The 60948-nt window shown below is 50.4% G+C and overlaps 3 protein-coding genes and 1 non-coding gene across 8 annotated transcripts; 2 read left to right on the top strand and 2 right to left on the bottom strand.

Moving 5' to 3' along the window:
- Nucleotides 1-8790: 8790 nt before the first annotated feature.
- MDM4 (MDM4 regulator of p53) lies at nt 8791-27256 on the bottom strand. Of its 4 annotated transcripts, none has more exons than XM_030465356.1 (11): nt 27086-27256; nt 22845-22951; nt 20167-20241; nt 19088-19221; nt 18621-18670; nt 15863-15924; nt 15002-15098; nt 13518-13678; nt 12958-13092; nt 12203-12283; nt 8791-11411 (listed from the first exon to the last, which is right to left on the bottom strand). In XM_030465356.1, the coding sequence occupies exons 2-11, from the start codon at nt 22917-22919 to the stop codon at nt 10863-10865; spliced, it is 1419 nt and encodes a 472-aa protein (XP_030321216.1). In that variant the 5' UTR covers nt 22920-22951; nt 27086-27256; the 3' UTR covers nt 8791-10862. The 4 variants fall into 4 exon arrangements, with proteins under 4 accessions (XP_030321216.1, XP_030321217.1, XP_030321218.1 ...); XM_030465357.1 differs by lacking the exon at nt 27086-27256 and adding an exon at nt 24752-25154; XM_030465358.1 differs by lacking the exon at nt 27086-27256 and adding an exon at nt 22478-22583 and having other exon boundaries at nt 22845-22926.
- Nucleotides 27257-28195: 939 nt separating this feature from the next.
- Nucleotides 28196-28269, bottom strand: TRNAK-UUU. Its single transcript has one exon. It is a non-coding gene; the product is annotated as a tRNA-Lys (tRNA).
- An 8791-nt stretch (nt 28270-37060) lies between these two features.
- Nucleotides 37061-52834, top strand: PIK3C2B (phosphatidylinositol-4-phosphate 3-kinase catalytic subunit type 2 beta). Of its 2 annotated transcripts, none has more exons than XM_030465440.1 (32): nt 37061-38027; nt 39169-39269; nt 39429-39583; nt 39734-39854; nt 41693-41804; nt 41882-41961; nt 42044-42107; nt 42332-42478; nt 42790-42823; nt 43142-43337; nt 44754-44876; nt 45710-45877; nt 46050-46161; nt 46239-46381; nt 47271-47459; nt 47882-47975; nt 48101-48195; nt 48286-48466; nt 48550-48657; nt 48747-48839; nt 48965-49094; nt 49368-49504; nt 49626-49795; nt 49959-50115; nt 50202-50311; nt 50417-50618; nt 50728-50852; nt 50931-51048; nt 51231-51312; nt 51402-51508; nt 51708-51836; nt 51909-52834. In XM_030465440.1, the coding sequence occupies exons 1-32, from the start codon at nt 37134-37136 to the stop codon at nt 52095-52097; spliced, it is 4866 nt and encodes a 1621-aa protein (XP_030321300.1). In that variant the 5' UTR covers nt 37061-37133; the 3' UTR covers nt 52098-52834. The 2 variants fall into 2 exon arrangements, with proteins under 2 accessions (XP_030321300.1, XP_030321301.1); XM_030465441.1 differs by having other exon boundaries at nt 48747-48827; nt 49058-49094.
- A 424-nt stretch (nt 52835-53258) lies between these two features.
- Nucleotides 53259-60324, top strand: PPP1R15B (protein phosphatase 1 regulatory subunit 15B). Its single transcript, XM_030465404.1, has 2 exons — nt 53259-55019; nt 57377-60324. The coding sequence occupies exons 1-2, from the start codon at nt 53487-53489 to the stop codon at nt 57587-57589; spliced, it is 1746 nt and encodes a 581-aa protein (XP_030321264.1). The 5' UTR covers nt 53259-53486; the 3' UTR covers nt 57590-60324.
- The last annotated feature ends 624 nt before the right edge of the window (nt 60325-60948 follow it).

The following is a 60948-nucleotide window of genomic DNA, read 5'->3' on the forward strand; positions in this document are numbered from 1 at the left end:
TGGATGGGTGACAGGCACATATTTTTAAGTTTGTTAGAAAATCAAAGCAAACCTCTCCTCCTCTCTCCAACACTTCCTCAAAAATGATTTAAATTGAAACACTCAACCTCCCTGGGAAATGTCAGCCGTGTTATCCATATGCATGATGCTATTATGATGAAGCAGGTGCAGCTTACAAAACCTTTAGGAAAATCTACCTGTCAATCTCCACAGCAAGCAGCTCTTCTCCAAAGCCCTCCAGAGCTTCTCCCCCTCCCTCATGTCCCACTACAGGTGGGGAAACTGAGGCAGGGAGCTGCTGAACGTCTTATGGTTCTCAGTCCCTTTTCCCCTTTCCAAGCATACACTGGTGTCAGGAGACAAGAGCTTCTTTGGCTTTTCTACCACCAAAGAAAGGAAGAAGAAGCAAAGGCAGGAGGCACAGAGGAGAAATGATTGCAGCTCGTTTATTTCCTGGTGCCTTTTCCAGCTTTTCTGAACGGAAGCAACTCCTGCCCCCTGCCCAAGCAGCACAGTTGGCCCCAATAAATGGCTTCAGCTGCCTTCAAGTGGGCAATTGAAGCTCAAACAGGCTAATGGAAAGCAGTGGGGACAGGAGAGGTGGCAGCAGGGCAAGTTGGAGCTGGCTGAGGTTAGAAAAGTGCTGACTTCTCCAGGGGCTGCTCTGCCTGGCTGAGTGGATGTGGCTGGTGGCTTGAAGGTCTCCTCTTCCTCTGGGCACTGTTTGAGGAGCCCAGCTCCCTTCCCACTGCTGGAATTTGCCCCCTGGAACAGGGAGACTCCAGAGGAGTGAGGATTTGGGGGTGTGCAGCAGCAGCAGCATCACAGGAGCCATCAGACCATGGATGCTGCAGGTCCTGGTGGGTTCTTGCTGTTGGAGTCTTTCTGTGCTACCCATTCCAGGAAGGCTTTAAAACTGAATAAATGAACTTCTGTGCACCCAGGTGGCACCTTGGGGTGTTAGGGGTCTGGTCCTGCAGTGAGTGAGGGTGTGAGAGGCAAGGGGCAGAGCACCCTGCTCCCACCCTGGGGTCTGCTCCCAGCAGGATGCTTGGGGCACCCTGGCTGCCTCACTGCCTTTTGAGTCCTCCTGGAGCTGTATTACATCTTAATTAGCTGGGGGTGATTTTTGGATTTGCATGTGGCTAAATGAAGAGAGGTAGGAGGAGGGGGAAAGGCAGGCAGGGCTGGGGCTGATGGAGAATGAATATTAATAGGGAATAACAAGGCAGAGTCTGGCTGAGGGGTGGCAGGAGCAGGCAAGGAGGGAAGGGAAGGGGAGGAGGTGGTGAGCAGGACCCTTCCCAAAGCAGCTCAAAGTGGCAGATCTCCCCAGGGCTGGATGAGGCCCTGAGGAACACAAGGCTTTGGGATGTGCCAGCAAGATAAGGTGAGACATGAAAGAGGGCAAAAACCTCCCTCCTTTGCAACAGGAGCCAGGAAAAAATGCTGAAAAGCAACAGGAAAAATAACTAAATATAAAGGGGAGCTGTCACCCATGTCTTGGGGTGCTGGGGAAAAGCTCTGGGGATTGCTGGTATGAATATCAAACAGCATTGATGTTTGCCCATCCTTTCTAAATCTTGAGCAGTGTCTTGTAAATCTTTAATTACAAGAAAATTGCAACCTTACAGTGAACACACAAACTGTGTTGATAAATATTTAAAATTGCCACAGTGACAGATCTGAGGGGATTAAGAGAAGATATATTGGAGTGACAGTTATTAAACACTAGATGCCAGTAAATGTTACTGAGCAGATAAATAATGCAGAGCCCTGACAGCAGCTCAGCTGCTGACAAGGAAGGGGAAAACTGGCAGATCTGGAGGGGAAAGCTGGTGATGTCAAGCCTTGGGCTCTTCCCAAAAAACCCAAGGAGCTGGGGAGGAAAAAGGGAGGGGTGAAAGCCCTTTCTCTCCTGTTCTAGCAGTAAAATGCAGTGTGCATTGCAGTGCCCAGGAGGTGATGGGGTGGCTCAACCCTTGGGCTCAACAGTTTGCTGGGAAATGTTTCTGTTTTCTCTGAGAATGGAGAGTGCAGGGGGGCTTCAGGTCCTCTGATTCCTTTCCCTGTGTCACCCCATCCCTGCTGCCAAAGCCACCTGCCTGGGGCTTCATCCATTGTGCCCCCCCAGGTCCAGCTTTGTTCCTGCTGCTTGGCCCCTCTCTACTTCCCTCACCTTTTTCTCTAAGTTCTGAGGATCACCCGACTAAATTTCCATTATTAAATTTCCTGCTGGAATGAAAGATTTATTGGTTCACTAAAGGTAACCAGCAAAAACTTCATTACTCTTACCAGCCCAGGCTTTGCTCACGGGGAGGGAAGATGCTCAAAGCATGAATTACCCCAGCAACCTTCCCAATGAAATATTGATCTAAAAAGTTGGGTAATGATAAGTATTACAGTAGACTGGTGAGAAAGGGCCTTGTTTCTGTCTCTTTTAGCAGGAAAGTGGCCTCTTGGCATGGCCTGAGGATGGGAAGCAGGGTCTCCATCCCTCCAGTGAGTGCCTGTGTGCTGGTGTGGTTGAGATTTAATTTATGGTGTGCTCTGCTCAGTTATGATAATGAAGCACTTTAAAAAAAAAAAAAAAAAAAATCTCACAAGGGTGGGGTTGGTTTGTTGGCCTTGCAGAGAAGTGCTGATGCCCACCTAGTAAATCTTTAATTGGAAGTGGAAGGGAACGGGGAGGTTCACCAGTACAAAGAGTAAATATTTAATTTGGGCACAGTGATTGCACAAACAAGGTTGAGGAAGAGGGAGGAGAAGACAGATAAAAGCAGCACCTACAGAACATGCAATCCAGATAAAGTCACTAAGGAGATAAATAAAATATCCCCTTCAGCGAAAGCAGGAATAAAACTGTTTCCTGCAGGCAGCTGAGTACAGCTTGCAGGGAGCTTTCTGCTCCAGCATCCAGGGCTGTGCTTGGAGTCCTGCAAAAAGAAAAAAATAAAAAAAAGGAAACCTAAATAAAAATGAGAGTTTGGGATTCAGCCCAGCACTGTTGGGGGGGGAAGCCCCTTGCAGAGCAAGTGAGGCTGTGCCTATCCCTCCAACAAGTGGAGGTGGGCACCCATGGGAGCCCCTATGCTTCCCAGCTTGCCTGAAAAAGCCCCACTTTGGGATAAACCCACAGCACCCCCACTCTCCTCTTCTGTAGCGTGGCTGATGGATGGCAAAATGTTGAGGAGCTGTGTTTGCAGACAGAGCAAACACATCCCCAGTGCCTTCTCTGTGCATGCAGTTGGTTTGGGGGTGCAGTTTGTGGTGTTTTAAAGCGTGACTGCAGGTCTGGCATTTCTAGGGATTAGCAGGAAACTCAGATCTGCAAAGGGGGTGAAAGAGGTGAGGGATGCTCTGTTTATACCTAAGGAGAATCTGGCAGTGTTGAAGGTTGGATTGGGCTTGGAGCATTCTGGAATGGTGGGAGGTGTCCCTGCCCATGGCAAGGGAGTGGGACTGGCTGAGCTTTAACCCATCCCATCCCACGGTTCTTATAACAGGCGGAGCTGGAAGGGCTGAGTGAGAGGGGTGACAACCCTCTCCAAGACCCGGAGCAGCAGGTTAGCTCATGCCTTTTTCTTGGTGATATTGATTTTAGGCAGAACATGGTTTCCAAAGCAAAATAACAATAACCACCACTTGTAAAGCTGTTCCCACGCTCAGAGCAATATGCAAACATTTACATGTTTCAAGCATCCCACTAAATCACTCTGGGAAATAACCCTTCCTGATTTACTTGGGGGCTAAACTCGAGGGTGCTGAGGGGTGGGGATGTCCCTGGGGGTGTGCAGGGGAAGTGCAAGTTCTCAGTGGGCACCAAGGCCTCTGCTTTTCCCCCAGACTGAGCATCCCCAGCTCATTAAACAGAGCTCTGGGGGCAAAGCTCAGGTGGGCTGGACGGGAACACAAAAGGGATGTGTGAATCTGAGACCACCCCTGTGCTTTGAGCAGCAGACAGCTCAGCCCCCCAGTGCTCTCCTCCCCTTCCCCAGACCCCATAAATTCGGGGTCTCATGCTGGGTCCTTTTAATCCTCCCCCAGACCTGCTGCTGGGACTGAGACACCAGTTTCCAATTGTGTGGCTGTTTCAATGTTCAAAATTAATGAGGTTTTGCTGCTAAAAGCTGCATTCATGTTTTGTTGGGTTGTTTTTCCTCAAAACCACCCTGGGTTTTGTGCTTGGGTGCTCAGCCCCCTTTGCTGGGCAGGTTTTGCACTGTCTGCTCCAGGGAGCTTCAGCTGGAGACCCTAAAAGAACCTTGGGGTTTCCAGAGAGCTTTTCTTTTCCCCCATGCTGACAGTTGGGTCATTGGTAATTCTGGGAAAGGTGTTCAGGTGAAAGTGTTTCTTTTCAGTGGGTCAGATCCTGCTGCCTCTTAATCCGAGGCAGAGGAGGAAGAATTTCTGCTGGCTCCTAGCAATGGAGTGAAGAGGTTTTAGAGGAGGTTTTAGGGGATGCTCCTGCACAGACCTGCAACTGCTTAAGGGAGATGAGGAGTACAACAAATGCTGCCCCCAAAAAATCACTCTCCTACAAAAGGTGAGGGGGGGAAAAAAGGAGGGTGAGGTGGGGGGAATTCAGAGGGTGAACCAGGGCAGAATACTGATCCCCAGCTACTCAGCACATTACAGCAAAAAAATATCCTTTATTTTCTGCTACGGGGCAGAATAATGTTTCCTCCCCACAGAAACACATCATGGTTGCTCCAGTGAGGAAGATGAAATGCTCCTGGCTCCTTCATCAAATGAAAAGCCATCTCCTCTCAGCACACATCTGGAAGCTCTCCCTGCTCAGGGATACAGGGGTGAGCAACCCCACCTTGCTCCAACCCCCTCCTCTGAAAGCCAAGATTTTCTTTGCCCGTTGTGCGCAGAGCAAGGATGCGGGAAATCAGCCCTAGTTCTCCTGTCCTGATGCTACACATGGAGTTTTCTTGTTTTCCTGTTCAATAGCAATTCCTCCTTGGCAAGCAACTGGTGATAAATCACTGCTGGGAGGCTCTGGAGCTGCTTTACAGCACCCCGGAGCAGAGCTCTGCTCATCTTCCTCCTGATTCCTGCAGCTCTCCGACCAGATGAGGAAAACCAAACCCAAGGGATGGGACTTGGGTCCCTCAGTGCAACCTCTTCCCACCAGCTGGACAGGCTGGATACATCCGTCCTGGAGCCAAGGAGCTGGGAGCTGCCAGCATCCAGGCACGGCCAGCGGCTGCCCCCTAGTGAGCTGCAGCTCCAGGGAGCTCCGGATGTCAGAGAATTATGGAATGGGTTGGGTTGGAAGGGACTTCAAAGCTCATCCAGTTCCAACTCCATCCCAGGGACACCTCCCACCAGCCCAGGTGGCTCCATGCCCCATCCAACCTGACCTGGAACACAGGTATGGGGCAGCCACAGCTCCTCTGGGGTTGTTGGGGTGCAGGAGCTGCTCCATCCCACAGCCTTAAAGAGCTGGAGAAGGGCTGAGGGACCTCCTGGCACTGCCACACACAAATGATGTGGGGGTTCCCATCCTGGGAATCTGGAGAGGATGCACAGGGGTGGGGAAAGCAGCTTCACTAGAGCATAGGAGATGGTTTTCAGGAGATGAAGCTTAAGCTGTCCCGTTGCTGCTATTCAGTCCTCCTGATCTTGCAAGCACAGATTTGTGCTGGTGCACAATTCAGCAAATCACAACCCCAGATTTTCCTACAAATTTGAATCTTGAATATTTTTTTCATGTTGGCAACAGCATTTCTGTACTCTGTTCATTTCTGTACATTTCAACAGATTTCTGTACTCTGTTCTCTGCTGGGCTAGATACTGCAGGGTGTCCCCAGATTACTTTCTCAGTTTTATACATAATGAATGAGTATGAAATAGCATGGAGAAATCCCAAGGACCTATGTTAATGCAGTTTGTTTGCCTATAGCAGTTACCAATTAAATGTAACCCCCTGATAAATGAGACAGGAGAACCAGTGACAACTGACTGAGGGAAGGCTGAAGTACTAAACTGGGGTTTTTTGCCTCAGTCTTAAATCTTTCTTCCCACAGAGTCTAAGACTTGCAGGCAGCAGCTCAATATCTAAGTGATAACCAGCAATGGGGGGTGCTCCTCAAGGCAGACACATCCTGGGAGGGATGGGAGGTATTTCCCTCCCTGGAAAGGCAGACAGGTAGGAAAACCACAGGTTGTTTAACTGGTAACAGGTTTTTATTTCTCCTGAAACACAGTACAACTGAAAAAATAAACCTATACTTATGCTCAATTTAATTAATTTCATTAGGCTTAGGACACAAAACCAGATCATCACTTTTGTGGTACATGCTTTCTTTAAATAGTGCAAACACTCAAAGATACTGTTTAGTGAGAACTCCTCCTTGTTCCTGCAGCACCCCTGGGGGTGGACGGACCCACGGAGCTGTTCTGAACACGGAAAATCTACCTGGGAACAATGGGCTGCGGGGAAATCCAGCAGGAACAGGCTCCTCGCAACACCAAGTCTTGATTTCTGCCACGAGTACAACGTGTTCCTGCTGCCTTCATGTACCTGACTTAAGGTTTTGCCTTCTAGGAGCTGGAGATGCTGAAGGTGTTTGTGGAGCTGAGTGACTGCATCTACATGAAGCCCCTGCTCCTCGGTGTAGCAGAGGTGGAGCCCACACCAAGGTGGGACCAGAGGACAACAGCACAGACACTCAGGACTGCAACCACAACCTGGGGGAATCGCAGTAAGGTGCAGAGAGCAAGCTGAGAGATGTATAGCCCACGCTGACTTTCCTGATGGCCAGACACCACCCAAGCAGTCACAAAGAGGTTCTCCTTTTCACAGGAGCAAGGAAAAGCCCATCCAAGGGCAGGTAACCAAAGCAGGATTTCCCCGAGTAGAAAAGCTGCTGCCTGAAGGTAATTCTGGAGCTGTTCCAAACACAGTTTATCATCCCTGTCACTCATGGGTCTCATTCCTGCTCTTGAGCAAGCAGCCTGGCAATATCTCCTTTCCAAAGGTCCTGATGTTGCTTGCTGGTATCCAGAGAGCATGCTCAGGACTTGAGGAGTTCCTTGCTCAGTGATGGAGAAGCCAGAATGGATAGAAGTGGCCCTGGCCCTTTCTTCAATCACTTAATTGTGGCATCTTCCACAATGCTCAACCTTCACTGACAGCCACTAGTAAGAGCAGCTTGGTTTTTCTTCCAGGACTGGAAGATGAAGCTTAAACAAGCAACAGTGGGGTTCTCAAGACACTCAGCTTCCACTCCACTTCCATTTATCCAGCAGCCCCTTTTTCACTTCAGGGAACAGCTTCTGGGTAGCAGACACAATCTGTGCTGGGCACAGGATGGAGCAGACCCTGACAAGCTGTCTGATGGTTCCCATCCTAGTCATGCACAGCCATAAATTTGTAACACAGGCAGAAAGTTCAGAGTTGTCTTTGTGGCAGCCCCCACTGCTGAGAAGAAATACTCTGAGGGGCTGCTACAAAGGATCTTGAATTCATATGGCAGCTTTGTTTAGACAAAATTGGTTCCATGATGTATCTCTGCAGGGGAGGGACACAGATTGTTGAGGAGAGCTGAAGAAAAGGCTGATGTGCTGTGTGTGTCAACAAAAAAACATCACTGAGGCACTTACACTGGAAGGAATTTGGGGAGTAAATGCAATGTGTGCACCTCTGGCTGCCACCACAGAGGTCACCACAGCTATGGTTTCACAGCACTACAATGTGCTGAGCAGTGCTATGCAGCTGTGGGCTTCACAGCTCCCACGTTGTATTTAAATACTTGCTAAAATAAAAAAATGCCCTTTTTTTTTTTTTCCTGGGGATAATGTGTGCCAAAATTTCTGGCTGAAGAGCTGAGAGATCAGTAAATGAAAGCAGACCTTCAGGTACATTTCTGCTTAGTGAGATGTCAGCAGATTCCAGAGGAACAGCAACCAATGTCACCAAAGGAGGGGAAAAAAAAAAAAAAAAAAAAAAAAAAAAAAAAAAAAAAAAAAAAGATAAAAGTGATGAAACAGATAAATCATTGTGCTAAACACTCCTCCTAACAGGCATGCAGCTATGGCTGCTAAAAATTACAAAGGATCTCCTTCCTCTCTCATATTGCACTTCACAGTAAAACCACCATTAGAGAAGAACTGACTTCTGCTATGAAACACCAAGGATGAGTTCAGAGCAGCTGAGTCCTCACCCACCTTGAGTAACTGCTCAGCTCCCCCACAAACCAGGCTGCTGGATTAGGACTCACCATCAACCACCATGGCTGTACAAAAACCAGCACTGCCTGGCCAGCATCTCACCTCTCTTGCAATGTAAGTACTGGAGCCCAGTGCACTTCCTAAAAAGCTTCAGAAGAGCAGCTCCTGGTAAACTGCTACTTATTTAGATTTAAGTTAAAGCAACAAAACATTCTTCCCCCTTTCTCCTACACCACAATGTCCTCACCCCCCTCCCCTCCAAGTCCCAGCCACAACCTGGGCAGTTCCACTACACACAAGGTGCTGGCACTGCAATAGCTTATTCCAGAAAAAATAAAATCAGCTTGGAAGGTTTGTGGTATCTCATGCCCACCAACTACTGCAGTCAAAAAGAATTAAGAATTGCCAAATGTGGTTGTAAACACCCAACAAGAAGTCACAAACACAAAGTTATCCTGAGGATCTGCTTTCTACTACAAACTGTAGACTGCAGTAGATTTTCATCCAGTGCTGACTTTCATCCAGTGATGGAAGCTGCAAACAGACCTCAGGATTTTGGTCAGGATATTCAGTGACATTACTGGGAACTTGAACTCCCCTGAATTCTTTTTTTTCCTCGATGTAAATTCCAGGCTTTTCAGTACATCCAGATCTGAACAATTCAGTAAAACTGCTTTTAGCAAAACATTCAGTTCTTAGAAGCAATCAGAGCAAGGGGGAATTCACAGTGTTCTGAAGTGCCACAATGCACCCTGCTGAGTCCAAGATCCTTAAAAGAAACTACCTGAAAATGGACGAAACTACCTGGCAGGAGCTCCTTTCTGTGGTTCCAGGTTGTAAAGCTGCTGATCTGAGCATATTAAAGTGCATCACCAGCAACTGACTAACCCTTCAGTAAAGGGAGCAATACGTCAGCTTTTCCATGTGGATTGATTCCCATGGACTTGAGCGATAGTGCATCCAAACACCAGACAGTTATTCTCTGTTTTTTCAAACACCACTGTAAATAACAGCAACAGTTACAGCCAACATAGAAATAATCACAATACTATGCAACTTGTACTGTCTTTTGGCAGTGAGAGCTTATAGCACCTACTCTGTTCTCTTTACAGGGGAACACCACCTTGGACATGGCAGTTTGCTGGGACCTTCCACTGCATGCCTGACCAGCACAAGGAGTGTGGAAAATGAGGAGGAAACAGCCTAGAGAAGCACTGAGCTATGAGTACCAGCTTCTCGTTTTTTTTTTTTTTTTTCCCCTGTCTCCAGGTGTATTTTCTAGATCAGAGAGGGAATTACAGGGAGGATAACAGAACAGGATTTACTCTACACACTGTACTGGATCCAAACACCTGCATCCCTGAAAGGTGAAGGCACTATTGCTGCTGCTGTGTGATCCAAGTTCTCCAAACCCTAGAGGATAAGAAAGCAGAAGAATATCTAGGATATGACCTCAAAAAAGGGTGAAATCTTTTTCAACTGCTAGTTCTAGCTCAGTTTTAACAGCCAATATGGCAACCATGCATAGTTCTGAAGGACAAGACAAATGCTGCTGATGGATTTGAGGTGTTGAACTACAGGGAAAGAAAATCAGCAGAGAAAATGAAAACCTAAGACCAAGCACAGCTCCTAGACTAACCAGCTGTAATCTGTGCTTATCAGGAATTATTCTTTTCCCTCAATCACCCATCTCCTCTCTTTAAAGCCACATCACACTTTAAATTGAGCATCTTCTGTATGGAGTGGCCTGGTGAGATGGGGCAGGTATAAGCAGCAAAGGTGCTGGAAACACAGAGCTGTGAGTACATCCCAAAACATGCACAGAGCGATTGTAAGTTAATCCAACTGGCAGACCAGATTCTGAGCTAACTATGGTCAGGCTTCAAAGCTATGCAAGATGACATACAGGTGTATTTAAATGAAAAGAAGTGTCAATAGAAATTAGAAGAGCCATTAAAAAAGCAAAGTATAACACTCTATTCTTCTACAGTCTGTGACCTGAGATGGCTATGGCTTAAAAGTTGGGAGAACTTATTTCAAGTCTGAGAGCAAGAGGACCTTCACCTTAGCTAACAAACCTACATAAAAAAAATAAATTCAGAAATCAGGTTATTTACTTCTTACTGCCCTCAGAAGAACTGATCCTTGGAGAAATGGGTTAGCTAAATTTGAAACCCCTTGGTCTGCCCTTCCCTCCCACCCTTTTCCCCATACCTCCATATAGATCTCTCTCTCTATATATATATATATATTTATCTATCTCAGATTCAGATCCTCCCCTTAGAAGACATTGCACAGGGTCTGACTTACTGGAGAACAACATTCCAACAGCCAAAGTTATAACTCTTTCCAAAACTTGTTTTCTGCAAGGACCAGTTGTCAGGACAGAAGGTTCTAATGATAGCACTGAGCTGAAATCAGAAGATTTAGACAATTTAAAAGCCCCAGGGCATTGTTACCAATGTGTTGGTCACCCCTTGCTTCCTATGAGCTTTAATTTAAAAGGACATTAAAAAGTGGATGTTGCTTCATTTAATGCAGAGAATTCTTCATTTTTCTTAGTCAGGTTTGAATCTTAATTCTCTTTGGTATTCAGTGGCCAAGCTCTGAAGGGTTTGTGTTGAGTGCAAGAAAACCTGTGTGCTATCTTCTGGTGGAGAAGGCCTGAACTGGCACAACTACCCCATAAAGATCCTGATCACCATCTCAATCTCTTTCCTGCACACTGGGCAAGGAGATCTCTTTTTCTTCAGCATCTTGGCACACCTGAAACAGGCCACAAGGTGAGCAGTCCTTCCATGGACAATATTCCCATCCCGTGGTCTGTGATGGCATAAGAAGCAAGGACTCAGTAATTTCTTTATACTCTCTAAGGACTGTATTTCTTCCTCTTTTTTATGCTCAGGGAAATGCAGCAGAGCCTCTTTGCTTTCTCGGGCCAGATCCAAAGATTCAATGGAGCTGCAGGGATCTACACACGATTTGTTTTCTACCATGAAGAGGTCTTTGGGCTGACAAACTGGAGCAGAAATAGTCCTTCGGCAGTCTGGGACATCTATCCCTTCATCATCATTTTTTTTTTGCATAGCATCAATGTTGGACAGAGACAGAGAATGAGGCAGTTTGGGGCAATCTGAGTACCAATCCTTCCGTAAGGCCCAGCAGCGGTAGCAGTACCTTTTGCCTGGAGAATTGTATTTCTTGCATTTGGTGCATTGCCAGCAGCCCTAATGATTTGAAGCAGACAAAAACCAGCAGCAAGTTAGTGTGTTCTTGCCTACAACTTGTTTCCTCTAGCTAGGAAAGGCTGCAAATCAGCTTCATCAGAAAAAGGATGTTTATTACCGAGTATAAGCTTGCAAAACCACCAATGGGTGCTTTGATTATCAGCACCTCAGAAAGCCTAAAGAGACTCTGACTACCCTTGTGTATTCAAAAGATGCAGATCTCTTAAGCATTAAAATCTGTCCTTCCTTCCTTCCTCAATGATCTTTAGTGCTCTGGAAGAATACAAAGTTCTCAAGCTGTGCAGTTTATTGGATGTTCAGTATCTCGCTCTCAATTCCAGGGCAGAGCTCCTAGAATCAGTCACGAATGTTATTTTCAGAGTCACTCAGCATCTGTTGAAGCTGCACAGTTAATAGTGGCTTACTTGATTACCCCACATAGCAAAAGCTGCCCCAGTTCAGAGCTATGGTTCAGCTGCCCAATGTCAGGGCCACTCTCATCTGGCAAGTCTGGTCTAAAAAAAAAAAAAAAAAAATATTGGTGCCATCAGTATAATTTGCTGACTCACACCAAAAACCTCAAAAGGGAGCCCAGGTCAAGCCAACTTCTCTATTTTCCTTCAAAAACTTACCAAAAAAGGGGGTTTATGCTGATGATTTTTTAATTTTTTTTTTTCCTTTGAAATCCATAAAGAATCCGATTTTCCTACCACAACCAGGAGTAGTTTAAGGAGGAGTTCTTCCTCAGCAGCACACTCCAAGCAAGGCACACTGACCTACAGGGTGCCTACCTCAGAAGTAGCTTCTGTGTCTGTGCCATCACTTAAGCACTGAGAATCCTCCCAGTCATGCAAACACGTGTCCTCTGTCACCTGGAAACAGTGGAAAAGTTGTAAGAAGGCTGCAAGAAGCTGAATTAATGATGTGCCTGGCAGTGCCCACCTGAAGTAAGTAGATAATCACCATGATAATTAAGCTAATTCTATAAGTGAATGAAAAGCCACTTTATGTACAGCATCTATGCCAGGCTGTTGGCAGTAAGTACTGCTGAGCAATATTCCTTTGGTCAACACATACCTCTCTCTGAGGAACACAAGAATCATACAAACACTAATTCCCATGGAAGAAGTCATGGACTCAATCCTTTTAACAAACACTTGATTAATTACTCTTGTGCTCCATCAGCAAGCAGACCAGTACACTTTACATTGGATGCTAACAGCATAAACTGATCCTCAAGTCTTCTCATTGATTAGTCTTGGAGATATTGGTTAGAAATACAGTGAAATTGCTGCTAGAGTCTGAATTAATTTTAAATTAATTTTGTGCATTGAAAATACACACTTAAACCAAAACCCAAGCAGACCGACAAGCCAGGAAAGCTGTCACCCCCCAGATGGAAGGGTGACAGCCTCTTCTAAACACAGTTTACCCTCTGGATGGTTATAGAACAATCCATCTCTTCCAGAATCAGCACAGCACCATGAGATCAGTGAAACAAAGCCATCCTCTGGGACAGCTGCACTGTGGCTGTTTGATGAGATACCTTTTTGTCACCTTCTTTCACCTCTTCACAGTCAACTGTTTCCACTTTGCCTGCAGCTTCACTCTGATCTGCTGGGCACTCGTTGAGGAACCAGAGATCATCAGTAGTATCTGAAACAACAGCAGTGTCGATGTCCTGGTGGAGAAGAAACAGAAGAGACCACGTAGAGCTCAAGGGATGAGCAGCAGAAGCACAAGCACTGCAGTGAGTTCCCCCCTTTGCCAGCAGCACTATGCTTACTCCCTTTGCTAGCTGGCCACCACGCCACAGCCATTGGCACCATCTAACAACTTCCAGACCAGAAATGGGGCAATTCCTGAGATATAACCAATGCTTCAGAGTGCAGAAGGAGCTCCAAGGGCTGAACACAGCCTTTGGAGAGTGCAGAGCTTAAGAACACTAGAGGTAACCAACCACCTGATGGGAAAGACTGGGACAGGAACACAAAAGGGGAAGGCTGAAAATCCTGCAGTGGGAAGGGGAAAGAATATTTTATTTATTTGGAACCCAAAAGAGGAGAAGAAGAGAATAAAGTGCACCTATTTAAAATGTCTACACACCTGGTTAGTCTGAATATCTGTTGATCCATTACTTCTGGACTTGTAATTGCTTCTGAGATTGCCTAAAAACCACCATGGAAGACCAGCCACATCCCATTCCTCAAACACGAGGTCCAGCTTAGGCTTCTTGCTTTTAGAGAGGTTTTCTATTAAGTCTTTGTCTGTAAGAGCCAAATAGAATCTGTCATGCCACAACTACAGTATTTAAGAGATCAGCAGAGAAAAATCTGGCTCCATTCACTCTCAGAAATCTTTTCTTGCTCCTTCTTACAGTTACTGCAAAGAGCTTGTATGAGTGTTCTGGGATGTCAGATCCACCACACCTCTGTATTTGTGTATTTACCCAAATGAACCTGGCAAAAGAGTCACTGCACAACCACCAAAAAAGCTTCCCAGTGTCTCTGCAATGGCTCAGGTTCTCTTTAGCTTTACCTGACTTTGAAGACAGAAACATAAACCCTTCTTTCAGACCTCGACCCAAGTCAATACTGAGTAGATTTCTTGAGTGATTTAAGATGCAGAAAAAACTGGTTTGAATTTGCTTCAAACTGTGATGGGAGCTCCTGAATTCCAAAACCAGGTTCAAAGTAAGAAACAGGAAGGTAAGAATCTGTGCTCAGATACTTCAGCCTCCTTTTTAGCCTGTGCAGTTTTGTCTATGTCTTGAACTCAGCAGCCTGAATTTCCAGATAACCTTGAATCTCTCTTCAATGCCAAGAGTTTCAAAGGCACAGACAAGGACTGTCTCTGCCTCCTTTGTACATGCAGCCAGGAAAATACCTTCTGCTCTCGTTTGATCTGGAAATACCCACACTTGCAAAAATGATGTGGTTTTACAAGTTAAGTTTCTTGCTTTTAGAACATGAGAACAGAGAAAAGAAAACCAGAGAAATTGCTTTTTGTAACATCAGCAATACATATGAATGAACAAGGAAGAATCTCCAGACATTAAATCAAAGGAAATGTCTAAATATGAAGGAGGTATATTACACCTAAGGTGGATAGAAAAAAAAAAATTCCATTGTTATTCAATTCCCTGATTGGTTTGCAGGTAATGACTGCAGAAGGCTCAGGCTGTGCTTTGTGTAATCAGAGGAGAAACTCACTTGGGAAGATAAATAGATACAAGTATAGTTTCAGCATTTAAAATACCCTTCAGCAAGGTCTGTAAGATTTTTCATGGCCTTCTTTAGTGATAGATGTGCTTTTGGGGCTTAACCTGCCATTTTATTCAAAGCGTTCGTTTATTTATGAGACCAAATATTCAAGGCAGAAAACACGTCTATCATAAAATACCTTTGGTGAACATCTGCAGTTCTCTCTTTAGCACAAAACGATTTTTAAACATTATATTCTACAACATGTTTTACTAGTCTCCCAGCACCCTCCTCTAGCATTTTGCTCATGCACACCTCAACATGTCACACTGGAGAAGGAGCAGAAAAGCTTTTATGTTGTGTTACTGCAGAAAAGCTGGCACTCACCTTCATAATTCTCACATTTTTGCTCTGAGGTAGACAAAGCAGGTGCATTGCTTTCACCCTCTATGATGCCAGTGTCAGAACCTTCTTGCTGGCTAACCTGCATGAGGAAGGAAAAAAAAGGTGTTAGTTCATCAGAGCTTACAGGGTCAAGGGGATGTAGCACTTCCATTCCCAGTCACCAGCTGCAATACAAGACCAAGAAGTTATGAAGTGAAATGAAAGTTTCTGAACAAAAACTACACACTATTAACTCTGTCAAGAAGGCTAATGCATCTGTAATCAGCATAAACAATACACCTGCAACCTAGGAAAAATCTTAAGATTGGCAAAAGTCCTAAAGATGCCATCTGGAATGCAGTGATCCTGTGATCTTTGTGACATTCTGGCCCCCAGGGTGAACAGACACCTCCCAGATCAGACTACCTTAAGCCCCAAATACACCTGGAAACAAGTTGGAATGTGCAAAGATTTTTCCTAGGTTTCAGATTCTGCCTGAAAGCTTCTGAAAACAATCCTACCAAACACAAAACTTGTTGACACGTTGTAGAAAGCATAACTATTTGGCAATTCCTACTAAAAAGGGGATGGGAGAGGGGGAGAAAGGCAGAAAAATACAAAGCATGCTGGAGGAACTGAGGACTGGAAGTGCTACACCCCAGAGAAACGCGCTCAGAGACTGGTACTCTGTTATGAAGAGAACAGAGAAGGGTCACTCTGTCCCTGCTGTGTGGACTCCGAGAACTTTTCAGGAAGGTGAGGACCTGGCAGCCAAGCAGCACAAAGTTCTGGCAGTCCACCATGCACAGGTACAGAGAAGGGGCACTCTGTACAACAAAAGAAACCACCAGGCAGTGGGTTTACCTTCAGCTGGTCTCGGCTTGGCTTATCGACGCTCTGTTCCTGTGCGAGATTCTGTGCAGCATCTAGATGGCAGGTAAAACAAAAGAAAAAACCTTCCCTGGTAATAACCATTCTCACGACACAGAAGGTCTTCAGCAAGCAACCAACGAGCCAGGCTTGGCAGACCTCTAAATAACCCTTCAGGAGAAGTATTCCCTTGGCTTTGCTAGGTACCTACGGAGGCATACGCCTATAGAATATACAGTCCGTGCCCCCTTGGAGATGAAGTTTGATGAAACCTTCAATGGTTGCATGTAAGAACCTTCTTCCTAATGTGAAAATCTATTCTTTTTCCTGGAGGCTGTCCTGCATTGCAGGCTCTAAGTCCTTTACAGAAGAATTCTGCATGGAAGCAGGTACCCAGAGTAGCAGAGTCCCACTTCAAGGCTGGATCAGATCTATGCTGAAGAAGGTGAAGAGAGAAGAGGAAGATTTTTTAGAAACACCTGAAGACATCATCTCTTTCAGCTAAAGGTAAGACAGGAAAAAAGTCTTTTTTAAAGGGTGTGGGCATGAAGAGCAATGACTAAACTAAAGAAAGGAAAATTCCATGCACAGCAAGCTCTTTCCTGGGCAGCTAGGTATACATCCATAATACGATTTAATTCAGCCGATGACTCTGGCCCCAAGAGTTAATTAAAAGGTCAACTTAAATAGCAAAACCAATCAAGTTAACTGAAATCTTTCTACATAACAGAAGAGCTGCACTTAGGAAGCCTACCCCTTCAGCAGAATGACTTGCTAGAAAAGAAAAGCTGCAAGGATGGCTCCTGCTTGCTCCTCTTTCAGTTCAACAGAGAAATTCCCTACTGAATGCCAAGCAGACATGAAAAGTCTGATTGATATCATGGATCATGGCACTGAGATGAAGACACTGAGACCTGCTGTACAGGCAGAAAAGTGGATCACAAAGTGATCCATAAAATGAACCATAACACAGGACCACAAAACATAGTTCTATCCCATATTCTTTGCATCAGTTCAGCTTTTCTTTCTTCTGCTGCCCCACAGCTTCTGCAGACACCAGTTACTGAATATCTGAGGGAAACCAGAGGCCATTTGACTCATCCATACATTGGCTCTGCAGGCACATTAGAAGAGGTGAAGCCTTACCCTTCTAACACTTTATAAATAATACAAACTAGGCTTAAATACTGTGTGAAAAGACAGCTTACTGGGAGGCTTCCTTTTTCCCAGCCAACATATACCAGGAACAGAACACAAAATGTCCTTCAACTGAGGTGTTCCTAAACACACTTCCTGTGATTTATCCTTAGAGTGAAAGCAAGCCAAGCCAGGCAGGGTCACCATCTGATAAATGGCATTAGGTAAGAGCTCAGTCTTTATTATCAAGATCTACCATAGTCACTTTTCTTTCTCCAAGTGTACTCCAAGTAAATGGCTGAGATAATCTGCAAAATGATGTGCTGATAAGCACTAATTTGGCTAATGGACACAAGCAGCTCCTACAAAACACAAAGACCTCTCTAAGCTTCTAAGGCACTTCCAGTTATGAAGGAAAACCAGCACCTGGAGTCAATCTTCCTGTGTACCTGTCAGAGGTCTGGTCTGCCAAGCTTGTTTCGTTTTAGTCTCACACGCACACAGACGTGGTGGTACAACTCAGTGCTCATCCCCTGTGAGGGACTGCACTTCCTTTGGCAGGTTTAAAACCAGTGACACCATGACAAGACCACACATACATCCAGCTGCACACACACCAAGCAGAAGGGGCGAGGGCAGCAGAACAGAGATTTGCTGGGATCCTTTGCCAGGGCAGCACCAGCAAGGGAAGCAGCACTCACACAGTTATTGTTGGTAATGGGAGGGGAGTCCACTTAGGGATCTTCTGTCTAAACAGAGAAACCAGGGGGGGACCTCAGAGGCACCAATACACAGCTCAAAGCAGAAGGAGTACTAAGCAATTTAGGGCCGTGTTTTCTCAGTTTCTAAATTTACAGAAGCTTTTATGTATATGTGCAAAAATAGGCAAAGACCTTAGGAAGAACCAAGTCCATATTATCTGCTTAGAGACCCCAGGAAGACTCCACATCTCTCCTGGTGCAGCTCCCTCGTGCTTTGCATGCTTGTGGTTTCAGCAGAGGTTTTTTTCTTTGTTTTCAAATTAAGATTACCAGCTGTACAATGGGGACTGGCTGCAAGAAAGCCTTCAGATGAGATTAATTTCAGAATAAATTTTAATTCAGAACAGAAAGACTTTTGATGTAGATAGATTTGATTTCTCTTATGAGCTGGGAAAGTAACACAGTGACCTTTGACGGTTCAAGTGTTTCATTAAAGTCCAGACATCTCTGGCTTGCAAAGCATGATAGTATAAACCGAGGTGACAGAGAAGCCACAGCATGCTATGAAACTGAGAAATCAATAATGATTTGAACTGGATACTTCAGCTGTGTTGATTTGCACATCCACAGTATTCAGCTTTGTCAGTTTGCTTCCAGACAGTGTGTGTGCTGCTCTGAGATGTGGCCATTGGTTATAGGCAGGGCAGGGTAATTAAACAGCTAACTGGTTTCATACCACAGCTACTGATGGTGGACACAGGAAAGACACAAACTCCAAGAGACAATCTTGTCAAAGCCTTCAATAGCAGTTTGCTCCAACTTTTCAGATACATTTCTCTTTTTTGCGTATCAATACTTACCCAAGTTACATCAACACAATATTGAATCTACTTGCCCATACTGTGATAACCTACCTGCCATTGCAGCAGAAGTCAGGTTCCTTTTCAACATGTCATAGACGGGGCTGTGAGAATGAAGGGGACAGTTGACTATGATAAAACCAAACAGCATCACCCTTTTAAACCAGGGACAAGAATTCTTTTACTTATCCAAAGAAACACTGGAAACAACAGGGGGGTTTTGGCCACTCCTAAATCTTTGCTACAGAGAAGTCTAGCTCAGAACTTAACTCTGAAAGATGCAGATTTTAGCTTAAGTCTGAGATCAAGGGGCATAAGAAGTGGCAAAAATAAAAGGGAGAAGAGATGTTACCTCGAGCAGCTCACTGCCTGGACTATTCAGAACTGGCTCTTTCAAAGGAGCTAAACTCAGACTTGCTGATGAGGCACTGAGCAGGACACTTGGTTTGACAGTGAATGTTGATGGTGAAACCAAGAGTTGTCACAGCACACAACAGCCATTAAAGGACACTATTTCCTACCTTGGATCTTTGACAGAGAAGCTCTCCAGTCCCAGCAGTTCTCCTAGCTCATCTCCTCCACAATAGACCATGTGTTGCTCTCTTTTGTCATATAGCTGCCTCACCATTATATACTGCCCAAGGTAGTGCATGACCTGTGGATACACAACACACCATGAGCCATACCTGCAGTTGAAACCACAACACCCAAACTTCTGGAAAGTTGCTTTAGTTTATGAGACTTGCCCTGAAAAACACAACAGTGAGGATTCCAGAGTACAAGAGGAGAAAGCAAAGTGTGTTGAGCACAATACAGGCAGGTTCCAACCCCTTTTACACAAAGTGACTCTCCTGAGTGACAGTGTCACCAAAAAGTTGATAGCAGTGCTCTATTCATTGCAAAAAAACTAACTTAACCAAGTTAATATGTTGATCTATACAAGTAAGCTGTATTTAATACTCAGCTCCCCCCATTTAATCCATTCAATTTGGTTTTGCAAAGATTTTTAGAAGCTAAATAAGTTATTTAAATGCATAAGTGTTTAAAATAAGTCACAGGGCTCTGCAGGAGTATTTGACATGTTCATAATGAAAAACCACTGCATTTAATTCTTTGCCGACAGGACACTTGTAAATCACGGTCAGTGTCATTTTTTAAAAAAACTTGTACACATTTTTAATCTTAAAATAAACAAATTCACAGGGTCTCTTAGGTTGAGCTGACAAGCCCAAGGAAAGTTAGAAGACAAATACCAACTAGAATTCAATTTTAAGGCTTTCATGCACCAAACAGAAAACAAGACAATAAGCACAATCTCCTTCACTCTCTCAGGACTGTGGTTATCCCATGTTCCCTTTCTTTAAAGGGGTTTTTGACTTTCCAGGATACATATTTTTCCTTAACATTCCACACTCCTGTTCCATTTCCCTCAGGGCCTCTCAAGATCACCCACATCACAACAGCCCCAGAGGTACATTTTTTTGCAGACAGAGCTTCAAAGGGCAGAAAAATTACTAGCCCGTCCCATTCCTTCCCCACCAAAAGCCAGTTTTTAAACAATTAGGGCCAAACAGTCCCAGGGCCTGGAAAAGGATCTCACCTCCTTCAGTGTGAAGGTTTCACCTTGGGCACCTGCAGCCTGCAGGATCTTCAGAAGTGGCAGTTTGGGTCGAACCTACAACAGAAAGCACAGAGTGTTGTTTGGATGACAAAAAGCAGTGTCCTGATGAGAGACAGCTCATCACATCAGTGTCTCCCTGCCAACAAAACCCAGAAGGCCAAGTCCAAGAACTGACAACCCTGGGATGAGCTGGAGGCAGAGAGGAAATACTGCTTCCCTCAGGCTAACCTGCTCCAGGCTGCTTTTTCAGTTGTAATCTGCATGGACAACCACTTAAAAAGGAATTAGAAAGCCTGAAAATCAGCACAATCATTCTGACTCAAGTGCAGGAGAGAAAAAAAAAAGCCAAGGAATTTGGGCAGCCAGTTCTAAAGGCTTCATCACACCCATTGTCCCCATGACTTTGATAGGATTCACCCTGTAAGGCTGGAAACTCAGACCCTTGGTATGGTTTCCCAGGCAGCGAATGACCAAATGTACTGAGTCATGCATTTAGGAGCAATGATGGTGCATTCAGACTGCAGTTAAAGAGCTGCATACCTGGATTTTCCCAATTAATGCCTAGATTTTCTCCTTAGTGGAGCAAACAAATTGGCTCTGCTCTGTACAGACCTCAGGGAGCGTAGAGCCATGAACAGCCACATCATAACAGGACTGCATTAAACAAAAAGTGTGGTTAATTAACACCAATGCTCAGAATCTCTGTTTTCTGTCATCAACCACAATCTTGACTGTACAAATATAAAGTACCTGGGGAATGACGCAAATGCTCCACAACCCCTTCAGGTTTCACCCACAGATCCAAGCAGCTTTGAGTAGCAGATGAGACAGGTAATGCAATGTAAAACAGCAGCAAGTTTTAAATAGTCGCTTCCCCCTAAGCGGCTACTCCATCTACTCCACAAGAATTCCAACAATTCCTTGAACAGTGCCACCATGTGATCTGATGCCTTGTGCTCCCTAAAAACTTCAGAAAGCCCCCACTGTTCTCTAAATGCTACCCAGTAGTGGATGTAAAACATTGCACCCACCCTGATTATCTCCTTCCATGTGTTTATCAGCTGCCAATGCACCAAGGGATTTCCATCTGCCACAGGGCAGCAAATCCAGTCCTCAGCACGATATCCATTGCCATTTCCTCTATAATTTGACAAGATTCAGGCTTTCAAGGCACACCATCTGTGCTAACTTGTCAGGGCTTTCAGCTGGCCGTGCTGGGGGGTTCACCTATGTCTCACTCCCACCACTCCTTTCTGCCTATATAAATGCAATTGCAATCCCTCCTTCCTCCCCCAAGGAGGAGAGCCTGCTTGCAATATTTCCTTAGAGACAGCCTAAGCTGCAACCCCATTTTCCTGCACAAGGTAAGGAGAGGAGGTTTTGGTTGCTTGTCCCCACTTGTAATTTGTCACCCAGTTATCAGACCTTGGCAAAGTATTTGTTGCACTGTTTTCCAACCCTGTAGAAAATGACATCTCCTCTTTGCCTGTCTGTGCTATGCCTGTTTTCTCATTTGGGTTTGTGTTTTCAAGCTCAAAGAGACCAGTTTGTGTCCACCCCCAAGTCTCTTTCTCAGGAACAGCTTCTTCCTTAACAACAAAAATAATCAGCACAACTGAAGTGAGTGCTTGTATCAGCACATGTTTTTTTAATATGAGGAAATTATGTGTTTGCATTCACTCATTTCTGTAATGACCACTCTCAAATGGATTTTGAAGCAACCACTTAAACATCTTTTTCTGATTAAAGAAGTAAAAGAGTTAGCATGGTAATTTTAAAATGGTCCCTCAGCTACTCAGTACAGCCAAAATGGAAGTGTTTATTCTGCACTGCAAAGGACACTAAGTGTTGAAAATCAGTATTTTGCTACTAATAACAGAGCCTATTTACTTTTTTATTTCATGCAGAGTGAGCTGAATAAATAGGCACATGCGTCAGTTCTGTGCAGGGCTTGGCTACATTTCAAAACTTCTAAATTAAGCCTCAAATGGGAGGATCTCTCAACTTCCCATCAGCTTATTTCCACTCCTGCCACATCCTCTCATATCATGGAGACACTTTTTTCCAATTAAGTGGCTCTGGAAGGTTGGATCTCTATCTTAGAGAAACTTTCCTGATGTGTTTTTTGTTTGCTTGTTTTTTTTTTTTTAAATCAGGTTTCTCCTGTTACTGTTTGCAGATTGCTCTTCCCTGGCCACCTTCACCACTGACCTTGGCTTGCAGCTGCTGTTTGTTTCAGGCACAATCTAAGAGCAGTTGATAACAGGAGCACTACATGTTCAATACTTACCAAAGCTGACCCAAAAGAGGCAGGAGGATGTGTTGCTGGTCAGACAAAGTTCAGCATCAAAGGTTACAAAGCTCCTACACAACTGTCACCATTAGTCCAGCACCAGCTGGATGTGGAATATTTCAAGCACAGTATAATATGCATTATACCATTTGTTGTATGGCCAGTTTATCCCCTCTTGCCCCTTCAAAATGTTCACAAATCATTGCTCTGATAGTGACAGCTAACACAGCTCCTCAAGGTAAAAGCCCTTCTCCACCAGACTGAATTCTTCATACTGAAGTAGTTGCAGAGCTTTGATTTGATGGAAGAAATCACTGCTTTGGTGAGAAGAAGGTAATCAAAGTTAAGTGGGAGAGATAAGTACCTGGTTCACTTGTCCCAGTGTCATTCTGGAGGCATTCTCAGCTGCTGGATGCTGGGCAGAGTTTGAAGATGTCATCGTGGCAGTGATAAGCTGTTGATAGCACAGACCTGGAAATGAGAGGTTGAGTATCAGTTAAGGTGAGAAACTTGGTCTTGAGCTTAACCACTTCCATTTCTTGGAAGCTTGAGGAAACCACAGTTTAAAATCAGCATTGCAGAGCAACCATTTAATGTTGCTCCTCCATCCAAACTGATTTGCACTGTCCCATCCCAGCTGTTTGGTGACAAACAGCCCTGTGAGAATAGCTGGGACAGGTCTGCTGTGGCACTGAGGATGCTTTGTCTCTGCATTTCTAGGAATGGCACAGCAGGGTTTGAGGGACTTTGGGAACTGCCATGCTCCTTCCTGCCACTGGCAAATTCTTATCATGGTGAAGTCTTTGAGTCAGAGGGGAAGAAAGAAAGGATGAGTCACAATCGACCACAATGGAAATATTCCCAAGGTTGGAGAACCCCCTTGATTGCCAAAAGGAAGCCACTTAGTGCTGATGGCAATGATTAACACATTCCCCACCTGCTTTTTGCAAGAGCTGAAAGCCTGCTAAAGCTCCTGCTGCCTTCCTTAGGAACTAGATGCAGGCAATAAATTAAGAGTTTTGAGAGCATTACTGAGTGTGGAGGTGAAATTACCCTTTCCTGGAAAGGAACAAGAGGGGAAGTCCTGCAGCTATTTGAATGTGTCAGACCCCATCAAGACCCACCCAAAGAGCACAGTCATCTGGAATGACTCATGTTCACAGCACAAACTACTTGAATCTACCCTGCACAACAGGTTTGAAAACTTCAAATATAAATAATGGTATAAAATAACCAACCACTAGACAAACAAAACAATAAAAAAAACAAACAAACAAACAAACAAAAAACCAAACAAACCCCAACCAAAAAAAAAAACCCCGACTTGAGCTTGCTGGAGAAAGAACTTGGGTCTTGGCCTCAGACTCAGAACTAAACCTTAAACCAATATATCTGTACAATTGTGTATCCATGCACCTAGACAACACAAAAATCTGCATTTCAGTGTGATTCTGGTTGTACTCCTGCAGGCAGTGCAGAAACAAGCCCTGCAACTGCCATTTTGGGGAACTTAAGGTTAGAGCATGAGATGTACTAAATGTAGAGGCTGGCTCCCGATTTTGCATAGAGATGCAACTCTGGGGAAAGTTTTTACTGTGTTAACCTGGGAAGGAATGTCAACTTCCAACCCAGGCAGTACTTGAAAATAGACTTTGAAAATGTGAAGCAAAAATCTTCCAAAGTAATATTTAAATTATCTATAATGGAAGTTTCCAGATACAGTAAATGAATTTGTTTTTGCATGTTATAGAGAATGTGAACCAATATGCTTGGCTAAATTGAAGAGTACTAGAAATATCTAGGTTTTATGCCTGAGGAATGTAACCAAACAGTTACAGACAAAACGAGCTGAACATCTTTTTTTAGCAGTGCAGTAAAGTCAAAAATCTCAGCTTCAGCACCAATTCAAAAGTACTGGTAACCCTATCCCACTCCTACCCCATCCATTAAATGGGATCTATAATGACTTAAGAGAGTTCTGACAGTTCTTAAGAGTATTTGGGTTCTCCAAAGTAAAGTAAAAACAGAAATAAAATAATCCCCAAAGATCAAGGTTAACTCTAAACACTTATGAAAGCTGGATTAAAGCAAATGAAGTATTTAGTAAATCAATAGTGACCAGAGCTAGGTAGCCACTCACAACAAGCAACTTAAAACAGCTGAAAGCACTGCTGTGCCATCAGGGTCTTAAATTTTAACTCAGGTTCCTCTGGCCAAGCACCCCACCACACTCCATGCTTTCCAAGCCAGCTGCCAGACAAATTTACCAACCTCAAACTTCTCTAAGGAGGCTCAGGAGGATGGCAGATCAGTCACCACCTCGGTTTTCCAGCCAGTCCCTTTGCTCCTACCACGATGGATATGTGGATCCCTGTCCAGGAGCAGCTGCAGGAGTTGCTGAGTGATGCCTCCCCAGGAGTTCTGGTTCTACTGATGCTCTGCATTCTGATTCACTCTTTCAAATCCTCCTCCTGTCTCCAACTCCTCCAATGGAGAGAGGGACTCGCTGAACACATGAGCTCCTGATAAGAGCTGGAACTGGGTGTGAAAAACGGGCAAAGTGGATTTCTGCTCCACCCTGCATTCCTGGGAAAGGGGCTCAGCTACCCCGGGGTGAAGAGTCTCAACTCAAGATGACTTTAACTGTTTCAGTACTGGTTTTATTACAGAAAGGCAGGTGAGTGTCCTGCCACGATTTACAGATAAATTGCGGGTTTAGTCAGTTTGATTCTTAGTAATACTTCTTTTAATCAGAAAATAATCTTGAGTTTACTGAGTGCTACCTTCATGTGCAAGCTCTGAGCTGCAGATACCTACAAGAAATTTATGAAGGCTGCCACCAGTCATTGTTCTGCCAAAAGAGAAAATTCCCCTTATTTTACCCCCTTGTGCACACAACCTGACCAGAAAGGCAAAGGATGGAAAATCCTAGAAACCTGAGAAGCTTCTTTGCTCAGCCAGCCAGTCCCAGTCAACCTTCCCCAGGAAGTCTATTTTCCCACCTTTTTATGCCAAATATTTTCCCCCCAGAACCCTGAAAGCATCTGCACCAATTTGCAGGCAACTGAGCGGAAGCATCAGTGAACTTTCTGGCTGTTCCTCTCTACATCTCTGCAGTTACACATGGAAGAAAATGCCAGTGGGCCAAAGGGAAACCATGATCACAGAGGAGTCATGAAATAACAGCTTTTTCCACTCCAACACTTTATATGGTCATGCACAGCATAGGAACAACTCACCTGGCCCTTTTTGGAGCAGAAGTCTTTTTCTCAACCCAGCCAGAGAACATCTCTTGCTGCTTGGGGCAAAATAAAGAGACACAGGAACGAGTGCAAGCAGAAGGGTTTTTGCTTTGTTTCGTTTTGGGGATGGTTTTTTTGGTTTCGGGTTGTTCTGGTGTTTGTTTTTGTTTGTTTGTTTGTTGTTTGTTTGTTTTTTCAGAAGTGTCTGAAAAGGTGAAGCTAAACTTCTAACTCAAGTTCAGCTTTTGTTTCAGTCCTTTCTAAGTCAAAAGACGATCGTTTCTGACTTCTGAAAGTCCTGGATAGCACAGCCCTAGATTCAGCACAAACTTCTAACTCAAGTTCAGGTTTTCTTTCAATCCCTTTTTAAGGGAAAGACATAATTTCTGACTTCTGAAATTGAAAATCTTGGATAGCACAGGCCTAAATTCAGCACTACGCCCTGAGAGGCTGTGCCAGAACTGCTCAGCCTTTAACCAGGGATCATCTTCAAAGCCCCCGTTTGTGTGTAGGAACTGCACACCTGCTCCTGAGTTATTTAATCCCTAAAACAGTTCTTGTAACTCAGTCCTGAGGTTTAAGGTTCAAATCATGGCGTTTAAGGTTAAAATAATGGGGTGGGAGCAAATGCCAGGGAGGTGACACACGTCCACATGCAGACCCAGCCAGCTTTGGGGTGCTCTGGTCAGTAATCCTATTTCTCTGAAACTTTTCCTCTAAAGGCTGATGAAGTTATACACTCTGCATAGGACCATCGGGTACGCAAAAAACTTGGAGGGAAAAAAAAGAAAAGTGTGCTCTGGAAAAGATGCAGTAATTTTAGAAACACTCTTTGGGTGTCTCCTTTTATTGCTGGAACAGACGGTGCAGCTGCAAACCCGAAGCTGTCAGACAACAAAAAGATCTTTTGGAGGTGTCTGAGCAGAAAATGCAATCGGAGGAACCCCCAAAGTTTGGCAGCCCGGTTCTGACCCACACGGAGCCTCAGATCCCGTCCTATGCTGCCACAAAACTCAGCGAGTTGGACATGCTGCCCAAACCCATTTCCTCAGCAGACGGGAAGGTTTGGAGCTTGGCTTTGGACACTGGGATATTATTATTATTATTTTAATTGTGTTGTTTCGTTGGGGTTTTCCGTGTGGGTTTTTTTTTTCCCCCACCCCACGCAGTTTCCAGGCAGAACCCCTCTCGGGATGTAGAACCCTCCGGCTCTACATCCACAACCCCTGGGGGATCACCTCCCCCCTCCCCACCAGCACCGGGGAATGGGAGGGGGTGAGGGCTGCGAAGCCCCCCTCCCACTGCCCCCCAAACCCTTCCTGATCGCTTCCCCGCCGCCCTCCCCGAGCCCCGGCCCGCTCACCCTAGAGCTGCTCCATGGGCCACCGTTCGCCTCGGAGCCCGGGGTTGATGGGGAGAGGTGTGTATGGGAAGGGGGGTCACCCCTACAACCCCCTGCGGCTCTTCTCCACCATCTTAGCGGGACTCCGGCACTTCAGCTCGCAGCCAATATGGCCGCGGGCCGCTTCCGCGGGCACCCCCGTTGCCGACCATAGAGCTGCGCCGAGAGAGGACGGGAGCGCGCCCGCCCCCTCCGCGGTGGATGACCGAGCTCTCCGGTGCGTCCCCGGTCCGCTACAAACCCCCATGCACACCGGGTCCGGTACAGCCCCCCATGCACATCGTGTCCGGTACAACACACCACCCCCCCTCCCCAATACACACCGGACCTGGTACAGCTCCCTCCATGCACACCGGGTCCGGTACAGCTCCATCCCCCCCCATGCACACCGGGTACGGTACAAATCCCCCATGCACATCGGGTCCCGTACAACACCCCCCGCCCCTCCCCAATACACACCGGGTCCGGTACAGCTCCATCCCCTCCCTCCATACACACCAGACTCGGTACACCCCCTCAGGACTGGGGCCGGTACAACCTCCCGCCCCCCTTCCACACCGGACCCAGTACAAACCAGTCCCCCCATGCACACCGGGCCGGTACAACCCTCTCTGGCCCTGTATAAGACCCTCCGGTGCTTCCTCCTCCCCGGTCCTTCCCCCCTCCTATCCCCGTGTCCCGTTGCTCCCCTCTCGGCAGCGCACGGTGATAAGGGCAGCGCAATACATACCGTCCGAGAGCCCGGATAGCTCAGTGGGCAGAGCATCAGCCTCTTAATCTGAGGGTCCAGGTTCAGGTCCCTGTTCGGGCGGCCGATAGTTTATTTCTCGTTTCCTTTGGTTTGGTTTTCTGTTTTTTTTTTTTTTTTTTTTGCCCTGACAGAGCTGTCCGGAACCCCTTCAAGGACCCTTCCCCGGTAGGAAGTCCGCTCCCTGCCGTAGATCTACAAGGTTAGACGGAAAAAAAAAACACAAAACCAACAGAAAAAAAAACAAACAGAAAAACAAAAATAAAATATAAGAATCAGGAGAAAAAAATAATTAATTAGGAAAATAAAGAAAACGATGGTAGCGCCCGAACAGGGACTTGAACCCTGGACCCTCAGATTAAAAGTCTGATGCTCTACCCGACTGAGCTATCCGGGTTCGTGATTCTGGATCGCGCTGTCTATATATCCCCCTCTCTATACCGTTTCCTGGATCTCCTCCCCCACCTCCCTCCCGCAGCCCCTCCTCAGCACAGCCCGGGGACAAATTAACCCTCACGGGAGTCCCCTGAGCTTTGCTCCTACCGTGGGGGCGTGCAGGGGTGTCCCAGCGCAGGAGGACCCCACAGTTGAGCACCTGGGGGGCATCTGCCTCTTCCCCCCTGTGTCGAGCAACCCTGGGGGGACTCTTAGGAGGGGGACACTCCTGGGAGACCCGGCGTGTTTCAAAGGACGCGGGTAAAGTGTGACGACAAGGATCGGGAATAATCGGGGGTGCTGGGGTGAGTTCCCATGAGGGAGGTTTGTCCAGCCCACCCGAGCCCCGCTCACAGCTCGGGCCCTAAAGAAGGTGAGGATTCACTAGCAGTGGGTGGGGGCAGCCGGTGGGGTTTTAGAGAAGGACCCGCGTGCTGCTTTTGGAGTCATTTTTCCATCAGGACCTCGCGGAGATGGACCTGGGGGTGTTTCGAGACCTCCCCAGGTCTTGGCTTCCCCTCACACTAATCCTGGGGTTCATCAGGCAGCAGGCAGGGGTTGGGATAATACCATGTCATCGCTAAACCCAACCACTTGCTGTCACCCGCAGCCCCCAAGGGTGGCTTGTGGTTTGGGGCGGTCCTGAGGTTTCGGAGGTGACTGTCAGCCTCGTCCACGAAGACCTGTCCCCGCAGGAAACCACATCTCCGCTGCCATGGCTCCAGCGCATCTGCTGCCCACTGTGGGCTTGTGCAGCCCCTTCATCCCCTGATCCCCCCTCCTCTGGGTGGGAATATCCCCCACCATCCCGGCGGCCGCTATGAGCCCCCGAAGTGGTGGGGTATCTCAGCACCCTCTCGCACTTCCTCCGAAGGGGTACCAAGCAGCACTCCATAGCAGTGAGAAGCGGCGGGAGGTGGGTGCTGCTGTCCCCAGAGATACCCCGAGAGTGGGGCTGCAGCATTTTGGGGAGGCTCTGGGTCGGCGTTGCTAGGGGCAGCGAGGGACCCACCGCCCATGCCCACGTCCGGGCGGGGCGGGGACGATGCGGGATGGCCGGGGTGGGGGGAGCATCATCCTTGAGGAGGGAGCTGGCAGCATCTCGGGGACACAGGGGAAAGCTGAGGGGTGGCACCGGGAAGCTAGCCCGCCTCGCCACCCTACCCGCCCCATTACCCCGGTGCCGTGCAATGCGGAGGGGCCGCCGGGAGATGGCCTCGAGCCCGCGCTGCTCCCCGCCATTGTCCGGCTGCTGTGCTCCCGCCTCCTCCTCCTCCTCCTCCTCCCTCCTCCTGCCGCCGCCGCCGCGGCGCGGCCCCGCCGCTGCCCGGCTCACAAGCCCGGCCCGCCCACGCTGCAGCCCTCTCGAGACAGGTAGGGCTGAGCCCCGGGGGGAAAAGGGGAAGCCCTGGGGAGGGAAGAGGGGACACACCACAGACACACGGATGGCTAAGTGGGAACAGGCCAGCTTCTCCAATGAGCGGCTCCTTTCTGGGTTTTTTCCCCTCTAAAAAAAAAATATTTTTAATACATATATAAATAACATCTGAGGGTGCTTAGGGGGGCTGCTGCCGATCCTTCCCCTGCCCGAAAGCTCCAAAGCAGCCTTGTGGTTTTCTCCAGGGCTGAAAAATCCCCCCAAGCCCAGGCGCTTTTTTTTTTTTTTTTTGGGGGGGGGGGGGGTGCTCTGGGAGCTGCACCCCAAGGGCACAGTCCGGGGGCCGCTTTCCTAAAATGCACCATCGGGAAGGAGGGGGGGGGGAAGGGAGTTGCGTTATTTTTATGAGCAGAACAATGAACCGGTCCCCGTCAAATTGCAAAGTTGCCCATCAGCAAAGTAGAGGCAGAGCTGGGGTTCGGCTCTTTTTCCATCATGTCAGAGTCCCTCCTCCGGGACAGGGATGGGGACAAGCCAGCTCTTGTGTTTAACCGGGGAGGGTCATCTCTTGGTGGGCTCTAGTTAAGGTGCCTGGGGGGACTTTTGAGGATGCTGGACATGCTGCAGTGAGCTGTGCTGCTCCCGCTGCTCCTGCGGTGCAGTGCTCTGGATCCTGAACTTGTAGAAACCCTCACGTGTGTATTTAGCAGTAAACTCCAGAGATATGCGAGCTATTACCCCCTAAGCAAAGGAGATATATTTACTTAACCACAGCTATTCATGTGTATAAGGCCAAACAGGAATGTAATTGTTCACGGGAGCTGGGCCCGGAGTGAATTAGCACCAACGTGAGCAGAAAAATCAATCTTTTCCTCCTAAAGCAGGAGGAATGGGGTAGTGGGGAGCTGTGGGGTGAGGGAAACCTGCCTGGCAAACGGGGCACCCTGCTCTCCCGGGCCAACCACCCTGCCAGGCACCTGCCCCACCTCTCCTTGGAGCACCTTCCTAAATACCAAGGGAAAGGAGGTTGGGAGAGGATCCAGAAGGAGCTGCCTTTCCAGCCCAGCAGCCGGGCTCCAGCCCTTCTTGCCTGCTGCGGTTGAACAGGGGCTCTGTGTGCCTGCCAGCGTTGCCTGGATGCACACACAGGATGTGGGGGCAGTCAGTGAACCCTGGGATGCAGGGCTGGGGTCCCACGGTCCTTGGGGAGGACCACCAGGGTTGTAGCAGCAGCAGCAGCATCCATGGCCCTGCCCCAATGGAGGTGTTTCCTTGTGTGTTGGGTGTTCTGGAAGAGCTGTGTGTGTCCAGCCTGTGTCCTTGAGCTGAGGGTCTCACCCACAACATGGAAATCCTGCAGGCAGAGCAGGGCTGAGCAGGCTAAAGATTCCCACTGCAAACCAAACTATCTGTGCCATGCAGCCTGAGGTCAGCCAGACCCCCCTGCACCTCAGCAGGGTGCTGTGGGCAGGGGGATGCACCCCTGCTGCTGCACATCCTGGGTGCATCCCATCTGTTCAGCTTCAGGAGCATCTGGGTTGGGGAACAAGATCTGGTCCCTGGAGCTCATCCAGACCCCTGGGCTGGGGGCCAGGGACCATCACAGGCTGGCTGCCACCTAGCAGCCCATCCCAGCTCTGCCATGCAGGCAGGACTCTTCCCCTGGGTGCTGGTGCAGCAAGATGCACCAAAGCCAGGGAGGTGCCATGCTTTATGTTGCTTGACTGTCCTGAGCATACATGGGGCTCCAGCCTCTCCTTGCAGGCTGATGTGCAGCTGTGTTCATGTACACCCACACTGTCACCCAGCCAGCCACGCCGTGCTGGGTGCTGGCTATGGAGGAAGCTGAGATTTGCATAGGAGACAAGCACCAGAGCTGCTGAACCAGGGAGAGTCTGACTGCCAGCATCCCCCAGGGGTCCTGAGCACCAAGAAAACTCAACCCTGGGGCAGGGTGCTGAGCACTGATGGTTGAGTAATTTGGAAAGTCTGACCATGGGGTGTGCCCTGGGGGTGGAAGGGGCACAGGGGTGTCTTGGCTGCAGTGGCGAGCACCAGGAGGATGCAGTGGTGGGTGGCTTTGCAAAAGATTTCCCACCCTTGCTCTGCTCCATCATGTTGCAAGGTGCTGGTGAGGTTCAGCATCTCTGGCACAGTGAGCACGTGGCTGTCCACCTCACTGCAGAGGAGGCTCTGACATTTCCCCACCCACGGCCACCCCCTGCCCCACAGTTGCCTGGGACAGCCCCTTGTCCCCTCTGCTGTCCCCCACTGCAGACTCAGCTCTCACATGCAGGCTCTGGGTGGTCCCTCTGGCAGAGCTCCCACTTCTGCCTACCCCAGCTTAGGGGCTTTCCCTTTCCAAACCTGACCCACCTTCCTGGGGCAGGATTTCTCCCGAGGGTGGAAAGTACGTAGAAAAATGATGGAATGCCTTTGGCATCAGCCAGCTTCACATCCTGCCTCCTCCAGAGAGCTATGTACCAGGCTGGGCTTTGCTCTGCTATAAATAGGAAGGTTGAAGAGGAAGAAACTCCTGCTGTAGAGCAACAGGTTGTAAGCAAGTGGCACTGGTTGTTTTCAAGGTGTTTGTTCAGCTCATTGTTTGCCCAGCTCCAAAACCACTCCTGGAAACCTGGCAAGCTCCTGGGAACTCAGCCCCTCAGCTTTTAGAGTTTGGCTTTTTGTGTCTGCAAACTGGGTAAAATAGTTGCCTGAAGATGTCTGCTGGGATCTGTTTTGGGGGGAATCATGCCGTTTTTTGCTGTGAGCACTCCTGGAGTGTTGGGTTTGGCTGGGTTTGGGGTGGATGGATGATGTTTTTGGAGTGTGGCTCCAGGAACCCTCTGGGTTTTGGTTTCATTTTTTCAGTTACCTTTGGGACGAGGTTCTCTTTCTGGAGCTCCACTTCTAAACAAGGATGAAAATCTTGCATTTTGCTGTGTCAAAATGGTCACCTGAGACCCCTGGGTCACTGCATTACCCCTGAGGCCCCCAAAATTCCGTGATTCCTTCCCATTTTGGATGAAGAAGAGAATTGAACCAGAGAGTTTCTCCTGGAGCAAAGGGAGTGATTCCTGCCTTCTCTGGAGGGTTCTGGAGCTGATGGAAGGTGCTGGAAGCCTGCCCTGGGGGCTGTGTAGGACGATGAACTGGTTCTGTCTCATAGATGTAGGAGCATCCCTGCTGTTGGGAGGGTCCAATATGTCGAGGAGCTTTGTCATCTCACGAGGTGCTTGTGGACACGCAGCTGAAGGCAATGGCACAAGCTGGGATGTGCCCCAGAGCTGGGTCCATGGCCCCAAAACAGGGAAGCCTGCACCCCCTCACCATGCTCCTGACCAGGCAGCGGCCACTCCGGCGGCTGGGACAGGGTTCAGGAGGAGTAACAGGATGGATGGATGGACCCGCAGCCCCAGGGGTGAGCCTGATGCTTTATCCTTCTCATGGCTGCTCCTCCCTTGGCCAGATTATAAATGGGTGGGAATTGTCTCCTCTGATAGGCATAACCTCCATCCCCGCTCCCACACCCCGGGGAGGTGCCCCTCCAGGGCTTGCTTTGCTTCCTCTCCCTCAGATGTTTGATGCCTTCCCAGATGCTTCCGACCTTCGATCTGCTCCACACGCAGCTGCCTGACAGGGGGAAGGGAGGGATGGGGAGAGCTGAGGGTGCACAGCCACCCCCTGCCAGCCCTACCTCTGCCCCGCGGCTCCGTCCCTGGTCCTGGAGAGGCAGCACTGCCCGCTGGGTTGGCACCACCCTGGGATCCCCCTGGGACAATTTTCCCTCCTTCCTTCCTGCTCCCAGTAGGTGATGCGCAGCTGCTGGGAGCAGGGAGGGGGTGCTGAGCTCCCGCCCCAGTTTTCTTCTCCCCTTCCTCCCAACCTGGTGCTCATCCCACTTGCACAAGGGCTGGGATTGTGCCCATGCATCTGTGGCTGTACCCGTGCATCCTCTACCCCAAAGCCCTGCAGAAGGGCTGTCCCCAAGGAGACACAGCAGAGTGGGATCTGCTGGTGTGGAGGGACTTCGAGGGGCTAACAGGGTCCTGAGCCATTGAGGTGGGGAGGACCTGACTACTGCCATCAGGCTGTGCTGCTCCTGAGTGGATTTAATTGGTTTGGTGTTGGAAAAATACACTCTGCAGGATCTGCTGGTGTGCAGGAAGGAAATCCTCACCCCAAACCTCTCTCCCCATCCCAGAAGGGTTCCCTAGGGCTTGCGGGGTCCCCAGCGGGGTGTTCAGCCAGGCTGGAAGGCAGGGAGCTTGGTGGGTGACCATGCTGCAACCAGCAGATACTCTGAAATCCCATTTGCAAATGCAAGAGGTACCCAGAAGAGGATTTGGAGCTGGTTTGGCTGCCTTTTGGTCTGTGCACTGATATACTGGAGGAGGTTGGCTTGGTGCATCTGGGCAATGCATGGATGGGGACAGGGCCCTCAGCTCAGCTGGTGTGGGGCAGGGCAGTGGGTGCTGGTGGGTTACACAAGGGACGCTGTGTCTGTGTCACATCCTGCAAGGCTGCAGCTTCTCTTACAGGGCTGTGCTGGTGCAAAATGTGAAGAAAATGGTGTTAAACCATAAGGTAAAGGATTTCCAGTGGTTTTCCCTCCTGTGTGCCTCCAGCTCAGCCATGTGCTGCAGCAGCAGTAACTCAGCAAAACCTTTCTCTGAAAGGTGGGATCCCAAGCTGGATGGGTCTCCTGAGGCTGATGTGACCTTGGCCAATGTCAGGAAATTTAAAGTCAGAAAATTACCCCCATGTTATTAGCAGTAGTATTTTAAAGAGGAAAAAAAAAATCTGTTTGTGTCTGCTCCTCTGGAATTCAGCTCCTGCTTTGGGAGATCCCATGATGAGACCTAACCCACAGCTCACAGTCCTGGATAATTTTTGTAAGAGGCTGAGAGGAGAAAAGTGTGGAGTGGCCACTCACCAAACCCCCAGGAGGCTGAGGTGGTGCTTGAACCCCTGGCTGAGCACTTGGAGGGTGACCTGGAAAGTTTGGGGCTCTTCCATGTAGGTTTGCATCACCTCAGGTCTGCTGCCACCCTGAGGGAAGGGGCTGAGCCACTTTTTTGGGATGCTCACAGTGTCCCCAGGCAAGGTGACATCCCCTGAGTGGTACAGAACCAGACCCAGTTGGTTGTTGCTGGCCTGGTGTGGGTCAGGCTATGTTCCACTGATCCATGCAGGAGTGTTCCCTGCTCAGAGAGTCAGTGAGATGCAGTTTCTTCTCTTGGAGATGAGAATGGGTTTTGTGGTTTTGTCAGCTACAAAAAATCAGATTGATTTTATTGCTTTTGGGTTAAAAGCAGTTTTCACTTTTTTCAGCTTCCAGAAACCCAGGCCTGCCAGTTTTTGGGATTTCTGTTTTTCTGGGAAAAGCCCACGGCTGCTGGCAGGGTCCAGAATATCTGGGAAGGGAAAGGTTCCAGCCTGCCCCTCTTTCCCTGGAACCACTTTTCCAGTTAGAAAGCACAAAGAAGCTGGTTGAGCAAGGTGCCTGGAGTTGGGGAAACCAAGGGGGCTCAAACCCTCCTGGCTGGCAGGGATGTGTTTGCAGCAGATGAAGTCTGTGCTGGGCTAATTAGGAGCCATCTGGTCCTGCATGGCCCTGGGGTCAGGAGGGCCTGGGGAGGGGGTGATGTGTCTGGGGGGAAGTTGCCACAATCAGCCAGGAAGGGACCAGCCTGGTGGAGGTGGTGATGCTCCAGAGGCTGCTGGGGGGTGGTATAGCCCAGGATGAAGATGATTGTCCCATGCCATGGGGTGGGATGTTGTGCCAGGGGGGCTTCTCCATCACTGGAGGGAGGCAGGGTGGGCTCCCCACTATCTGATCCTGGGGTCAGTGATGCTCCTAGCTGTTCTTTTCCAGCAGAAACATTTGGGATCCCCAGGAAAGCGGGGTGGGGGCATATCTTTTCTATATCCTTTCTCCCAAAATCAGGGCATCAAGCAGAGCCCTGTGTGGTGCAGTCCCATGTCCTTCCTGTGCTGAGGCTCCTGAGCCAGCCCTGGCCAGGGTCCCAAAACACTCAGCTGCCTCTCAGCTCCAGAAATTTGAGTGTTGGCCTCCTCTGGGGGCTCCAACCTCACTCTGCTCTGCTGTTTAACATCCACTTAGTTATTTATTTTGCTAGGAAGGGAAGAGGAGGTGAAACATCTTTCCCTGGGGAACGTGGTGCCGGTGCTGGCCCTCCCCAGGCTTTGGTCAGGGGCCAGGGAGCAGTATCCAGCTGGGCTGTTTCTCCTCTCTGCTGGCTCAGAAAGCTGTTTGGAGGGTGCAGAGCTGGGTGCTGCTGAGGGGTCTGGGGGGGGCTGAGGATCCTCTTCCTCTGCAGGCATCATCTTTTGTGCTTCAAAAAGCCCCAGTTCTGCTGGTGGAGGCTGGAGAGGGACTTTTCACAAGGGCATAGAGTGATAGGATGAGGGAGAAGGTTTTTAAGCTGAAAGAGGGGATATTTAGATGAGGTATTGGGAAGAAATTCTTTGAGGTGAGGGTGCTGATCCCCTGGTTGCCCAGGTTGCCCCCAAAAGCTGTGGCTGCCCCATCCCTGGCAGTGTTGAAGGCTGGATGGGGCTTGGAGCACCCTGGGCTGGTGGGAGGTGCCAGGGAAGCCACCACACCATGACACAGCCCATGCCAGGCAGGCTCCCCTCCCAGCAGGGTTTCAGGTTGAGTCAACCCCAGCTGCAGGCACAGCCCCACTGCCCTCCCCATGCTGCCTCTTATTTTATCCTCAGGGACATCCAGCCAGCTCCAGCAATAGCCCTGGCAGCTTCTGTGGGGCCAACCAGCCCTGCCTGGACACAGGCTCCTGGGCGAGTGGCAGCAAAATCTTGATTTAACCTTTTGCCCCTAAACATTTCCTTTTTTTCCATTGCGGAAAGGAAGGGCTGCATTGCTCATCAGCCAACCTTCATTATCATAGAACCATAGAATTTTCTGGTTTGGAAGGGACCTTTAAGATCACCCAGGTCCAACCCCCCTGCCATGGTCAGGGACACCTCCCACCAGATCAGGTTGCTCAGAGCCCTGTCCTTAAAAACTCCCAGGGATGGGGCTCCCACCACCTCTCTGGGTAACCTGTGCCAGGATCTCACCCCCCTCCTGGTGAAGAACTTCTTCCTAATATCCAATCTAAATCTCCCCCCTCTATTTTGAAACCATTCCCACTGTTCCTATTTTTCCCATTCCCCCTGTTTTAGGACCTGATGTCCTAAAAAGTCTTGATTTAACCCATTGCCCCTAAACATTTCCTTTTTTTTCCGTCATGGAGAGGAAGGGCTGTCCCACTCATTATCCAGCCCTGTTTATCAGCCAGCCCTGGTTATCACAGCCTGCCTGGCTGCTGACCATGCCTTTCCCCTCCACCCAGGTGCCTGGTGGTGCAGCATGCCTTTCTCCTGACCCCACAGCCCCCCAAGTCCTGGTCCCTGGAGAGATGTCCTCCAGGCGTGGCAATGGGGAGCAGTGGCAATCCCTGGGGATCAGCCGGAAGGAGCTGGCCTTGGCTGAGGCCCTGCAGATGGAATATGATGCTCTATCCCGCCTGCGGCAGGACAAGGAGGAGAACAGGGCCAAGCAGAGGGGGGACAGACCCCTCATCTCCTGGGATGACCCCACTGACAGGAACGGCTGTGCCAGCATCAAAGCCACGCGGGGTCTCTCGGGCTCTGACCCCTCACTCAGCTGCAACCACGTCCCGGTGGCACCTGAGGGTCCCCCCACACCTGGACCCCCACACACACCCAGCCCTCTGCCCCTGGACCCCCAGCCCTGGCTGAAGGGTCCCCTGGCTGAGGACTACCTGTACATCTTTGATGGGTCAGGAGGGGACTTCCTCGGGGAGCCTCTCAATGGCACTTCACCCCACGGTGGTGGGAGAAGCTCCCCCAAAAAGATCTCACCACCCCCATTGCCCCCACGGCACCTCCTCTGGAGCTCCCCCGAAGGGACCCAGCGCTCAGGGAAAGGGTCCCCCCCATCCTCCAAGGGACCCCAGCCCAGGGACATCAACATGTTCTCAGTGGCCCATGGCAAGCTGCTCGGTCGCCGCATCTCCGAAGAGGATCCCTACGGCATCGCCGACTACGGGGGCATCAACGATGCCATCACCTGCCTCAACCTCAAGTCCACCTACGAGTCAGAAGTGCTGCGGGAAGCCTCCCGTGGCTGGAAGGAGGGCAGGAGCATCTTTGAGAAGGAATCGAGTGGCAAGCCAGTGGCACGGAGTAAGACCATGCCCCCCCAGGTTCCCCCCAGGACCTACGTCTCCCGTTTCAGCAACCGGAAGAACTTGGCACCCAACAAGAACCGCAGGATCTCCATCGACCCGGTAAGAGGCTTTCCTCTCCCTGCCCTGCTCTCAGGGACAGCGTCCCTGGGGGTTAAAGAAGACCCCCAAGAGGTGGCCAAAACCCTCTGGGGTGGGTGGGCAGAGGCTTGGAAGCTGAGCAGAAGGGCACATCCTGCCTGGGTGTCACTGCTGTCTCCAGAGGCCACACTGTAGGTGCTTGTGTCCCACAAGCTCACAAAATGTCACTAAATCCTCCAGAATGAGCTGTGAGCCTCCTCCCACCAGCCAGGTGGTAGCTTTCCTGTTGGCTCACAACATCCTTTTCAACCCCAGCTCCCTTCTTCCCTCCACTGGGCAAGGAGCAGGATGCCCCCTCTGCACAAAGAGGTGGCTGGGGGCTGCTGGCATTGCCACCCTCTCTCGTCCCCTGTCCCCAGCGGGGTGCCCATTACGTGGGCAAAACCCCATCTCTGGTGTGGTTCATCCCACCTCTAGCAAGAGGAGGAGATAAAGGGAGAAGTCACCTTAATCACAGGGTCCCCCCTCCCTGGGGTGAGGGATGCAGCTGGGGACCACTGGTGGATGCTGCATAAGTCACTCTGAGCTTTCTTGGTGCCAGAAGCTAATTAGAAAAGAGCATTAAAATTGGCTGCAGTGGCTGATGTGTTCTCTGCCTTTCTCTGCCTCCCGGGAGCTGTTGCCTGGGTTAATTGCTCTGACAGTGGGGCCATTGTTCACCACCAAAGAGTGATGGGAGCCCAGGGACCCTCATGCTCAGGGGGGGGGCTGGCAGGGTGATGCCACCTGCCCTGGCACTGCAGTGGGAGAGTGGTGTGCAGAACCAGGCACGGGCTCTGTTGTGGCACCAGGGTGGCCCAGGAACTGTTCTTGTCCATCCCATGGTGTCCTCAGGTCCATCTCTTCCCATTCTTTGTCTCCCTGCAGAATATTCCTGATGGAGCTTTTGGAAATAGGCAGTTTTTTGGGCAGGGGAGTGACAGCTGGGTCTCCCTGCTATGGGGAAGGTGTTGGTGCAGACATGGGTGATGTGTCCAGGGGGGACCAAAGTGCCCGGTGCTCTGATGGGGGGATCCAGCAAACCCCACCTGGGGTGGGCAGCAGCTGAACCCCCCCCCAAGAATGCTGCAGACAGCTGATGGGCTCGTGCTCTGCCCTGCAGGTTGCCCCCCGGCCACACTCCATCGCCAATGGCTACGAGCTCTTCGAAGTCTCTGAGGAGCGAGATGAGGAGGTGGCTGCTTTCTGCCACATGCTGGATGTGTGAGTACCCAGCTGCGCCCCAGCCCTTCCCAGGGGCTCTCAGCACACCTCAGGCCTGCAGCATCCCACTGCAAAATACCCCCAAATCTGGCAGATTTTGGGAGGCTGGGGAAAAGCCCAAAGCAAGGCAGCATCTCTGACCTGTCCCTGCCTCCCCAGGCTGCGGTCTGGCTACAGCACCAAGGACTATTCCCTCACTGGCTTGGTGTGGAGCTCTGTCAACCTCAGTCCTGAGCAGCTGGGCCATGGCATCAGCCTGAAGGTGACCGTGGTGTGTGACAACCTGCGGGAGCCCCTCACCTTTACCTGTGACTGTAAGTGCCCCCCCACAGCCCCCTGCCCCTCACAGCAATTGGGGTGGGGAGCCCTGGGGCAATGTGAAGCAGGGACAGACCCCAGGGGATGAGGTGGGAGGAGGATTTTGGCATCTTCAGGGCTCATGGCACTGCTCCTCCTCCTCTCAGGCTCCTCCACCGTGGACCTGCTCATCTATCAGGCACTGTGCTACACCCATGACGAGCTGCATGCTGTTGATGTCGAGGATTTTCTGCTCAAAATCTGTGGGTTGGAGGAGTTCCTGCAGAAGTGAGTGGTGTTGGTGTATAAGACAGGATGGGGACACAAACCAGGCATCACCCCACGGATTGTGTCCTCACCCCCTGGAGAGATGGGTCAGGTGTGCACAGCAGGAGCCTCTCTGCTCCTTTTCCTGCCTCCTGGAACCACGAGTGATGCTCGTGCCAACAGCAGCATGTTGGGAGCATCTTTCCCAGTATCCATCATGCTGACCCCCATGTGCCTGAAAACTAGGGAGCTGCCAAAATGCTCTTTGGAGGAGTATTAATAACAGCCATGTCGCAGAGCCCAGATGCAGAGCCTGGGTTCTGAACACCGCCCGTGGTTCAAATTGCAGGAGAAGGTGGAAAAGGGGGCATGGGAGCATCGGGGCCACCATGGGCTCCCTTGGCTGGGTGATGGGGGGTGAGACCAGTGCAGATCCCTCCCTGCCTTCCTGCCTTTCCTGGAGAAAGGTTGCTTTTCCAGGGGGGGATTTGGGGATCAGAAGCTCGGGAGAGCAGAGGTGGCTGCAGCAGCCAGACATGCACAGGCACACGCCGTCCTTCCCGGCGACTGGGTGCAGCCAGCCAGCTCCCACTGCTTGGAAAGCTGCCCTGGGGCTGGCCCTGCTGCTGGAGATCCGTGGGAGCTGTGCCATGGCCTCCAGGAGCTGCTGCTTTAGGCCCTAAAGGGATGGCTGGGAATGGCTGGGTCCAGGAGAGCCGGCACAGCACCTGTGTGGAGGCTGAGCAGAGCCCAACCTATGCTCCTGGCTCCCTGGCATCTTGTTCTCTCTGTGCAGCCCAGGGCATGCATGTGCATGTGTGTCTGTGTGTCTGCATGTGTGTCTGTGTGTCTGCATGTGTGTCTTTATGTGTGTGCACACGTTTGCACACAGCAGGGTTCACTCACCATGGGTGCAGCAGCATACCTGCCCTCCCACTGCCCAGCAGCCCAGGGCATGCGTGTGCATGTGTGTGCATGTCTTCGTGTGTGTCTGCATGTGTGTATGTATACATGTGTGTGTGCGTGTATGTGTGGGTCCACGTGTTTGCACACAGCAGGGTTCACTCACCATGGGTGCAGCAGCATCCCCGTGCATCTCACCCACAGAGCAAATCCCTGCCCTGGGTGGCTTGGGGCTGCACCCAGCTTTAGGATGGATCCAGCCAGCTTGGAGAACGTTCCTAAAGGGGTTGAACCTCCTGCTTTTTTGGCAGGGAATAGCATCCTGAGCACGGAGCAGCACAGCCTGTTCCTGGCGAGCGTTTCCTGGGAGCCAGCATGGGCAGCACTGCCCTATCTCCTGGGGCCCTCAATGGACCTTTAAGAAAGCCCTGGGGACATAAAGCCCTTTTGTCACTGATCTTTTCTTTCCTCACCTTCCCCCCAGCCGAAGAGATGCTGGAAGTGCCAAAACCCTCTTGTGTAGAGCCCACACCAGGGGTCTCATTCCAGGGGGGGCTGCCCATGACAGGACCAGGCTGGTGATCCCAGCTCCAGGACTCACCCTGGTCCCGCTGTCAAGTGGAGCATCCTTCAGCTCCTCGGGTCCACTCTCTGCTTCCCACACATTGTAGGGCAGATCCTGGCACAGTGAGCTCCTCCACTCCCAGTTCCATCATGCCAGCTGGGCTGGGCATGGTTTTTTTGGAGGGTACAGGGGAAGGAGGGAAAACAATAGCTTATTCTTTGGGTTTCCTTGTGCAAACCTCCCCGGGCCACAAACATCCGTCTGCAGGGGAGGTGACTGTGGCTGACACCTTGCCTGGCTGTGAGGCGTTGGGATGGGAGCATCCCAGGTTGGGTTTGGGGGTGTTGCGTGGGTTGGAGAGGGGCTGAGGGTGCTGTGCCTGTCCCTACAGCAAGCATGCCCTGGGCAGCCACGAGTACATCCAGCACTGCAGGAAATTTGACATAGACATTCGGCTGCAGCTGATGAGAAGGAAGGGGGTACGCAGTGACCTGGCTCGCACGGTGGGTACCCGTGTCGGGGGGGCAGTGGTTTTTTGGGAGGGACACCCATGTCACCTCATCTACCTCTCTACCTGCAGGCAAACGATGATCAGAGCCCCTCCACTCTCAACCACTACATTCACCTGCAGGAGAGACCCATCAAGCAGACCATCAGCAGGTATAGGGGGGATGTGGTGGGATTGTTCCCCCCTCCTGGATGTCCACCTGGCCAGGGCTGAGCTCTGCTTTCTGTCCCTCAGGCAGGCCCTGAGTCTCCTTTTTGACACCTTCCACAATGAGGTGGATGCTTTCCTGGCAGCCGAGGTGAGCCCCAGGGATGGGGGAGGCATTTGGGGGGGTGCTTTGCCTCATCTGTCATGGACTTTTTCCCCTTTTCATTATGGGGCTCGAGAAGGCATCAGAGAAGGCTGTGAAAGTAGGGGAAACTGAGGCACAAGCTGGTGCAACTCCCCATGCATGGTGTGTGGGAGCTGGGGGACAGCCTCAGCTACCCAGGGGTCCCACAGCAACCCCCTTCTGCCTTGCAGGGAGATGTCCTGCTGAAGGCAGAGAGGGTTATCCAGTCAGTTATGGCCATCTGTAATGCCCTGGCTGCTGTGGAGTCCCAGGAGATCACAGCAGCCCTCAACCAGATGCCCCCCTGCCCCTCCCGCATGCAGCCCAAAATCCAGAAGGTGAGTGCTGCTGGGGAGAGAGGGATGAGTTCCTGGGAGGTGTGTGTGGGGGGAGATGCAGGACCTGGAAGGGGGTGCAGAAGGGGAAAGGACATTTTCACAGCTGATTTCATTCTCTCCACACTACATGGAAAATTCCTCAATAGTTGGGAGCCAAGGAGCCCGGGCTGGTTGTGTGAAGCAGCTGGCTTGGCAAGTTGCTCCCCACACGGGGCTGATTCTGATGCTGCTCTTGTGGTTTTTTTTGGTTTTTTTTTTTTTTTTTTTTTTTTTTTTTTTTTTTTTTTTTTTTTTTTTTTTTTCCTCAACAGGATCCAAATGTTCTGGCCAAGAGGGAAAATCGAGGTATTTCTGTTCTCCTCCCCTTCTGGGCTCAAGTTCTTGGTGCTTTTAATCCTCAAACCCCTCCTCCTTAATTATTAAGGCCAAAAATGTGTTTGAAACTTTTCTGGTTAAGAAAAGAGGGGGTTTTGAGGCCATGGCTGTTGTTCCATCCCATGAACTCAGCTAAATAGGAAGCCTGAAATTCTCCCTTTCATCCTCTTTGTCCCAGAGGAGACCTTCCCCGGGGTCTTTCCAGCATCCCCACCCTAGAGGGATGCTATAGGGGTGCTGTGGGGCTGGCAACCTCCCTGTCTCACCCTTCTCCCACCTCCTCTCCAGAGAGGATTGTGGAGAGCCTGACAGCTGCCATCCTCAACCTGGTGGAGCTCTACTGCAGCACCTTCAATGCTGACTTCCAGCCATCCGTGCCCGGGAGCAGGGAGCAGGGGGTGGTGCAGGAGGCTCGCCTGCTCTCCTGCCCCCTCTCCTTCACCATCTATGCCACCCACCGCATCCCCATCACCTGGGCTGCCAGGTAAGGGCAGCTGCCTGGACCTTGCTCAGCCTCTGCCTGTCCAGTCTGGGGTGTTGAACACACCAGGTGTCTGAGGAATGTGTCCCTGCCTCAGATGTTCAGCAGCTGTGGAGGGAATAAGAGCTAACCCAGCCCAAGCCCCCTACAGAGCAGGACTGATATGCTCTGGGGGGACCCCCCCCCCCACTGCAGTGCTGGGTCCAGCTCTGGGGTCTCCACCAGCAGAAGGACACGGAGGTGTTGGAGGAAGTCCAGAGGAGGTCATAGAGATGGTCAGAGCAGCTCTGCTCTGGAGCCAGGCTGAGAGAGTTGGGGGTGTTCAGACTGGAGAAGAGAAGGCTCCAGGGAGACCTTAGAGCACCTTCCAGTGCCTGAAGGGGCTCCAGGAAAGCTGGGGAGGAACTTGGGACAAGGGACTGGAGGGATGGGATGAGGGCAAAGGGTTTTCAGCTGCAAGAGGGGAGATTGAGATGGGGTATTCGGAAGAAATTCTTTGTTGTGAGGGTGCTGAGCCCCTGGCCCAGGTTTCCCAGAGAAGCTGTGGCTGCCCCATCCCTGGCAGTGTTGAAAGTTGGATGGGGCTTGGAGCACTCTGGGCTGTGGGAGGTGTCCCTGACCATGGCAGGGGGCTGGGACTTGGTGATATTTAAATTCCCTCCAACCCAAATAATTCCATGATTAATATGAGGGTGCTGGTGCTCGATGGGTGGTGAGGGATGCTCAGAGCTGAGGGATCCCATCCCAACCTCAGGAATCCCTGGGGCTGCAGCATCCCTCCCGGGCTCTTCACCACCCCGGGGATGTGACAGATGGCCCCGGTGCAGCGGGACCGGACTGCCCTCACCCCACATCCTCAACCTGCTCCTTTGTTAGGTGCTTCGGTGTCCGTACCCTCTTTCGGCCCCTCACGGGGGGACCGTGGGGGTCCGGGCAGGCGGCAGAAACCCACGGCAGGGATGGAGGGGGTGGGGGGGCGGGGGTGTGAGCAAGGCAGCGGCGCCAGCAGCAGCCGCCCCGCCGGGGACCTCTCGCCTTTGTCCTGTCCTTAATGTATTCCCCTTGGTGACTGGCTCCGAACAATGCGGGTAGCCTGGGAAATGCCGTCATCTCCTGACCTCCGGCGCCCCGCCGCCCTCCCCGGATTGTCGCTCGGCACCTGCCACATGGCAGGGTCCCCACCCTCCTCCCCTTTCCCGGGAGCCCCCCCCCGTGTGATGGTATGCACGGTGGCATATGGTGATGGGGGCTCTGAGCCCCCTCCCCAACCCCGGGGAAGGCACAGAGGGGCAGCGCTCACCCTCCCATTCCGCTGCCGTGGGGTTTGCTCTGGGGCAGGGTGGGTCCCTTTCCCTCGGGGTGTCAGCTCCCCAGGCAAAGCCCAGTCCCGGGCTCACGGTCCCTCTCCTCCCCTTGCAGCTATGAAGATTTCTACCTCTCCTGCTCCCTCAGCCACGGTGGGAAGGAGCTGTGCAGCCCCCTCCTCACCAAGAAAGCCCACGTCTACAAATACCTCTTCCACCTCATCATCTGGGACCAGCAGTAAGGCAGCACCCCGGCCCATGGGGTGGGCAGGGCGTCCCCATGCCATCCCCTGCCTCCTCCTCCTCCCCTGCTCCAGCAGCTCCTCTCCATGCCTCTCCCTGATTTTTGGGTGTTAGAAGCTCTTGTGTCATCCCTGAGAATAGCACCAGTGCCAGCCCTGCCCTCCCCCTGACCTGAGTGCTGTTTGTATCCGTGAAAGGGGATCTGCTCCCAAAATAACCCTGGGTGCTGCTCCAAGCCTTCAACACGCCTGGCATTCACAGGGAGGTGGGGATGGGAGCAGGATAATTTTAGAAGGTGCCCGTGCCCCCCAAGGACAGGCGCCGGGTGGCCCCGGTGGGGAGCAGAGCCGTGCAAGTCCCCTCTGTGGAACAATCCCCACCCATGCCCACCACGGGTGGGGATGTAGCTGCCACCTTGGGCTCCTCGGGAGCGTCGGAGAGGAGTGTCAGCCCTGGGGTCCCACGCAGACCCCCCTGGCCACTGGATGAGGTCAGTGTGTGGTGGGGGATCCCCGTGGTGACCCCTATGCCCTGTGGTCTCCTTCTTGGGACACAGAGCAGCAGGGAGAGGATGGGGTACAGGAGCAGCTGGCTGTCCCCAAACACGGCTGCCACCCATGGGGTGTCTGTCCTGTGCTGGGGGGCATGTGGCACCCCCAGTGCCAGTGGCAAAGGTGTTTGTTGGGCTGGGCTGTCCCAGGGCATGCTTGGCATCCTGAGGTGGGGGGCTGGCTAGTGTCATGGGGGGCTGGCTGGTGTCACAGGGGGCTGGCAGTGTCACAGGGGGCTGGCAGTGTCACGGCTGAACTGCTGGCTGCTCTCTTGCAGGATCTGCTTCCCCATCCAGGTGAACCGTCTGCCACGGGAGACCCTGCTCAGTGTCACCCTCTTTGCTGTGCCCATCCCACCTCCAGGGAGCTCCTCTGACACCAACAAGCAGCGGCGGGTCCCCGAGGCCCTGGGCTGGGTGACCACCCCTCTCTTCAACTTCAGGCAGTATGTGTGGCATCCTGCTGTGATGGGCAGGGCGAGGGACTGTGCCAGCATTCCCAGAGGGGAACAGGAGGGTCTCTAGAACCTCAGGGACAGCATTACTGCAGTGGTGCCACCTTCCTGCCCCCTTGGAGCAGCCCCCAGAGCCATATTTTCACCTCTCCATCTCTTCCAGGGTCCTGACCTGTGGACGAAAACTCCTGGGCTTGTGGCCAGCCACCCAGGACAACTCCAGAGCCAGGTCGAGTGCCCCCAACTTCAACCAACCTGACAGTGTCATCCTGCAGGTGTGTCCTGGTGGTGGGGGTCCTGGGGACGGACTCACAAGCAAGTGGCCCCTGCTTACCTTCTGCTCTTGCCCCAGATCGACTTCCCCACCTCTGCCTTTGAGGTGAAGTTCACCAGCCCACCAGCAGCTGAGTTCAGCCCCAGGTACGAGTTCAGCAGCCTCGGGGAGGAGGATCAGCGCAAGCTGCGGGAGGTGATGCAGAAGAAGTCACTCTACTGGTAAGCAGCCTGGAGGGGGAGTGGCATTACCTGAGAAAAAGGGTATTTAGATTAGAGATTAGGAAGAAATTCTTCACTGAGAGGGTGATGGGACCCTGGTTGCGCAAGTGACCCCAGAAGCTGTGGCTGCCCCATCCCTGGCAGTGTTGAAAGCCCCAGGTTGGATGGGGCTTGGAGCAACCTGGGCTGGTGGGAGGTGTCCCTGACCATGGCAGGGGTGGCACTGGGTGGGCTTTAAAGTCTCTTCACACCCAAACCAAGCTGGGATTCTATGAGCCCCCCCAGCTCTGCCCTGGCAGGGGCACCTGGGGTTCTGATCCTGCCTCTGGCAGCTGGGGATGAGGCTGGAGCCCAGTGTTTGCCAAGTTGCCTGCCCCCAGCTGCATGTCATCTGTCTTCCCCTGCAGAGGGCCTGTCCAGCCCTGTCCCCTCATCCATCGTGGCACAGCTGAGCCAGACAGAGTCACAGAATCAATCACAGAATCACAGAATGATTAGGTTGGAAGAGACCTCCAAGATCACCCAGTCCAACCTCTGACTAACACCACAGTCAACTCCAAAACCATGTCCTTAAGGACCAGGTCCAAATGGCTTTTAAATGTGTCCAGGAATGGTGACTCCACCACTGTCCTGGGCCATTCCAATGCCTGACAACCTTCTCAGTGAAAAAATATTTCCTAACATCTAGGTTGGGTCCTCCAGGTCTGGCTCTAAGTGGGAGGATCAGGTGTCAGCAGCTGCACTGGGATCCACTGCACGGGGCAGTGCTGACATTCCTTGGAAAATTCCCAGGGTGCATGGGGACTCGAGTCCTGGAGGGACAGGGTGCAGCTTAGGGATGCATCACCCATCCATGTCATCCTGAGCATGACCCTTGTCCCCCCCCCAGGCTGATGGACACTGACCACAAGAGGCTGTGGGAGAAGCGCTACTACTGCCACGGGTCCCCTGGCACCCTGCCCATGCTGCTGGCCAGTGCACCCAGCTGGGAGTGGGCTTGTCTGCCTGACATCTATGCCCTGCTCAGCCAGTGGGCACACATGAACCACCAGGATGCCCTGGGGCTGCTGCATGCCACGTAAGCCACCATCAGGCTAAGGGTGCCATGGAGTTTGCACACTCAGAGGGTTTGCTGGGGTGGATGTTTGTGGGGATTGCATGTCCATAGGGACTGCATCTCCATAGGGATTGTATGTCCATGGGGAATGCATGTTCATTGGGGAATGCATGTTCATTGGGGTTGCATGTCCATGGAATTGCATGTTCATGGGGTTTGCACACTCATGGAGGTGCACACTTACCGGGATGCATGTTCCCAAGGGTGCCCATCCATGAGGATGCATGTTCACAGGGATGCACACTCATAAGGGTCCGTTCTTGGGTGCCACTGCCCTCCCTGCACAGGCAGGGGGAAGGCAGAGGTAGGAATTTTGGGCAGGGTGGGAATTTTGGGCAGGGATATTGAGGATGCCATCCCCATGATACCTGTCCCTGCTGCAGGTTCCCTGACCAAGAGGTGAGGAGGACAGCTGTGCAGTGGATTGACTCCATCTCAGACACTGAGCTGCTGGACTACCTGCCCCAGCTGGTCCAGGTGTGTGCTGGCACCAGGATGTGGCATGGGGCTCTTGATGGGACCAGGATGTGACATGGAGTGCACGCTGGTGCCTTTTTTGGCTTCACTGGTCCCACTGTTGTCCAAACCCATCCCTTCTCCAGGCTCTGAAGTACGAGTGCTACCTGGACAGTCCACTGGTGCGTTTCCTCATGAAGAGAGCCATCTGTGACCTGAAGATCACCCACTACTTCTTCTGGTGGGTTTGAGGGGGCCGAGAGGAGCGGGATGGAGGGACCTTAGAACTTGTGTGACCCCCACACACACCCCATACCGCCTCTCTGAGCAGGTTGCTGAAGGATGGCCTCAAGGATTCCCAGTTCAGCATCCGCTACCAGTACCTGCTGGCAGCTCTGCTCTGCTGCTGTGGGAAGGGGCTACGGGAGGAGTTTGACCGGCAGTGCCTGCTGGTCACCACGCTGGCCAAGCTAGCCCAGCAAGTGCGGGATGCTGCCCCCTCCGCACGCCAGGTGGGTGCTGGGGTGGTGATGGGAGGTGGCAGGGAGGTTCCAGGCTGTGTCTCAGCTTTTCCATCTCTGTGCCCACCCTGCAGGGCATCCTCCGGGAGGGGTTGGAGGAGGTGAAGCAGTTCTTCAAGGCTCACGGGTCGTGCCGGCTGCCGCTCAGCCCCAGCCTGCTGGTCAAGGGGATTGTTCCACGGGTGAGTGCTGGAGCTGGAGGGGACTTCAGGGGGTTCCTCTGCACACCCCCAGCTCACCCTGGTGGTCTGCACCTTCCTTCCCACGGCAGGACTGCTCTTATTTCAACTCCAATGCCGTCCCCCTGAAGCTCTCCTTCCAGAACGTCGATCCCCTCGGGGAAAACATCCGTGTCATCTTCAAGGTGAGTCCTTTGGAGATGCCCAAACCCCTGGAATGGCTTTCCCAGCTCACCTGGGGTTGGCTCAGCTTTGCCCCAGTTGTTCCACCTTGGCTCTGATGGCTCTCTCCTCTCCCACGGGATCACAGTGTGGTGATGACCTGCGGCAGGACATGCTGACCCTTCAGATGATCCGGATCATGAACAAGATCTGGATTCAGGAAGGGCTGGACATGCGCATGGTCATCTTCCGTTGCTTCTCCACAGGACGTGGACGAGGTAACCCAGTGCCAGGGTGTCCCCTGAGGGCATCAGACCCCAGGTTGGGGTAGTCTTGGGCAAGCAATGGGCTAAGAGATCCTAGAGCTCTGCCAGAAAGGAACTGCTGTGGGTAGCTGTCATCCACCTTCAGGTCCAATCCCACCAACTGTAGGAACCTGGCTTTGCAGGCTTTCACTCAATGGTGATGGCTGGGGAGCAGCTGGGTTGCTAAGGGTCTCAGTGCCCCCCAGGTGGGATGGATGGGTCTCACCGTGATGTCTTGGCTGCCAGGCATGGTGGAGATGATCCCCAACGCCGAGACCCTACGCAAAATCCAGGTGGAGCATGGTGTGACGGGCTCCTTCAAAGACAGGCCACTGGCAGACTGGCTGCAGAAACACAACCCTGAGGAAGATGAGTATGAGAAGGTGAGGAGGAGCCTGGCAGGGTTCCTCATGTTCCCTTATCCAGGGATGAGCCTCTTTGCTTCCCAACGTGTCCAGCCTTTCTCCATGCATGGTGACTCCATCCTTCTCTCCCTCCTTTTAGGCTGTGGAGAACTTCATCTACTCCTGTGCTGGATGCTGTGTAGCCACTTACGTGCTGGGGATCTGTGACCGGCACAATGACAACATCATGCTCAAGACCACAGGCCACATGTTTCACATTGACTTTGGGAGGTTCCTGGGCCATGCACAGATGTTCGGCAACATCAAGAGGTGAGAAATGCTTCCAGGATCTCCTTCCTCATTACCTGGGCTCATCCCTGCATAATAAAAATTGTCTTTAGCAATCAGGATTCCCTTTTATTTCATGGGGTGAAATCTCACGCCCTGGTCCTGATGGTGGTGGTCACTCTCTGTCCCTGTCTCCCTGCTGCAGGGACAGGGCACCGTTTGTCTTCACTTCGGATATGGCGTATGTCATCAACGGGGGGGACAAACCCTCCAGCCGCTTCCATGACTTTGTTGACCTCTGCTGCCAGGCTTACAACCTGATCCGCAAGCACACCCACCTCTTCCTCAACCTTCTGGGGCTGGTGAGAGCCGGGGGGTCATGCACCCTATCCTGCCGGGCAGGGCAGAGGGGTCCCTCCTGCCTTCACCCCCTGGCCTTGCCTCCTAGATGCTGTCCTGTGGCATTCCTGAGCTTTCTGACCTGGAGGACCTCAAGTACGTCTATGATGCCCTGAGGCCACAGGATTCTGATGCTGATGCCACCACCTACTTCACCAGGTAGAGGACATAGAGGGATGAGGGAGCCCATGGAAGGGGACAAGGGCAGCGGCTCGGCATGCTGACAGGCTCCTCCGTGCTGAGCAAGTGGTGGCCTCGTTGCAGGTTGATCGAGTCCAGCTTGGGCAGCGTGGCCACCAAGCTCAACTTCTTCATCCACAACCTGGCACAGATGAAGTTCACGGGCTCTGATGCCCGCCCAACCCTCTCCTTTGCCCCCCGCACCCACACCATCAAGATGTCCGGCCGGATCCGTGATGTCTTCCTCTGCCGCCACGAGAGGGTCTTCAACCCCAGCAAGGGCTATGTGAGTGGGAAAAGTTGGGGACAACTGAAGGGTGGTTCTGTCTTGGTGCTCCTTCCTGGCCTCATATGGATTTGGGGCACCCCTGCATCACACTCCCATCTCCCTGCAGACCTACGTGGTGAAGGTGCAGCGGGAGAGCCCAGGCGACGTGACCTTCATCCAGCGCACCTTTGAGGAGTTTCAGGAGCTGCACAACAAGCTGCGCCTCCTCTTTCCCTCCTCATTGCTGCCCAGGTACCCCCCGCAGACCCCTGTCAGATCCCTGGGGTTCCCTGTCACCCCCCAGGCTCTGCTGAGTGTCCCTCCCTGCAGCTTCCCCAGCAGGTTTGTCATCGGGCGGTCGCGGGGAGAAGCAGTGGCCGAGCGGAGGAAGGAGGAGTTGAATGGCTACATCTGGCACCTCATCCACGCAGCCCCTGAGGTGGCAGAGGTGTGGAGCTGGTGGGGGAGGTTCCAGGGAGGTGAAGGTGGGGGAGACTGCTGCCTCCCGAGGGGGGGGGGATGACGCTGGGGATGCCAGTGAGGTGGGAAACTGGGGATCAACGCGAGGGGCAGTGGTCCTGGGTGTTGGGGGACGTGGTCACCACCTGATATCATCTCCTCTTCCCACAGTGTGACCTCATCTACACCTTCTTCCACCCCCTGCCACGGGATGAGAAGGCAGCAGGCACCAACCCAGCGCCAAAGGCAGCAGGTGAGCTGGTGGCAGTACCCGCTGTCACTGTGCAGGTGATGGCAGGAGGGGTCCTGTCCCATCCACACCGCTCCTCTCCATCTCTCCAGATGGCACGTGGGCTCGTCCCCTGGGGAAGGTCGGCGGGGAGGTGAAGCTTTCCATCTCCTACAAAAACAACAAGCTCTTCATCATGGTGATGCACATCCGAGGGCTGGTAGGTGCATGGTGCTGGCAGGGTCGGGGTTTGGCCATGGGGTGCCTCTCTGGCAGTGCTGAAGGCCATGTTGGATGGGGCCTTGAGCAACTTGGGCTGGTGGGAAATGTCCCTGCCCATGGAGGGGACGTTGGAACTGAATGATCCTTAAGATGCCTTCCAACCCAAAGCATTCCATGATTCGTGCTCTGCCCCACAGCCCCCACTGCAGGATGGCAATGACCCTGACCCCTACGTCAAGACCTACCTGCTGCCCGACCCCCAAAAAACCACCAAAAGAAAAACCAAAGTGGCACGAAAAACCTGCAACCCCACCTACAACGAGATGGTATGTGGGCTGGGGTGGGGGGAGGTCCGTGGGAGGCTGTGACTGAGGGTTCTGCCCCGTTCTGCTCCACAGTTGGTCTACGATGGGATCCCCAGGGGGGACTTGCAGCAGAGGGAGCTGCGTCTGAGTGTGCTGAGCGAGGAAGGCTTCTGGGAGAACATCCTCCTCGGGGAGGTCAGCATCCACCTGCGGGACCTTGACCTGGCCCAGGAGAAGATGGGATGGTTTGCCTTGGGATCCCGTGGCCATGGCACCCTCTGAGGTCCCACTGCTAGAGTTGGGGACTTCACTGGGGACTCCTGGCACTGCCACCACGGCTCTGCCCACCCCGGGATGTGCCCGTAGGGACCGGGCGCCCATGGGTGCTGCAGCAGGCATCGTCTTTTTTAAGTTTACCTTGTGTCAAGGGAGCAACGCAGGGAGGGAGGGGCAGGGGGGACCGGTGGGGTACTTTGGGAGGGTATTTTTTTCCTTTTGGGATATCTGTACTTTTATTTTATTTGGTTTTTTTTTTTTTAAATAATGAGTAGTGTGCAGCCGGGCACCGGGCGCAGAGAGAAAAGGGGAGAATTGGTGAAGATTTGTTTTGGGCTGGGGGTGTGTGTTTACCTACAGAGCTCTGGGTACATCTCCAGCCAGGAGCTGCCTGCCTGGATCTGGGCGATTCCCATCCCAGGGAATTTTCCTGATCCCTCTCCTTCTCTGCCATCCACCCCTGGAGACGGGGACGCCTGCGCCGGGGTGCAGGTTTGGTGCCTGTGGTGCTTTTGTTTACAGCGAAGAGCTCCGTAAACAGACAAAATGTTTCTCAGGATCGAGAATAATGAACTTAACCTTTATATTAAAAGTTTTAAATATTGTATCTAGCGGGAGGCGGAGGATGAAGACAAATGGAGAGGGGGAGCAGCCAGGCCCTGCCCAACACTGGGGCTGCTGAAGCTGCCATGGGGACCCCCATGCCTGGAACACGGTGGTTTGAGAATAAAAGGAGATGAAACAATTTTTGTGATTCCGTGAAATGCAGGGGATGCTGTGTGGGCTCTGCCAGCCCCAAAAACCCAAACCCTGGGGATACACAGGGACGCGGCTCCTCACTGAGCTTCCTCCATCAGCGAAAAGCAGCCACAATGGGTGATTAACACTAACAGGGGTGGGTGGGCTGCCGCAAGGACCACCTCGGGGTTGGGCTCCGCCCCCCCCGAGCCCGGTCCGGTCCGGTCCGATCGTCCGCAGTGCCGCCCGCCGCCACCAGGGGCGCTGCCGCGCAGTTCCCGCTCCCCTCCGGCTGATGCAATCCTCACCGCGCCGCTGGGGCGGAGCCTCCGCCCCAGGCCCCACCTCCCCTCCTCGCCGCTGTCCAATGGGAGGCGTTCTCTCTATGTGACGCAAGGGGGGCGGAGCGGCGCCTGCGCTTTAGCCCCGCCCCGCCCCTCGGGGCTGGCGGCTGACGCGGGAGGGTGGAGGCGCCGCGTTCGCCCCCGCGCCGCCATTTTGTATCAGCGCCCGTAGCAGGATGGAGTCGAGCAACCGGGAGAGGAGACCGCCCACTGCACGCTGCCACCGCTGCCCCGCCGCCCCTCCACGGAGCGCCGCTCCGCAGGCTCGACCGCAACACTGGGAGCGCTGAACAGCCTTCTTGGACCTCCGCTCATGGAGCCGAGCGCACGGGAACGCGTCGGTCCCGGGGCCCGGCTGGGCTTCACCGCGGCCTGGCCTAAGGTGACCGGGCCCAGCGCTGCCTCAGGCGGCGCCTCGCCTCAGGCGAGCCCGCCCTTCTCCTGGCTGCGGCTGATGTCGCAGCTCCTTTCCCCGCTGCCCGCCTTGCTGCAGCGGCTGCTGCCCGGCCCCGCGGTGAGCAGTGCTCTCTGCCCCGCCGCTCCTCAGCCGCCCACCAGAGCCCCTCAGCAGCCGCTGCTGCTGTCCAAGCCGGACTCCTCGACGGACTGGACCGAAGAGACTCTGCTGTGGACGGAGGAAACGCTGGAGAAGGGGGGAGAGGGTGAGCGGGAGCCTCCGGCAAGGCTCTGGGGAACCGCGGTGTCCCTCCCGGTGCCACACTTGTACGTGTTGGGTTCATCCCAGGGCCCGGCTTGCTGCTCCGGTAAGAGCCATCTGCCTCAGCCCCTGCGAACCGAGGTCTCGGCCAAGGCCTGGCGAGGCTGCCCGGCCCGGGGCGGGTTGCCGGAGGTTGAGTTTCTCCGCAGCAAGCGTTTGGCTTTCCTCCAGCGCTGGCATTTGGCGAGCGGTACCTTGGCCGTGCCAGACCCCGACCATGGGTATCACAGCCTGGAGGAGGAGCAGCAGAACAAGGGAGTTTGTCAAGCAGAGGTAGGGCACCAACGGGAGCAGCGGTGTGATGCCGGGGAGTTAAAGGGAGGTGAAGAGCCGGGAAGACAACCTGGAGGTGATTCCTTAGAGCAGGAGGTGATAAAGGGTTCAGCTGAAAAGAAGGCACTTGAAGGGGAAGCTTTGATTGAAGAGGATGCGGATGATGACTCCGAAATAGAGCAAAACCTTCCAGTTTCATCCAGACCAGCCTGTGCGAATAAATTAATAGACTATATTATAGGGGGAGTTTCCAGTGAGGAAGAGAGTGGTGATGACGAGGAGGACTGGGATGAGGATGGTGATGATGATGATGATGGGTTTGGCAGCGAAGGGCTCCCCTCAGATTCAGACGCTGGGAGCCAGGACGGGGAAAGGCTTCATCTCTGGAATTCCTTCTACAGTTTAGATCCATACAACCCTCAGAACTTCACAGCCACCATTCAGACATCTTCCAGCAATCCAGGGAAGGATATATCGGATGTGGAGGAGGAAGAGGGGGAAGATTCTTCATGGGCAGAGGAATCTTCAGGCTCTCCTAACCCTAGTTCTGAAGAGGAGGAGGATGAGTTGGACTGTAGCAGCGTGGATGAGGCAGAAAACTTGAAACTTTGGAACTCCTTCTGTACCTCAGATGATCCCTATAATCCTTTAAATTTCAAGGCAGCCTTTCATACAGCAGAGAAAAAAGGGACACCTGGCTTAAAAGGAGCAGAGAGGCTAAGTTTGGTGGTTTCTGAGTGTAGTCACTTGACTGTCTGTCGGGTGCAGTTGGAAAAACATAACTGTGGGGTCACTGACTTTGCTCCGCAGGGCAGTCTTGCTGGTGAAAAATGTAGAACTCCGAAGAGGAAAAAGGTACAGACTTCATTTCTGGGGTTTGTTTTGAGGGTGTTAGGAAAACAAACAACCAACCCCACATTATGTGCTGTGGTATGTGCATGGGTGAGGTCACTTCTGCCAGGATTCCAGCCATGGCTATTGGCAAATTATGACCCCATGAGGTTATGGTCTAATTATTAGATTGAAATGAGTGTGCCTCATCCTTGTCATGTGATGGTAAATGTTGTAATTCAGTAATGCAGGGCAGATAATTTCTTCCCATTTATTTTCTAGACTTGGAAGTTAAATATTCCTTTCAAGACAGGGGTTTCATTTTCTGTTTGGGGCGGAACAGTTCTCATCATCAGAGAAACAGAACTATAATGTTAAAATTTCCTCTGGAAAGTACCCATTATGTGTTTTAAATAATGCTGATGAAGTATTTTAGGACCTTTGCATGTGTGTAGTGTAGTCAAGACTTAAAGCATTGGAAATATTTTAGGGCTTGTGACAAGCCTGCTTGAGTTACAAATGTCTTGGAGTTGGAAGAACTCCCCTGTTGTGGGTTAACACATGTTACAGTAAGACAGAACTTTTATAATACATTTGCTAGAATTGCAGTAAATAGTAATAAATCTCATGAGTTTTATAGTGCTATGGATGTATAAGATGGCTTTTCAGGCATAATGTCAGTCTTGCCTGATGTTTTTGACATTTGAATGAGTTACGATAGCAAACCCAGGTATAACAAGTCATCAAAACAGAAAAGTTGTATAATGCTTGCTTTAGCATTCTTACTGTAAATTGTTTGCTCTATTAATTGTGGGCCTGACTAGGAGGTAAACTTCATACCTGATTTTGCTAGGGCAGGTGGCACATAATGATTCACCCAAGTTGAATTATTGTATTTTAATTTAAGTGGAAAATACTCAAACAGTTTTTCTAAGAAGCCCTTTGTAAGTGACAGCATCTGTCAGAACCACTGCAGGGGATCACTGGTGAGCCCTGGTGTAAGCTCATACTGCTGAGACCTAAAACCCTGTGCAGTGTCAGGGATGGAGACTTTTGTCATTTTTTGACTTGATTTGTTGTTCGACTCTGTCATCTTCTTGACATGGTGAAAGAGTGATGATCTGGATGCAATATTCAGTGTGACATTACAGAATCCAGTAATTGTGCCCAAGGGTGGCTTAGACTGATGTAAAAAGGATGTAAGGTAGGAACTCACGAAGGGATAGGCTGATGTAACAGCTCTGTGTGCTTGGAAGCAGATCCTTAATAAGGTTTGTCTGCAAAACAGGTTGCTGAGCAGTGACCAAGGTGTTCCCAGGAAATCTTCCAGTCATTTACCCTGCTCAAAGCTTTTCACTCTCTGGCATCTCCCAGGCAAACAGCAGCAATAAAACCTTTCTGTACCTCCCCAGGTTTTTTTTTTTTGTTTTTTTTTTTTTGCTTCACTGCAGCAAATTCAGTGGAGTCATCTGTAACACCAGTGTTAGGCTTGTCTGAAATAATTGATGGGTTAATGGGTGTTGACAGCTTAGTTTGTCCTCCATTTTTGTGCCTTTCGGATAGCTAAAAGAAAAGCAATACATCATTTAGTAGGAGCTTGAAGCAGTCTGGCTTTTGCTTATCATTCAGTAACAGAAAGGCTTAAATCCTTAATAAAGTAATAGTCTAAATATTGTCCAGTTTACATCTCAAGCCTATAAGCTTGTTTTTCTAAAATAGCTCAGTAGTTCTTAAAAATAGCAAAGAGTGGAAGTTTTAGATGTTTTCTGAAGTCACATGGCTTTAATCTCAATTTCTTTGCATGAACATAAGTACCCAGGAATTGGATACCAGCTCTGAATAGATGGGTTTGTTCCACTCATGTGTGGGGAGTGTTGCTTCTTTATATGGAGTAGTCTTAATTTCTTCTCTCATTGCTGAAGTGGAAACTGACTCATAGGGTGACTTTCTAGAGCAATTATTTTTCCTTTTTTTTTTTTTTTTTCTTACATAAGCTTCAGCAATCAGAGATGTTGGCCAGTAGCATATTTCCAACCTGCAGTGACTGTCCTGGCATGTGCCACTGAGTAACTTGCTGGAACTGTGTCTGGGTAAGGTCATAACCCAGGACTGATGTCAGCGAACTGTGAAATTCTGCAGTAGTTTGGGTTCTGCTTTTGTTAGAGGGAGAAGTCAGCATGAAACTGAGAACTGAAATGAAATCTACTGAGAGGTGAGACAGAGGAAATGCAGGAGCTGGTAACAAATCTGAGGCTTTTTGCACTGAAGCATTTAATAATTTTCTGCTTAAAAGAAAACCAACACACTTTGTGCAAATGAATGTTAAGCACCTTTTGCATGTGTTGAGCTAATGCTTTACTAAAAAGACTTTTCTTTTCCAGGTAACCTTTCTTGAAAAAGTTACTGAGTATTACATAAGTGGGGAGGAGGATCGTAAAGGACCCTGGGAAGAGCTTGCCCGAGATGGATGCAGATTCCAGAAACGTATCCAAGAAACAGAAGAAGCCATAGGATACTGCTTCACAACAGAACACAGGCAAAAAGTATTTAATAGACTTCAAGAAACCTACTACAAGAGAGATGATCTCTTCTAGCACCTTAAAAGATCTGATAGTTGTGTCACCCTCTTACTCATCAACATCTTCGGAACAAGACATGGCAGCTGCATGTGCTCTTTTGAAATGAGAAGTAGGATTTTAACACTTCCCAGTTTGGTATTCAGCCAACAAATATGCCCATGTGTGTCCCATTTTGATAGCCAGGCAAAACCTTTTGAGTGTCATCAAGGGTAAGGGATGGTATAATTGCATTCCCTTTAAGTAACACTTGAGAAACAGACTGCTTTAGGTTAAATCCATTCCAAAAATGCCTTGTCCTGCCATATGTGGAGAAGTGGTGAATATTGAGTTGGATTTTTGCACTTTGAAAAAGCAAAACCTATTTTGAAGGAAATATTTATGGAGCTCAGAACCTAGTTATTGCAGTTTTGATTTAAAGTTTCTAGAGGTTTGTGCTACTTTCTTGTGGTTCTTCATTTTCTCTAACTTGTACAAAAGTCTCAACTTCTTTTTGTTTTAGCTAATAACTTCAGTGTGCAATCATTCATTCCTTCCTTTTAGGATCCCAGCTTTGCATGTAATCTGATGTTTGGGTATTAATTTAATGCTTTGGTGTGTTAATATTTCAGTCTAAGCACACTGGGGGATTTAGGGGGGCTCTGGTGCACTGCCAACCCTTTGATCTGTCTTTATTTCAATTATACCTTTACCCAGTATTGTTCCAAAATGTGTTGGCTGCTTGTGCACCAACCTCCATTGCTCTCAAGGCAATGAAAGGCCTCACCCTGGTCAACAATTAAAGCTCAAAGATGCTTATCAAGGCTGTGGCTGATGGTTTGAGTTTAGGTAGCCATGGGAAGGGAACTAGGGCCTAGTTCTTTATTTAATCTTTGAGCAACTTCGCCATAATTGATTCTGCTTCTGAAAAGGGATTGATGTGGAAAATGCTTTGTATTTATTCTGTCCAATATGCTTGTTCTGGTACTTTTAAAGAGAATTATCTTTGACTTATCAAAATCTAAGCCTACACATTGCTGTGTTCTTTACCAAAAGCCAGTATTAATACCTCTGTGTGTCTGCACTTTCATTCCTCTAGTACCAAAATTAAAATTTCTCATCTGGGGGCTGCTGTTTGAGGTCCTTGCTGGAAGCAAAACGTTCCTTAATTATCTTCTTAACTTCAAATGTTTCATTGTTTTTTCAGTCAAGATAAAAAAGCAGCATTTGAACATGTGTTTGGACCCGAAGGATGTTTTGTGGATGTTACCCAAGCAGGTATGAGGTCAGGCAGGGGAATAAATACCAGACATCAAAGACTTCATACCTGTTTGCATGAAATTGCTGGAATAAGTGACTTCCTAATTGGTTCACTGAGCTGACTAGTATTGTTTCCCTTTATTAAGGGACAAACTTTAAAAGAAAAAAAAACCTCACAACACAACATTTCAGATTTGTCATCTACTAATTACTTTAGTTTTAATTTGAATAGAAGTCTGCAGGTACAGAAGAGTAGAGCTTTACTGAATTTTCTGCTTTATTGTGCCCTCTTTTGGCCAGTGCTTTTAGTTGTCTCAATTTGAGAGGTTTTGGGGTTATACTTTGTTACAGGAAGTCTTGGCATTTAAAAGACCCATTCCTCTGCTACAAATTACAAGTATTAAAACTGTGAAATTCAGAGGCTTAAATGTGAACCAGAGTAGAGATGTCCTATAAACCTAAAATAGAGCTGAAAGTCAAGCAGAAATTTACAGACTGGCTGTGCAGCAATGTTATTTTTCATCCCCATGGCATTAAAAAAGAAACTGGATTCTTTTTTCCTATAAAAAATAATTTTAGTTGTGAAGTAGTAATTCTAACCATTCGTCAGCTCCTGTTAAGTAACTTATAATTTTTAGAAATTTTTTTTTTTTAATGTGTCATATTTGATAAGGGGTGTTCTGCTTTTTAGTTTAAAAAGAAGTGTGCAGGATGATTAATGTAGAATTGCAACCAAAAATTTGTTGATTTGTGGCTGATCAGTAAAGATGCTGTTGATTGCTTGTGGTAAAATACACTCAAGTCATTTTTCCATGACTCTCCTTAGGTTCTTCAAGCTTGGAGAACTTGTTGGTGCTTCAGTTACTCTGGACAACTCACATGGCTTACTGGTGCTTGTAGGAAGCTTTAGGGTGGTGTGAATTAACACCTGCAAACACTGCTCCACTGTTTGCACATCTTGGAAAAGGCTGCAGCTGGAAATGACCAGAAGTGACAAATTGGGTGTAAACTGGATTACAAACTGCTACTTCCCAAGCACTTCTGGTGTTTGAGAAATTGCTTTTTTCCAGCCTGCAGTGTCTTAAGTTCCCTTTTAACACTGAATACCTGCTTGGGTAACCTTTTCCTTCCCTCACACCTCATGTTTTCCGAGTATCCAGTGTAAGGTGACAGGAAATGAACACTAAACTCATCACCATAAAAACCATCTTCAAGCTAACCTTGGTTGTCACAGTTTTCCCCATACTATACCTTAAAGTGATCATACGTGTAAGTGCTTTGAGTGTGGCAGTAAAAATAACACTTACTGAACTTTAAATCAAAACTGTAATTACCAGATTTTATTTTTGTATAATTTAGAGAAGTTAGAAAACCTATAACATGGGCTTTCTACAGATTTTAATTGATTTGTGTCAAGTTTGTTGGGTTTTTATATCTATAAAGTTATATTTCTGTACATAATTAAACTATTCAGAACTAATCTGTAAATTGTAATAAAGATATTTGCAAGATAATGCCAAATTGTCTTTATTTGACATCACTTACAGGAGATGTCACATAACTGGGAGAAAACACAATTGGTGCATGTACTTTATGGGAATATTAAGTATTTATTCCCTTTGTGGTTTCAGAGAGGGTTAAGGTGATTCAGAAGAAGGCACTCTCCCTTGTGAATTTCCTTCTGAGCCAGTAATTCTGATCATAGAAGCTTCTTGTAGTGATTAAGCCTTTAAATTAAAACACAAAGTGCAATTAGTTGTATTCAAATCAGGTGTTGGCTCGGCGGGAGCTGGGATGTTTATGTTCTGTTGTTCTAATTGCTGCCTGGAGTGGTTTGCAGGCACAGATCAGCTTTTGCTGGAATTCCCAGGGAATGAAGCTGCCCTGGATGAGTGAGGGTCTGGCTGAAGCCAAAACCCTGCTGACAAACTTCCTCCAGAGCGGACACTGGAATGTCACGGGTGTCACATGTGTGTGACTGTGGCCATGGCGTTGGAATGTCTGGAATGAGTCCAAGGGCTGTGGGTTGGTCACATCCCTTCTGGAGTGATATGTTGGAAGGAGAGCTTTAAAAGTTAGTGGTTGTTTAATCTGTGCCTGAAGGGAAGGTGCTGGTTTGCTCCTTGCTGCATTTCACC

The sequence above is a fragment of the Calypte anna genome, chromosome 26, assembly GCF_003957555.1.
Source record: "Calypte anna isolate BGI_N300 chromosome 26, bCalAnn1_v1.p, whole genome shotgun sequence".
NCBI classification, from domain to species: domain Eukaryota; kingdom Metazoa; phylum Chordata; class Aves; order Apodiformes; family Trochilidae; genus Calypte; species Calypte anna.

Coding starts and splice junctions, on each gene's coding strand:
- MDM4 (XM_030465356.1), bottom strand. CDS start 22,919: ATGACATCTTCAAACTCTGCCCAGCATCCAGCAGCTGAGAATGCCTCC. Junction 15,925..18,620: donor GACTTCTGCTGCAATGGCAG/GTAGGTTATCAC, acceptor CCTGCCATCTAG/ATGCTGCACAGAATCTCGCA. Junction 15,099..15,862: donor CAAGCCGAGACCAGCTGAAG/GTAAACCCACTG, acceptor TTCCTCATGCAG/GTTAGCCAGCAAGAAGGTTC.
- PPP1R15B (XM_030465404.1), top strand. CDS start 53,487: ATGGAGCCGAGCGCACGGGAACGCGTCGGTCCCGGGGCCCGGCTGGGC. Junction 55,020..57,376: donor GAACTCCGAAGAGGAAAAAG/GTACAGACTTCA, acceptor TTTCTTTTCCAG/GTAACCTTTCTTGAAAAAGT.
- PIK3C2B (XM_030465440.1), top strand. CDS start 37,134: ATGTCCTCCAGGCGTGGCAATGGGGAGCAGTGGCAATCCCTGGGGATC. Junction 42,108..42,331: donor ATGCTTTCCTGGCAGCCGAG/GTGAGCCCCAGG, acceptor TCTGCCTTGCAG/GGAGATGTCCTGCTGAAGGC. Junction 42,824..43,141: donor GGCCAAGAGGGAAAATCGAG/GTATTTCTGTTC, acceptor CCTCCTCTCCAG/AGAGGATTGTGGAGAGCCTG.